Source organism: Sceloporus occidentalis, unplaced genomic scaffold (assembly GCF_023333645.1).
Source record: "Sceloporus occidentalis isolate IW3139 unplaced genomic scaffold, rSceOcc1.0.p SCAF_222, whole genome shotgun sequence".
In the NCBI taxonomy this organism is placed as follows: Eukaryota; Metazoa; Chordata; class Lepidosauria; order Squamata; family Phrynosomatidae; genus Sceloporus; species Sceloporus occidentalis.
In genome coordinates, this window is record NW_028317202.1 from 180,972 (window position 1) to 253,060 (window position 72,089).

At 39.7% G+C, this 72,089-nt stretch overlaps 2 protein-coding genes and 1 non-coding gene across 3 annotated transcripts; all 3 read left to right on the plus strand.

The window, feature by feature from the left end:
* Window positions 1-22,273: 22,273 nt before the first annotated feature.
* Window positions 22,274-42,600, plus strand: LOC149276971 (presenilin-associated rhomboid-like protein, mitochondrial). Its single transcript, XM_089503192.1, has 13 exons — window positions 22,274-22,297; window positions 23,046-23,247; window positions 23,372-23,486; window positions 31,974-32,021; window positions 34,020-34,206; window positions 34,616-34,756; window positions 35,845-35,893; window positions 35,989-36,084; window positions 40,396-40,545; window positions 40,927-40,997; window positions 41,251-41,352; window positions 41,506-41,603; window positions 42,495-42,600. Exons 1-13 carry the CDS (start codon window positions 22,274-22,276, stop codon window positions 42,598-42,600), a joined length of 1,389 nt encoding a protein of 462 aa, XP_089359318.1.
* Window positions 42,601-45,292: 2,692 nt separating this feature from the next.
* On the plus strand, window positions 45,293-46,400 carry LOC149276972 (protein kish-B). Its single transcript, XM_089503200.1, has 3 exons — window positions 45,293-45,314; window positions 45,577-45,708; window positions 46,318-46,400. Exons 1-3 carry the CDS (start codon window positions 45,305-45,307, stop codon window positions 46,398-46,400), a joined length of 225 nt encoding a protein of 74 aa, XP_089359326.1. The 5' UTR covers window positions 45,293-45,304.
* Window positions 46,401-50,779: 4,379 nt separating this feature from the next.
* On the plus strand, window positions 50,780-51,168 carry LOC149276973 (small Cajal body-specific RNA 2). The gene has a single exon (XR_016279318.1).
* Window positions 51,169-72,089: the final 20,921 nt, after the last annotated feature.

Sequence of the window (72,089 nt, forward strand, 5' to 3'; positions counted from 1 at the left end):
TTATATGTATTTTTGTATAACAGCACTGTGACCTATTTCATACTCAGATTAAATATTTTGAATATATTACGTCTTTGTTCTCTAATCGAATTCAGCCTAGAGATAGCCTTTTTATATATCACATTACTAAGGGGTCAACTATATAGATATCTTAGTCAGTAAGAAGATTGTGTGTATATAACACAGTCCTATTGCTTTTGGGTAACCTAAAAAGCCCAGTTTTAAAGTTCTTGGCAGTGGGAGTGTGTTTTACAATGGGAGTTTCGGGGGTGACTGGTTGGGGTTGGTGGTGGTTGCTTGGTGCTGTGCGGGGAAAGTAAAAAACGCACCTCAAGTCTGGTGGGAGCGTTTAACACTTTTTACACCCATTTATACTCCCACGGCTCTGCCGATATCCCTTTCTGTGACAGAGAGATAGAGAGAGAGTGAAAGAGAGAGAGAAAATGTCTATAAGGCATATGGTATCAACAGTTTATGAGATGTGACGAAAGGGGTAATCATGCTTTTGTAGCAAATGGCTGAAGGGACACTCCAGCCATCATATATGCACTGTAGCTGAAAAGTCCCATGGGGAAATTGTGTAGAATTTGACTTATTTATTTTATCCTAGCCATAAGCAGCCACGGCATTTGCATTCTGTAGGCCAGAACCTACATAAAACACAGTTTTCATTAAAAAAACTTGAGCTTTTAAAGTTAGAAAAAACTGAAAAAATAGTTTGAAAACCATCAAAGAAAATAGGGAAGATTTTTTTATCTGATAAAAAAAAACATAGGACAAACAGAGAATTTGACTACATTTCTGACCAAACACAATGATACAGCTTTCGACATAAAGAAAGCAATTCATTTTTTTTAAAAACCATCATCTTCCTGATATGCCGAACATTGTTTATAAAAAGAAAGATTTAAAGGAAAACTACCACCAACTCTTGATTACTACAATCAGATTAAAATGGTTTTCGAAAATATTCTGCAATTTTATTTTCTTTTTTTTTTTTTATGTTCCAACAATTTTTTTGAGCACTGTATAATTTTGTTAAACAAAAATATATAGCAGCGGTCCCCAACCAATTCAAGAGCAGCAGAACCCCAATCCTCTTGGCATAATGTGATTTTGTTAATTATTACTTCAAATGCATATAAAATCTGCAGTGAATACTTCACTCTTCTGACCTTAAACCAAGAACCGGTCCATTTTGTCCCGTCCTTCCGCACAGATAATAATGCAACACTCCCGTTTGCCAACACATTTACACCCTATAAAAATTGATCAATATACCATAAAGGTATATTGAAATGTTGGCATTGTCAGCTAATGTCAGCATTATTTTGTAGGGGACCCATACTTTAAAGTATCTCTCTGTATTAAGCTCCTTATCGTTGGTGTATACCAACCAGTCCATGCGGAAAACATCTGGGTTTTTAAGAGAGCTAGGTGGTTCAGGAGAATTGATTTCCTGATGGCTGTCAAGGCAATCTGTAGCAGCTTGCCCACCACTGTAGTGGGGGAGAAAAAGACAAGTGTGGTTTTCCATGGTATATTGCTCAACCTGCCTTGCTGAGGAAATCTATAGACCTTTTCCAAAATCCTTGTGCCATAGGACATACCCACAGTCTATTTAACAGGTCTGTGTATGGCTCATTACAGCGAGGGCAGATATCAGTAGGACGCAAACCCCGCGTTGGCCTGCCACTGTAGTATCCAATACAGCTTGTGAGCTATTTTTCAGACAGCTGCACATCAGTCATTCTTATATATTCTATCTCAGCACAATCTACTAGACAAACTAGACTCTTTATCATGATACCTAGAGGTAAACAAAAGAATATCTTCTGTGGTGAACAGTTTATCTACACAGACACTTCGTCTACATGATGGATTTTTATTTACACAATGTATCCTGCTTGCAGATCAGGACATAATATTAGGACCTTCAAAAATTAAAGCCGTTTATTGCCATGTTCCCATGAAGCACCAGAATGCTGAAAAAGTTTACTTCATGGCACGCTTTGAAAGTTTTACAAGGTATAAACACAACACGGCCTGTCAGGTGTTGTACAGACAATAAGCCACACAAGCGTATAAGAAAAAAAATAAATGTTTTTAATCGCCTTATAAATGCTCTTTTGTTGTCTCTTCTCTTTTTGAGCAAGGTGCTCTCAGATAGTGAAGGTGGTACCATTAGGCACATAGGACTACATCTTTATACTTAGTTCTTAGTGATAACAATGAGTTGATCTTGCATATAGAGTCTCACGCCTCCAAATATTGGTGGAACTATTACATTTAACATGTGGAAGTACATTTGTAAAAATTAGATGTTTTTTGCTATTCCTCTTCCATAACAGTGTACTAAAAATACCCATTGCTCACAGGGGGATAAAATAAAAAGCACATAGGCAGCCATTTCCGTAGACAAATATGGGCAGAATGGATCCTACTAAGGACTTTAACTGTGGCACTGCCATAGGATACCATCTATGACATAAGTTAGTTAGTGAAATTTCAGCCCTGGTCCTCTGTAATTATTGTGAACTGGAATCATTTAGAAGTAGCAGCAACTTGGCCACAAAGCAGTAGACCATGCATGCTCTCAGAGCAGTGTAATTGATTGACTCTGTTTTACCAGATACACCCAGGCAGATTAATACCAACCTTGTTGAATCTAAATTCTAAACATTACTGAAATAGAATCTGTTTTGCAAGGGACGTTGGCTAAAAAGTAGAACAACGATGCTGTAAAGAAATTCAAGGACACGTGCGACTCGCCATAATTGATGGAATAATACATTCAGCTCGCTACCAGAAAACCCTGAAGGCAAAAGACCACCTCTAAATGAAACAAAATTAAGGTTTTGAAGTGGTCTAGTCAAAAGATTGACTTGAATCTGATCGAGATGCTGTGGCATGACCTTAAAAAGGCATCTCATGCTTGAAAACCATCCAATGTCGCGCTTTGAGAACTAATGGAATGATCATTTAAAAACTGCATTTTGTGTTTCAACCCTTCGTGACAATGGGCGTTTTAACATTCCTGCAGTTCTCCTGTTTAGCTGTAATTTTCTTCTCTTCAGTTACTATACACACCCATTATATATATTTTTTTTTCAATACACGAATGGCTTTATTTAGATACCAATATTTTGATCATATCTACTTTATTATAAAATATAGAAATTATAGTGAACATTTGAAAAAAAAAGCGCATACTTAGTGTTATTTGAAAAATCTTTTACTCATCATTAAAAGCTAATGGAAAAAAACCTGTTTTTATGTTTTTGGCAAGTTATAGGGCAAAAAGCACAAGTAGCATATTGCTATTTCAAAAAGCATTTTTTTTCAAAACTGGTCATTCTGCCCCATGTGCTATATAGCAGCGGTCCCCAACCTTTTTGGCACCAGGGACTGGTTTTGTGGAAGACCATTTTTCCACGGACCGGGGGCTGGGTGTTTTGGGTTTGATTCAAGTGCATTACATTTATTGTGCATTATTATTATTAATATATTTATTATTTATAATACTCCACTTTCATTCTCTCACTCATTCTGACTATTTATTTCAATATACTTACTACCCCCTTCTCACTATCTCCCCCCCCTTTTCTCACTACCTACTCCCTTCCCCCACTTCTCACTACCCTCATCTACCCTCTCCCAATTTGAAGTCCAGGAGTCCTACGATGGGAGCGAGAGGCCTCTGTCTCCCTGCTCTTCCACGGCGCACGCTGCTTCACTGCTGAGCGCCGGAATAGGACGTCATATTCCGGCGCTCAGCACGAAATGCCGGCATTGCGACCGAGCTAGATGCCTCGCAGAGAAGACTGAGGGACGCCAAGCGGTTCCTGAAGACTTCATGAGCGAAAACCACTCGGCGTCCCTCTCTCTCCTCCGCGTCAAAAGGACTGATTCCGGAACATGTGGTCACCCTATTGTGTGGCCCAGTTGCTTATAGGCCATGGACCGGTACGCGGCCCGGTGGTTGGGGACCCCTGATATATAGGACATCTTTGAAGCCATCAGGGTATTTAAACTATTTCAAAGCACTAATTCTCCTGCAAGACTTTGTCAAACTTTGTGGTAGTCATTTTTGTTTGCATTTTTTTTCTTCTTCCACACACACAATTTACAGCTCCTGGTATATGTTACAGCTAAAGAACACCCCAATATATGATCAGCAACACCTCCTGAGTATAGTGATACCACCTATGCATTGGTTTGTTTGGGCGCTAAAAAGTCACATTTGTGAGGGGCGCATTTTTTTATTTTTACATCGAGTTTAAAACAGGCCAACTCAATTTACCCCATAAAACCGTATGTTTTCGAAACTAGAAACCCCAGGGTGTTTCAAATGCTGGTATCTTCCAGTATTTTGTGGAAGATACAGTGCCAATTTTAGGACTTCAACTATTTATTTTTTTTAAATGTTTTGTATATATTTTCTTTTATCTATATGGTGACAGCACTGGGGTCTTTTATTTTTACATTGTGATTTTTTTTTATTTTTACATTTTCAATTGGTGAGCTGTGCTCCATTGACCTGCATGGTTGGCTGTAGTACCTGTAGTCAACCTACAAGGGGAACGCTTATTTTGAATGGGCGCCGACATCTTGTTAAAGGCAACATGTTTCTAACAGGTGGCATTTTAAAAATGCCCCTAGAAGCGATCAAATGGGGCCCTTGATATATTTTGTTTTTTTGTTTTGCTGAATGCCTCTATATGACATCTGATGCTGATCGCATCCCAAGTAGCGCTGCTATATTGAAAGGCATATAGACTTTTAATAAGATTAATACAATCATTCCTAGGAGTAGTCGTATGGGGCCCCTACATTTTTTTGGTGTTGACTGCCTGGATGTCGAATTGTTCCTACACTTGCTTAACACCATAACGAGCCAGACACGTCCATTGTCGTTAATGGGATGTATTTCCGTGCTGTGTCTGGCACCTCAATTGTCGTCATGGGGTTAATGTCTGTTTTATATTAAAATTATTTAGATGATCTGAAACCTTTAAATGTGATAAGACCAAAAAAAAGAAACAAAAATAGGAAGGAGGCAAATACTTTTTTCACAGGATTGTAGAATGTAAAATTATCCTTTCTTCTGTAGCATCACTCACTACAAGGTTCCAAACTTGCTCTGAAAGCAACATCAGCACAAGCACTGCGTGTCAGGAAATTTATGAAATGGGTTTCCGTGGCCTGTTTGGCTGCACACAAAGCAAAGATCACTATGCGCAATACCAATTGTCGACCAGAGTGGTGTAAAACCCTCTCCTCAAGGCACACCTAACAGTCCAGGATTTAGTTATTACTCAGGTGTGTCTAAGGTATGTTTGTTTGTTTTTAATTTTGCAACACCTTACACACACCTGAGTAATACCTAAATCCTGCATTGTTTGGTGTGCCTTGAGGAGAGGGTTAAGGAGCACTGGTGTAAAGTATACTTCACTATGTAAAAATCTGGGTTTGGCCGATGCCAGGAAAAGGCTACCTACCGCAATGCATAATGCCTACTAAAACGTTTGGTAGAGAGGGATAATGCTCTGGGCGGTTTTCCAGGGTTTGAGCCAGGCCCCTTAGTTTCAGTAAAGGGTAAAGATAATGCTACAAACAAAGACACTTTAGACAATTGTATGCTTCCAATTTTGTGACACCAGTTTCCAGCATAATTGTGCCCTGTGCAAAAAGCAAGGTCCGTAATGACATGGTTTGATGCGTTTAGTTCGGACAGACTTGAATGGCCTGCAAAGTGGCCCTGACCTTAACCCCACTGACCATCTTTGGGATGAATTTAAACCCCCACTGCAAGTCAGGCCTTCTCGTTCAACATGAGTATGCAGTCTCACAAATGCTCTTTTGGCTGAATGAGCACAAATTCTCACAGACACTCCAAAACATTGTGGAAAGCCTTCTCAAAAGAATGGAGCCACAAAGGCGGGAGGGGGTCACAACGTTGTATTAATGCCCACAGTCCTGGGATGGGATTTCCGACAAGCTCATACAGATGCAATGGTCAGGTGGCCGCATACCTTTGGACATATAGTATCTGAACATTGACAAACTGGTTCTTTACAACCTTTTTAGAAGAAATGGACACTTTGATTTTCTACATTGTCTTACACCACTTCACCCCCCCCTTGTGAATCTCTGGTGACCCCCCCCTTCTTCTCTGCCTGATTGCACATACTGCGCAATATGTGATCAGAGAGAATATATATATATTATATAATTATAAAGACTACAGTCAAATCACGACACCAGGAGTGCCAGCAAATGAGGTCTATAAAGACCCCAAAATACACTTAAAAGCCATAAAAAAATCCCATCCCTCTGTGGCCTATTGTCACTCTGTAGGAATAGCAATTTCAAAATGGTACACATTATATACAATGGCAATAAACCAAAGTGTTGTTAATAATGTCCACCTTTAAGGACCCTATATGCTTTATGATCTAAAGCTGCCTTAAGCAGAAAGGGAGGATTTACCATGGCATGTATTTCAAGTTTGTTTTTTTACTTCAAGTATTACAAGTAAAGCAATCCTGTCAAACAGTGATTGATCTATCATGTGATAAATATACAACTCATGTATCACATATTATTCACCACATACGGCAATTCAGTGTGACTATACAAGATGGGGTCATGAACGGGTCAAGTGTAAAAACTGTAGTAGTAGCCGGATAGGTGCTTCCAAGATTGATCCAGTGACAGGAATAAACAACAAACTCCTAAATGTACTTACAGTTTCTGTCTGACCGGATATACACCCAAAGCTTTGACGGTAAATTTCCTGTTTGGCCATCTACTGAAGAGAGAGAGAGAGAGAGAATGGGGGCGGGGGAGAAACACGCTGCGTTAACCGACCACCGTAATTATAAATGGACATGCGTAATTTAGGACCTCAATAAACACTACACAGGCCGCCCTAACCCACGTCTACATATTACTCTCAACGTTCCGGTGTTTCGTGTAAAACCTAAAATAACACTACGAACAATGCACAGAAACAGACTCTGGCAGACTCGTCCGGAGAGCCCATAGACGCCGCAGCTCCTTAACGTACACGAAACCCGGCGCAGAGGCATGTAAAGTGAAAGTAAATTCAATGCCACGCCTTCCCGTTCCCAAGTAATTACATGCATTACATTGCCTCACCTTCCATTTTAAGTTTTATGTGGATTTATTTGGCGTTAGATTGAATGAAAACTAAGACATCGTAATGTGGTGTATAGACTGTGTAATACGCGGTTTCACACTGTATTTATATTGCACTATTATTTCGCTTCATGTCCTGTAAAAAGTTCACCTGTCATGAAAGGGTCACGTGATGCTACAAGGTCACCTGTCATAAAAGCATCACGTGATGGCATGTGTCTTGGTACATGATGTTTTAATTGTACTAGTCAATTTTCTAATGTATGAATCGATTTTATGTCCCTTTTGGGAGGTTTGGGTGAAACTCTGAATTGCTGCTCCCCAGCATGATAAGAAAACTGAAATAAAATGATGTTCAAATTTTAAAAAAAAATGTTTCCTAGCCCGTACCTCCCAAATTTTATAATGTTCACAAAAAACATTTTATAATGTTCACAAAAAAAATTACGTTGGTAAGAATATTTATTTCACAAATTTGTCAACTGTGTCAACTGGAAAAAACTAGAAATTTTAAAAAATAAATTAATTTAAAAATAAACAAAATAAGTTGAAATAAAGAACATTTACTGAACAGATATGGTACAGCGTAACTCATCACTATATACTGAGCCAGACATTGCTGGTAGTGAGCATAACCCCTATCACTATACACTAAGCCAGATAGTGACGTGGTAGGCCTCTGCCCATAAAAAAACCTCTGCCCTTTTAGCAGCCTACCTGTGCCAACTGTGCCCCTGAAGCACCCTGCCTGTGCCACCTCTACCCTTGTAGCAGCGTGCCTGTGCCAACTCTGCCCCTTTATCAACCTGCCTGTGTCACCTCTGCCCCCTTAACAACCTGCCTGTGCTACCTCTGTCTCCCTAAGCAGCCTGTCTGACCCATTTCTGCCCCTAAACACTCATTCATTCACCCAGTCACTCTCCTGCACCCCCTTACTTCTCTTGCAGAATTCATTGGTCCGGGTACTGGCCGAGCATCACTATTACGAGCCCGCAGCTTACCACTGTGGCGCCTGCACACTGTGTAAAGAAACTCACTACTGTGGTGCCCCACATAAGGTGGCCAGCAGATATCTGCTCGTCAGGCCAACGGGTCAGCCCCTGACGAGTGGCAACCGGGGGCGGACCGCTGGCCCATATGCCCCCACCTGGGTACACTACTGGCAGTGGCATAAGTACAGGCGTTGAAGTGGTCACAACTGCGACAGGGCCCATCTCTTTAAGGGGTCCACTTATTCCTGTCTTCACGTACTAGTTCAAAATTGTTCTGAAAGGGCCGTTCTGACCTGGACCGGTCCTGTCCACTGCACAAACCGGTCTAGGTCGAAAGAGCCCTTTCTAAACTATTTTGAACCGGGCAAAGAGAGACAGTAATGTCTCTGGGGTCACATTATGTCACATGACCCTGCGTTGAAACCTGAAGTTGCAAGAGAGGTGAGAGGTGAGAGGTAAGCGGGGGCGGGCGAGGGTTTGTATGTATGTGAGCATGAATGTGCATGCATAAGTGTGTGTAAGTAAATAGTGTGAGAGGGAATGTGTGTGTTAGTATGAGTAAGAATGTGTCATTTGTGTGTGTTTACATATGTATGCCAAGGAGTTTATGTAGAAAGTGGTCGGGCAACGGGCAAGGAAGGCACAGACCAGCTGTTTGGGGGCACTGACAAGCGGGGGCAAAGGTGGCACTGACAGGCTGTTTGGGGTTTAGGATGGCACTGATAAGCTGCTTGGCCCCAAAGGCAATCACAAGATGTTTGGGGCAAATGTGGCACTGTGAGACATGTTGCTTGATGAAGTTGGGGCACTTTGGATTCTAGTTACGCCCCTGATTTTGTGCTACCTCCGTTTGCAAAGATAACAGCTATTCTCATAAAATGCCTGATGAGGTTGGAGAAAACATGGCAAGGGATCTGAGACCATTCATCTGGGACACTGCTCTTCAGTTCACCCAATAGGTTTTCTATGTGGCATTAATTCACAAGGGGGTGCTGCCTGGGGCATCATATAAATCAATACTAAAAGGGGGGCTGGGTGGTGGGATATATATATATATACAATGTGGGGCTAATTTTTTAATTTATAATTTTGTATAGCTCGCGAATTATGTTATAAATTATGTTATAAATATCCAAATGGGCCTTGGCAGAAAAAAGGTTCCCCACCCCTGCCCTAGGTGAATGAATGTGTCAGGGCGCTGTCCACCTACACACACACTAGTGGATTTGGGAAATGTATTACTAAACAACATTACAAGATTCAGCACCTATTAAGCCAGTACTCCCAAGCTTGCTTTCATGTTCATATCTTTGCAACCTACGGTCCATATGCCACTTCTGAGTATCCCAAATTACTAAAGTTTTTAAAAAAAATGTCAACTAGTTACATAGGCTGAAAAAAGACATGCGTCCATCAAGTTCAGCCTTTCCTATATTTGTTAATTTGTTGCTGTTGATCCAAAAGAAGGCAAAAAAACCCCGGTTCCGCTCTTTCCAATTTTGCACTAACCAGGGAAAAAAAATCCTTCTTGACCCCAAAATGGCAGTCAGATTTCTCCTTGGATCAATAAGCTGTTTCCCCATAATTAAAGATTATATCCCTGAATATTATGTTTTTCCAGGTATCCATCCAGTTGCAGTTTAAACGTCTGTACAGACTCCGATAAAACTACCTCTGCAGGCAGAGAATTCCACATCCTTATTGTCCTTACTGTAAAAAAACCCTTTCCTCTGCTTTAGTCTAAATCTCCTTTCTTCCAATCTGAACGCATGACCACGTGTCCTATGCATAGTCCTGTTTATGAACAGATTTCCACACAATGGTTTGTATTGGCCCCGAATTTATTTATATAGTGTTATCATATCCCCTCTGAGGCGACGTTTTTCTAAACTAAACAGATTTAAATAACTTCATAACTATAGTGCTCCATTCCTTTTATTAATTTTGTAGCCCGCCTCTGCACCCTTTCTAGTGCTATGATATCCTTCTTTAGAATAGGTGCCCAAAATTGCACAGCATATTCAAGGTGCGGCCTTACCATTGATTTATACAGAGGCAAAATTATATCTTTATCCCGCGACTTGATGCCCCTTTTTATACACGACAATACCTTACTGGCAACCGCAGACTGACATTGCACATTGTTGCCTATAGGGCTGAAACAACGAATCGATAAAATCGATAATAATCAATAACGGAAATCGTTGTCGACAATTTCCGTTATCGATTAATCGAGCGATCGATTAGTTGTTGGAGAACTCGGCTCGTTTTACCTCCTCCGCGAGCGTTTCCCGGCTTCTGCTACGCGCGCTGCAGTCTCCGCCTTCTTTGAGCTACGTGACGCGCTTCAATGTTGGTCTGCCGTTCAAATAAAGTTTTCAACTTCTTGAAGCTTGGAAGTGGAACGAGTCCATAGCTGAGGTAAGTGATTCTCTATGTGTGAATGTCTATGTGTCAGAGTGGGAGACTGGGTGTGGGTGGGGATGCAGGGCAGAGTGGTGGTGCAGGGCAGAGTGGGGGTGCAGGGCAGAGTGGGGGTGCAGGGCAGAGTGTGGGTTCAGGGCAGAGTGGGAGACTGGGTGCAGGGGTGCAGAGCAGAGTGGGAGACTGGGTGCAGGGCAGGGTGTGAGTGTGGGTGCAGGGCAGGGTGTGGGTGCAGGGTGTGAGTGTGGGTGCAGGGCAGGGTGTGAGTGTGGGTGCAGGGTGGGGGTGGAGGGCAGAGTGTGAGTGTGGGTGCAGGGCAGAGTGGGAGACTGGGTGCAGGGTGCAAAGTGTTGGGTGCTGGGTGCAAAGTGTTGGGTGCAGGGTGCAAAGTGTTGGGTGCACGGTGCAAAGTGCTGGGTGCAGGGTGCAAAGTGAGTGGTTTAGGTATTAAAACTAGTTTGATAAATATTGTGTTTGGGTTCTCTTAACAAAATAAGAATGTTAATGTAAATTTTAAGTTGTTTTTTAACATCCAGTTCATTACATTTTAAATAAACGAAAAGTTTGCATATTGTTTTTTTTTTATCCGATTAATCGATTAATCGAAAAAATAATCAGCCAACTAAACGATTAAAATAATCGTTAGTTGCAGCCCTAGTTGCCTAGTTTGTTGTCTATAACAATTCCCAAATCCTTCTCATTTGTCGTTACCCCTAATTCACTACCGTTTAGGGTGTAGGTTGCTTGTGCATTCGCTACCCCGAAGTGCATAACTTTACATTTGTCTACATTGAATTTCATCTGCCATTTGTATGCCCAGTCCCCCAGTCTATCTAGATCCCTCTGCAGTACTGTAATATCCTGCTCACACTGTATTACTTTACCTAGTTTAGTGTCATCTGCAAACACAGAAACATGACTTTCAGCGCCTACTGCCAGGTCATTTATAAATACGTTGAATAAAATTGGTCCCAGAACAGAACCCTGAGGGACACCACTTACCACTTTTGACCAGCTTGAAAATTTACCATTTATAACAACTCTCTGTTCTCTGTGTTATTGAAGTTTTTAAAAAGTATGGCTACTGATTATTTAGAAGTATAGAATGGTCAAGCATAAAAATAAACCTCAAGGCCTGCTAGTTGGAAATGTAATATTCAGCCATCTTATGACCCAGTATTGATTATTTCACATTACCAAGGCCAGCAAGGGAGAAATAATTTTAATATGTGATGATGACATTGAATTATTTTAACACTGCCCTGAAAATCAAGTACTGCCAGCTCTGCATAAGGTTTTGTGAAGGAATGATTGCTGGTGAAAAGATTGTATCCTCTGCTGGTATACTTTGGAAGTCTACCACCTTTGTGGCCCTCGCTGGAGTACATCATTATTATCCATGGGGGTCAAATTCATATAGAAATATATGACTAATGCAGCAGTTTTGGGAAAATCAAACATTACACATTTATAACAAAAGAAAAAGTCAATAAAGTAATTGCCAGGAATCCACTGGAGGGTGTGAACATAAAATGCTTTTTGAAAATATCCTACACCTTAAGGTTCACCGGTGGAAGTGAGGGAGATGAAAGACGGAGGTTGGGTGCATTTTGACTGTGTTTACCTTTGTACATAGTCCAGATGTGTACACAAAGGTTTATTTGCTTACAGGAGGAAGTGATTGAACTATGGTCCATATGAAGTATGAGGTAGTCAGCTTTGGTACAACTTTGTGCAAAATTTGTAGTAAAAGAACAAGTGATAAACGTCTGCATATTTTGATTGAATGAAACAATATCAACAAGTTTGTTCCTTAAACAATTAGGAATTTTTACAGCATTTAAATAAATGCTTAAAAGGCCTCAAAGGTTTTTTTGGCGCCCATAAACATTCATCATTTGTTTGAACTTATGTTATTTTATCTGTTCATGATTGCTTTATTGTAAAACTAATCATCTATAAAGAACTTTGTTTGAAGCTACAAAAGGTTGCGGCGAACATCATTACTTAGAAATTAAGTGATACTGGGGAGCAGCATTAGAACAAATTAGTCCGATAAGAGTGTTCAAAAAAAAAAAAACTGCTTAGGAAAACAGTGAATGAAAATTAGTTTGATCAAGCAACATTTGTACTTTTGTGTCTAACCTCAATAGATTACATAATATATTAGATATAAAGCAACACATTTTCTTATCCATTAAAAGTGTCATTCATTTTAATGAGCTTGTTGATAATTAGAGGTTATCAAGCATCAATTCCACTTATTGCGCATGAATCTGCAGTACTACTGCAATGTAAAGCAGATATCAAAAAGGTGTCCTTGAGGAAGAAACATAATAAAAAAATCTCTGTCCAGCAGAGAAACAGATAATATAGTCCTGGCAAAAATAGACATATAAAGACAGCCGTGGAGTTCAGTGCAGAGTTGTCATAGGCATTTTTTACAGGATCCTGGACTCTCTAGACCTGGCTAATAATTTGGGCCTCCTCTGGGTCATACCACTGCAAGGGAGCACCCTCTGCTGTTCTCCTCAGCACATGCCTGTGGGATACCTGCCGAACGAAAGATAGCAGAGCTTAATTAATATAGGAGAACGGATACACAGCTCAGCATAATATATTAGAGCCTATGTCTAATTTAATTTTACCCCCCCCCATTTTCAGTTATTGATTGATTTATACAGCAGCACTGTACAATGGGTAAGCAGGACATAAGTCCAAAGTGAGTGGAGCCTAAAGTGGGCAGAGTTATGTGGAGCTGCATGACCGCCGACTTTAGGCTCCATCTCTTCTTTCCTGGGGTGTCTAGAGCTCATTACCAGCGTTTAGGCTGTATGTGTCTCATAGAAAGACCAATTTTCCAGGAGAGGATTAAAAAAAACCAGGACTTTCCTGGCAAATTCGGGACCGTTGGCATGGTAGTTGATAACATAACAATCTGAAATCACAGAAACAAAGAAAAGCAGGGTCCTGGCCTGCCCAAATGATTTTATAATCTAGAAAGGGTTGGGGTATATCACACAAGAAGTAAAAGTGCCAATCTTTGCAATGGACCAGCCATATGAATGTATCTAGTTTTTAACACTATTGCTAGCCATAAGTACAACAGGGGAGAGGCTAGGATGGTGAGCTACAGGTAGGTGCGAGGAAGGGAGTTAAGCTGTCATCTTTGAAGATGTGGGTCTCGAGAGATGTTTTAAAAGCCTGACGGCAAGGGGAGAGTCTGATAAGCCAGGGAAGGGCATTCCAGAGGATGGGGGCATGGCAGGATTTATTCATCTGTGCAACTGCACAATTACTATAAATGTTCCACCTGAATTATCACCAGTCATGCAAGGGTTCAAACTTTGGGAGTTCTTCCAGTGGGAAAACAAGATTAAAATACCTATTGGTTTGTATTAGTCTGTCTAATTTTGTCATACTCCTTGAATATATGTATTGTATGAAGTTCTGCGTAAATTGTTGACGCAATATAAATAAAAGATAAAAATGAAAGGGGCACTTGAGTTCACCAGGCAACTCTTTACAAAACAAATAATTAACATTAAAATACTTTTAAGTACTTTAATATGGCTTATTTAAACCTCAAAGAAATGTCAGGGGAAAAAATAATTAACATTCCGTAGAAGCTGCAGCAGAACTCTACTGTAGTCTGCCGATTCGCTTGAAGCAGCTAATCAATGGCAGGAAAGCACTCCCATTAAAATCAATGGCAGCACTTTCCATACACTCAGGGGCGACACTAAAGCAGACTGGCGGAAAGTATACCATGTGTCAGGGAATGTGTTTGGCCAAACAAATCTCCTGCTTGGCAAACAGAAGGGACAGGGAAAGGGGCAAATGCATAAACGGGGATAATGCAGAATTCCCTCATGCATTTTCAAGGGGACACCAAGTAAATTGAAAGGGTCCATTCAGCTATCATATGCATTAAAGTGCTGTATAAGTGTAAGATCTGTTTGGCTGGTAATGTTTAATTCAAGAAATAAGAAGAATTATAAAATCATAATAATAATAATAATAATACACCCATCAAGGTGTGGCAGAAAGGGAAGGACAAGTAAAACAAGATACAATTTTACAGAAACTGTCCAACATGTCTGTACAGGAAGAGTCAATATCACACATTTTGTGAAATACAACCTTCGTAAACCAGGTGTTTATATGTCAATGTACTGTTTTCATTTATCTCTTTGCTCAAAGCAAAAATTCCAATTTAGGAGTACATGGTTTCCTTCAATCTTCCCTCTGCGTTCTATGTGAGAACACAGATTTGGAAAATATCTATCTACAGCAGATTTTTGGAGGTGTGTGAACCAAATGGTTCCTTTAACGGTAAAATTAGCATAAAAATAATAATAATCATATTTCCTTAAATAATAGGCATGGAGATTAGCTATCTGCCTGTCTGTATGTAAACCTGTCCATGGACATGATAACCACAAAGATAAGTCTTAAAGAAAATAAAGTGCCTTACTTGGGTTTTCTGGCTCCAGGATGTCCCACTGCGCAGCTTTATGGCTCCTTGTCGGTCCAGTGACCTTGGCCGCAAACCATTGGATCCCCTCATACTGGCTCTGATGTGCCAATAATGCAGCTCCTGCGTAATGTCAGGCTTTGAGGGTTCGGCAAGCACAACATGCTCCCTTATACTTGGTACATGGACAATTTTAAGCACTTCTCTTTGTGGAGCAACAGGGCAGAAAGCTAATTTATACGATGGCGGCAAACATGGTGACTCAAACAGTGTGTCAGAAGAGGAGGAGTATAAAGGGTTAGAGGAATTATATAAGGGGTTTGAAAGAGAAGAGGAGTATACGGAATTAGATGAAGTGTTGAAGCTGGTCGCCCGGCGGCATAAGTTGCGTCCTCTAGGTTCACCGAGTTCGTGGTTGCTCTGAATTCTATAGAATATAAAAGTGACATTGTTTAGAAAGAAAAAAAAAAGCCAACATAGCTAAATGGAACAAAAACAATAGAGGTATTTTGGCAATATTTGGCTGATCCAAATATGAGAAACCCTCTCACCTTACAGATTTTGAGACCCTGCTTCTATTGCTGCTTTCTGGGCTGCCTTGTATGGTTAGTGTAATTATATCAATGTTCTGGGTGTTGTGATTTCTGTTTCCAGTAGGCAGTTCTTGGGGACTGGGTAACGGTGTGACAGCAGGACTGCTATAAGGACAAAAAAGCACATTAGATACACATTCTTCAACCTCACACTTCTAACCAATATTTTTTTCTGTCAGCCTAACTGCCTGCCTTTCCTTTGGTGTATTGTGTTGCTTGCTTACTATGTCAATGTGGCATGTTATAGATATTTTCCATGCCTTACTGATCCTTTGGTTAAAAGCACTTATAGGTCCAAGGCAAACTACAATTGCTTCTTCTTCTGCTCTTGTATCTGCTTTTCTATGCATCCTATCATCACTATACCAATGTTTAATCCTACTCAACTTTACACAATAGAAAGGTTTATGTCAAGATTCAACTCAAACTTTACTCATTTATCAGCATTAACTATATCAAACATACTGCCATACAACTCCAACAAGGAACTAAATTATCTTATCATATAAGACTATATGGTACTCAACTCATGCACTATAAGATATTTGCCAGGAGTGGCCCATGTTATATCCCTAATGTTAAAATGCACTCTAAGTAAGTTACCTGCTCTGGCTTCGGGAGTTATTCAAACCCTTGGGTGGTTTTTCATAGGGCAGGTCAAGGCTAGATTCTCTCCAGGGGCTGTTCTGCAGTGGATTTCTTTCATTTTCACCCTCACTCCATACAGGACGCAATCCCTCAAGTGTCTGAGGTGGAAGAGGTCGGGTAACAGATGGCAAAACGGAGAAAGGCACCCTCTGGTTGTCATCTACAGAAAACAATTTTAGAGAATCATTATTCTGGAGCCAATAGAATACCTCTAGATAATTTAATGTTAATTGCCAATCATTCGTCTTACCATCTTCCAAGGTTGTGATGTCAGACATGGAGCTTGATTCGGACACACTGCTGTCTAAATGTAAAGATTAGGAAGGCATTAGAACATAGCTGTCTTGCTGCCCAGTGGTGTTCCATAGTTAGCAATAACCATTAATCCTACAACCCCCCCGTTTAATTAATATTTTAAATGGCTTTATAATTATCACGTTTCCTTTTTACCCACTTCCTCTGTAAAACAGCAAAGGGTTCTATTCATTACATCGTGACTTATGGTATGCATACCCAGCCAAGGCTAGTTTCTATAGAAGAGATGAGTTGACCCTTGATAATGTGTAAGGACCGCGGTACGATTAGAGACTGGATGTGACATTTTTCATCTCAATTTAACTCGGTGTCTCCACATTTCTCAACTGAATATAACAATCTATGTCACCAACCAATTCATATACCATTGTTTCACTGTTCTCAAAACTCTGATCCTCACTGTGTCTGGTCTCTTACCTTCTAATCGCATACCTCCTCCCTGGCTGCGTTCCTGGATTAGCCTGTCCTCTAGAGTTAGAAGCTTCTGCTCCGCAGCTCTCAGTGCTACCTTTCGCCGATGTCGGACTTGTTTGGACAGGGAATCCTCCAGATACAGGCGACGGGCTGCCTCTGTGATCTGCCGCTGCAGTAAAATATCTGCCTCCAGGGAGCTGAGTGGGTCCTGGGGATGGTGACAGTAAGAAACAGGTCTGTAAAGCTGGAATTTAGCCAAGAGTGAGGGACAGGTCATATAAGTGATGCATGGCTACCTACACATCAATAGGAAAGTAAACATATAGATTATATTCCTTTTGCAAACAATAAACAGAGAAATCATGGATCATTTTTTAATATTACTGAGCGGTCAATGAAATTACTTTTAGAATGACACAGACAAAAAATTGTTATTGATGTATAGCGACACCAGGTCCTATAAAACATACACAGACCCATTGGTACTGGAAGTATTTTAATAATATCAGTAAATACAAAACACAGTTTTGCAAAATGAGGACAAAGTCAGTATTTGTAGCAGCTTAACCCATAAACAAGAATCCTGCAATTTAGTCATGACTGTAGAGTTTCATATGTAGGTAGGAATACAGTTTACAGAAAAGCAAACATAAAATGAATGGCGTGTAGAATGTTTGCACTAAAAATAAAAAATCGTATGGTAATTCCTGTGAAGAGTGATATTGTTCATTAAGCTACTGGTCAAAACTAAAAATGTACATTTCTGATATGAATCTTAAAGGAACAATATCACCTAGTGATTAAGCACTAAATCTTTGGTCTCGTGTTAAATTCATGTTTAAATTCCCTCACTAGATTAGCCTGTACCACTTCTGCTGGGAGGCTATTACATTTATCTTCAACGTCTTAGTAAAGTAAAATTTCCTTACATCGAGTTTTAGATCATGATCTCTTGTACTAACATTTCTTCTCATTTCAAATAAAGTTCCTAAATCACTTTATGTATTTAAATGTTACAATTACATACGTTAAAACATTCCCTGTACACCAAGTGATTGCGAGAATGCTTGCGCAAATGCTCAATAAACGTATAGTTGGATGCAGACTGGGACAGAACCATGCTGAAACCAGACTAAGGTTAGCTATAAAGTGAATCACCAAATGACATCATTGCAACAATGCAGACAATTATTATAATATTTGTATTCATAATGGACAACACAATCTACAGATTCGTGGACAGATGGTGGCTCTCTTTTTCTGCACAAGGCATAGCAGGAAAATGTGTGTATAGATGAATTGTGATTTTTTTTTTTTTCTATAATATTGTGTGTAAACTACCCGTTTTGTGTAAGAATATATAATTTGAGTAACTGAGTTTACGCGTGCCTATTCACACCGAGCACTGCCATTACAGATACTTGTATTAACGTTAATGTGGTGGCTCACAAAGTCAACTAACCATAGACTTGTTAACGAATTTTTAATTTAGTTTGCAAAGAAAGAAAAGAAAGGACTGAAGAAATCTCATGAGTTAAGGTACTTTAAGATTTCCTGCTGGCTAACGTTTATAACTTTTACTAATGTGGTGTGACAAACAAGTCAACGATAAGAGAAAAACAGTTGGAGAGGGCAAGGCTTGCGGTAAACCCTTATCACTATATACAGTCTAAACAAAACAAAAAGTCTATTCCTAAAACTTATTTAACCCCTTAATAACAAAGCCCGTACATGTACGGACTCAAAATGCATTGTTTTCAATGAGTTTAGGGACCACCCATTGTCCTTAAGGGGTTAACTAATCTATCTAACATTTTTTTGAAGCGGTTATTGAATCCATACGTTAAAGAAGGCCCTCCAAGTCTTTGCAAATGTAACAATTCATAATCAGCAAGACTTATAAGTGGGCTAAGCTTAAAACTGCATTTTTCCAGATCCCATACAGATAACACTACCACCGGCTGTGACACTTTATCAGTGCTAGCTCCTGCGGCAGGCACTGAAAATTTCCTGCTGAGCTTGTCAAACTATTACTGAGTGCATTCGAGGCGCCCACAGAGCTTATTTTGTGAGGTTTTCAGTGGAATTCCAGCAACTAACCTTTTCTATCCTCCGCATTCCCACCCATTGTTGAACCCTTTTGTTTAAAAACACCCCCTATTTGAAGCCAAATACTGTAACTTCAATCATAGAATTTTATACCACTGTCTATCATTTATTTAAATAATCCACTTTTATGGATGAGAGCTAATCTATGTATTGTCTTAAATGATAAATCCAATACAGTGTTAGATAAGCATGGACAAAACATGGTTTATCTCATTTTGTTAAAAAAAAAACCAAAAAAAAAAACTTCATTCATCTGCAGAGCTGGATGCTGCCATTGTTAGTCATGTGATATTTTTACTTTTTCTGCTTAAACTTCACTCCTAAAGGGATTGTCTGATGTCCTTGACACCCCACAACAGAATAATGCATATTAAACTACTCTGAGTATTCTTCCAAAATGAAAATAAGGTTCCTGAAATGGAAGTTGCAGACCATCCTCCGTGATCCGACTGTTCTTGTCACTGAATGGCTGCTTAAAGCTGTCAATCAGAGTCAGAAAAGTGCTTCCATTGAACTCGAAGGCAGAATTTAACAAACATGCACACTGGGGTCGAACACCACAGCTTTCCCAGATCCAGTGCTGGAACTTACCGGATGTATATTTATAAAGTTCAACATAACACATCTCCTGCAGGGCATTTAGATTGGTGTGTGTGTGTGTGGAAAGGGGCAAATGCATTGGGGGATTCTGCCATGCATTTGTAAAACAAACCACATGAAAAAAGGATCCACACAGCTATTGTATGCTTTAGAGTGCCTATAATGGCTGGAGTGCCCCTTTAAGGCAATTCATCAAAGACATATTTAGGTCTCCATAGACTCTTTATTAGTCTATGAGAGCATTCTACTGGGTGATTAATACTGAGCCATTGTATTATTTACAACAGGCAGTAGGCTGTTTACAACACATGGCTAACAGGCAGCCACCTGAAAATAATGTGTCATGCAAAAACTAGAACCGTTTTAATATAAAAGAAAACCACACAATATATTTGAAAAATAAAATCCGGCAATAAAATAAAAAAATAATGGGTGTTACCCTTTAAAATCCAGTATCTGGTACTGAACCCTTACTCACCTCTCTCTTATACTGAATCGCTCGCTCGTCCAGTTTAAACAAAGCTCCAACCCTCCGCCGCACCTTGGGGGGTGTTTCACCAGTTTTAAGTGGATATTCTTTTGGCAATACACCCGTGAGTTCCTGGACAGTCAAAAGAAAATCGCGGGTTAGTGGGATGAGAACCTGTACAGCATTAAGAGGTTTATTGTGTAACCAGAGATATATCTGGGTGATCCTTATTCCAATTTCGAGAGACAGGAAAGAAACCGAGCTATAGGCACCTTTACAGCAACTTTCAAACTATCACTGGTAAAGTTATTATAAAAGTTAAATACATTTAACTGAAAAATATAAACAAAATGTCCCCTGCTGAGTCCCCTGCTTGCAATCGATCAGATAAGTAAACACTGTCTGGGTGTCTATTATTGTTTCATGATATGAAATAAACCTCCTTTTGTTTTTGTACTTTGTGTATAAAAAATTCACAGGTAGAACTTACTGCCTCCCGCAAGCAGAGCCTGCGCAACTCATCCAGACAGCTCTGCATTTTCTGCTCCAGAGACCTTTGCTGTATACGTACTGCCTGCGTCAGCTCCCTGCAGCCAGGAGAAAGTGCTTCATGACCTAGGGTAACAAAAAGTGTATGTTAGACAATTGCTCGAGAAAATGGGCACACAGCTGTGGGAATAGCTAGAAAAATAACCAGGAACTTCATCATGAAAAGGCTGCCATGCATTGTTAGAATACACAATTATTTAATTGGATGCCTATGGTCTCTAATTACATATGTGCTTTCATAAGCTCCACTTGAGCAGACAAACTGGAGCAAGCAACAATGACAGAACTTTTATTTCCTAAATGCGTGGCAAGCATTCCAATTTATTTCTATGACAATATTTTCAAGGCAACAAATGTCTGACCACATTAGAGAAAGACAGCTGCTGTAGGGCTGCAACTTCTATGTCAGGTAAGTGCTATTTTGAAAGAAGGCACATTAGAGTACTCAAAGAGTAATAAGAGTATATCTGTCCTTCTTTAGAGGGGTTTACAGCTAAAGTCGGTGTATGGGGCAACAGAAAGAACCAGGGCAGAAAATTGCTAATTTTGCCATCTTTGGCCAAAGATCTCCCAAAGCCCGTGCTCTGCTCTGTTACATGACATTCAAACAAACATGACATTAGGAACACACACACACACATATATATATATATATATACACATATATATATAAAATACTTTGCGTCCTTACTTACATTTCTCCACTTCCTTTAAGTGCACTCCAAATTGCACATTTTGGAATCACTGAAGGACTAATTTTCAAAATACCCATACTGACACTATTTTTTTTTTTTATTTTGTATTTCAGGGAAATCAGATATACACATGTGTTTGGTCGCTGAGATTTTGAGTTATAATTTAGTAGAGGGGGCAGATAGGGGGAAGGAATAATTCCCCTTTAACAGCTGTTGCAGGCTTGGAGCAAGTGTGTTTGTATATGCCACCACCGTGTGACAGCTGGGGATCAAATAATGACCCCCACACAGCATGCTTTGGACGATATTGGTCTCTCAAGCCAACTGCTGCTCTGTTTTAAAAAGGTTAGTAATACATGGTCTCTGACGTTGTTGAGCCTGTGTGAGTGAGATATTTGGTTTGTTTTGACAAATTAAAAGGTGAACCTTATGGCCCATTTGTGACCATGTGACAGTCCATGCGTTCACCTGGTTGAACGATATAATGTGTCTCTCCTTCATTTAATGCTTCTTGTTTTCCCATAGTTCTTGAATTCAAGGATCTGCTGTCGGACCTAATGAGAAATACATAATAAAATAATTAATAATTATTGGATACGAAGGCAACAACAATACTACCTAAGGAGAAAATTGTGGTGTACTAAGCTAAATCTTAAAAACGATTAAGATGATGGTAAAATATAGTTTTTGAGTAATAACCTTTGCCCTCCTCTCCCTGTCTGGCTCCGCCGCTTTATGTGCTAGTGATTCATTCCAGACCGTCTCAATCAGATCCTGTATTGATCCCTTTCCCAGACATGCAACAAGTGTATACACACGTAAACATGACCGGGAGTGAAAAAGCCAGAGTAAGCAGTTCTGTCCAAATCGTATACCATTAGCATGTAGAGCAAAGAAACACAGAAACGTGCATTTGTAAATATTACAAGTGCGAACCCTCAACCATCATACTTTATAAGCTTTTCACTGTGAATCTACCAACGACTACAGTGACCATGGAAACAGAATTCAGCAGCAGTTAAAAATCATTTGTCCCATCTCGTTTGCCCATTAGATTCCGGATAGCTTTATGCCTATGCATGTTTTAAAGTCCCTCACAATAATAACCTTTACCACTTCTGATGGCAGGCCGTTCCCTTTATCTACTAACCGCTCAGTAAAGTAAAAAATTATCCTTTGACCGGAAGACACGTGAAAATACTGCGCTGATTTAATTCAAATCAACAATACATTTTCCAAATGTGTCCTGGGTTTCAGGGGAAGTCTACTCGCCCTAGTGTGAACAGAGACAGCAGTCCCGTATATCTCACTACTGCACTACACCCATCCAGCATGGGATTCTGTACATTGTACTAGGCATGAAGGCAATCAATTATTGCTAACATTAATTCTAATTCTCACTGCAAGCTACCAGAATTTGCATTAAGACTTCAAAAAGAATCACTCCATTTCTGATCTACTTGTGATTAAGTTATGGCTCAAGTCCCTGCTTTAAGGTGATTTTACTTAAAATACCTTTGATCGTTAACATGTGAGGGCACCTATATACACATATCTCAAAACATGTAATAGGCTCATATTTTACCAACGTTTTAGAGCCAACTCTGGCAGAGGATTCACAGAACTCTTCACAAAATCATTGCCAGTGGCCGTGGTGAAGAAAATGTAAAGATTATTTATGACAGTAAATGTAACCAGCTGCAGATTTTGAACAAAGTGCTCAGAAGAGCTCACAGCGTGGAGAGCCTGAAGGAGACACACAGACCACTCAACAATCTTCAAGCCAGCGACATTCACAGTCAGCGCAGGCACTGCCGGCTCCAACAATAAATTACTATACAACAACCATCACAACAATATTATGCTGCTTATCAAAAGCCCACAAAATACCAAATCGTTAACTACAATGTTTCTGTTTGTAGCCTACCTGGAACGGGAGGACTTTGCTGGTGAAGCAAGGCGCAGGAGCCGTGCGGCTGTATATGCAAGGAATGAAAGGAAGCCAGTTACCTGTCTGTACCTGAGGGGTGGGGTGGGGTGAGGGAATGTGGGACAGGAAGCGGGTGGTACTACGCATACAACTCAATTCACATTTTAATAAACAAACACATGCACAAAAAGAGACATTCGCAATCAGAGCACAGCCTTAATCATACATTGTGCACCCGAGAGTAGGCTCTTTAGCTGCCTTTGGACTTTCTGCACGCATGAAGTATCACCGATTACCTGCTGGGCAGCATTTTGGAAAACGGCAGCCTGCTATAAGATTAATAAATACATCAAATTCTAAGATTATTTCACAATTAGAGGCCGATGGAAAAACACGCGTTCCTTAATACCGGTACTTTTCTATATAGACATTTAGATAGACAATCCATGTATATAACTTTATGGCTAACATACAGAATGTATCGATAGGCTGTGTGTGAGCAAGTCCCTCAATGCCTTATGTATCACTTTGTCTATGACTGACAACTCGGGTTCCTCACATCCTATATATTTATAGAAGTATGATACAAACGTAAAATGCCTTTTTATCAACATTACACCACCTTGAACCCCTTCAAATAAAAGCTTTACTATAAAGTATGGATGTGAAATGAAGGGAAGTCATTTCAATGCACTGTAATGCTTAAACGTTGAATTGTGTATGAATCAACATTAACAATGAACTGCCGCGTTCATGCATTTTCATCAGTTATCAGTTCAGGCCAAGTCAGGGTTTAATGAACAGTCATTAGTCATTGTTGCTAATGCTTAACGTGAGTATCTTATTTTCGTTTACGCACTTCAGAGTATATCTATAAAGATGTCAAAATGCCTGCTTTTCTCCATAAAAAAAAAAAGTTCCATGAATTTATTTGCTTTTTTCAACCGCTCAGTGATATGGTATTATTTGTATTACTATTAATAATCATGTACACCATTATGTTAAAAAAAGTATTGATCTTATCTGCACTCAGAGTAATACTTAAGGAATATTTATGTATTATTAAGTATTATCTAACCTCTATATATGTTTTGTCATTGATGTGTTCAGGACTGGATGGTGTCAAACAGGATCACGCAGATAAGTCAAGTGTTTAAATTTCCAAAATAATTTAAAAAATAATTTCAGAGGACCCCCAAAATGTACTACGAATTGAACAATAAGGTTGCGTCATATTCAATATTTTACTAATAATGAATAGTTTCTGCTTTTCTTTTGTTTTGGGATTTTTTGGTTTCAATGTCAGGTGTTATTTTTGTCGCAAGGAAGATGGTTCCTGAGACAAAAGACAGTCCACTGTATAGTTTGTTCTTGTGAGTGGAGTGACAGGTAGCCTCATCAGCATGCAAGGAAAGTGGACTCCAGCACATACCTGGGAACTTTATACATGAGCAGACCCTAAAACACTTTAAAAATTAACCATTGTTTAGACCACATGTCGTAGTGACTTGCCAAATTATTCTAATACTGGTCATCATGGAAACCTTGAGCAACCTGCATTCAGGCACAGATATTAACCATAACATACTGGACGCAAAACCAGTCTGTAGCCTTATTTACAATCAGTTCAAAACTTAGTGAAACTGCCCCTCATTGTGCAAAAAACACAGAGACCCAAGGTCAAACCCTGAGAGCTCCCACGTATGCCCATCAGACAGACTTGCAGCGTGGTCTAGCATTTTGTTAGGCCTTTAAAGCACATACGAATCTCCAGAGCATAACTGGTGAGCAATTCCCTGACAAAGTAGTGATGATATAAATGGCGAAACGCATCAGCTTTTTAGCTCCTTGTTCTATACTCTTTGTAAATCATGCTGAGGTGTGGTGATAGTTAAGTGCTTGTCTATTTACAGTTAGTTGAGTATTACTTAGAATAGTTCTCTCTTTTTTATTATTTTCCAGTTTGTTGTAATTTGTCAATTCTAGTTTTGTCATATATAATAAATATACGGATTGGAAGAACCGCTCGTAAATTGTTTATATAAATAAAAGGTAATAATATTTTGGACTGCCCCCTCAGCACTTTCACTCGGGTTATTTTGAGTATAGGCAACTCCACAACAAACATTCAAACAGCAAGCAAGTATCCAATAACTGTTCATAGAGTACCCTTCCAGACTTTTTTAGTCTCTTCTAGTAAAGGTTACGTTTTAATATCATCACGGTAGGCACTTTCCTAAATGTACTGCTCCGTCTATGGTTTAAATACCCTTAGTATCCTTCCCTGTGGACTTCTATTATTGTATTGAGCCTTTCCTGCTAGCTCCGCATCTGAAAACAATGATTTGCTTAAAAATGCAACACTTGCATGGTCTGTAATGTTCTTGCCAGTTTTCACATTTCATTTTCAGCAGATCTACAGATTTGAGTGCATTAACCCCCTGACAAATGTGTAAATTGCCCATTGTAGCCAGGCACTGTATGTTAATTTACCTACCATATTTCATATACATTTATCCCGCTATTACATTTGTTTTAATCAGCTTTGAACAAACATAGATTAGTAAACACTGAAAATGCATGATGTATTTATTAAGCTGACCAGATTTTCAGAATGTAATTAGGTTAAAAACGTTGTGGTGGATGGGGGTGTGAAAAAAAAGTGTTATAAGAATTAAATATGTTGTATGTTTTAAATAATTATGCATTTAAAAAAAAAAGTTGTTTTGCATCTGCGTTGATTGCACAATGGTCATTTTTTTAAATAATGTCAATAAAAACAACAGAGCAAGTTGCCTTTGGGATATTTCCATAATTTTCTTAAAGGATCTGAAAGGATTTCAAGGGGCAAAAATCCAGAGACCCTAGGGCATTTCCGAAGATCAACTCATTCAAATGCCCATCTAGGGTCTTCACATTGACCATGTTTTTCGGGACACATATACATTTCATGGCAGTAGCGGTAAGTGTGCAGTGCCACCAGCCCACCAGATATTTGCCTGTTTGCCAGATGGGCTGTCTGGGCCTCCAATACAGAACTTTATATATGCCAATCAGTAACGTGTGAAATGTGTATGTGCTTTAAATCATAGCTGACCTGGTCACCCTATACTACCTATTCTATCTACCAGAATTTCTAGAAGATCAAGTGCAAGTAGTGTGGCTGAATCTGCTTATTGTAGATCTGGTGCATCTTTATTTTAATTTATTGCAAAATGCATTTTAGTGTTGGCTGCTTGATGAAATGACATTTTTGGAGCTTTTAGTGCAAAACAGACATTATTCAGTTAGATACCACAATTCACATCAGGAACTGCATGCATGTCAACGGGTATGACAATAGGATGGGTGCTGTAACTGGAGGGGCTGTAATCCTGCTCTCATATATTTTGCATCCACATCTCATGTGAACGGGGTCCAAACTTCACCTTTAAATACATGTAGCAAATGTATACTGCATTGACTACAATTACAACCTCTCCTGCCCTGCAATACGCAATCATTTTTAGCAAGCAATCCCTTTTAATGGGAAAATCTGGTCATCTTTGCCATTACTTCTCTTGAATTATTCTCAAAATTCTCTAAATTGTTATTGGACTTTGTATGTTCAAGGCAGCATTAAAATAAGTATTGAATTATACAAATATTAGACAAAACATTGTTGAATCAGGTGGTAAGCAATCTGCCACATGCGCGAAATCACTACTTTGGTAAATTTTCAAGAAAGGGTAAGAGTATTAGGGTGGCCCTGTTTAAAGAATTAAAGTTTTTTTTTGTGGGAACGTTCTGGATCACTAATACTTGTCTTTAAAAGGCGTATCCCATATGTTTGTCAACCAGGGCTGTAAATACAAGTGAGGGAATTCTTTTGCTAGAACAAACCTCTACCCCTTATCAGCAGATGGCTGTTATTTATTTAGACAAGCAGTATCCTAGGTGACTGAAAGAGTACTTGTTCCTCCACCCCTTCCTAAACATTCCAAAGGGTTCATCTGCCAAATATTTCCCCTAAAGCATGTTCCAAATACAATCCGCTAATTAAGAGATACTCCTTACTGTTGTTGTAGACCATATCTTTTAGTGAGAACCGTTCTACTTGACCCCCCACATCCTGTGTCCAAAGCAACCGATACTCAACACAAGAGCGCTAAGTTTCATCCTAAAATTGATCAATAAAGTGCACCAAAAAAGAAACCCAGCTATCTCTGTGTCTATCTCGGTGTCTTTTTCCTACTAGAATAAATATCCTGATTCGGAGTTCTAGGTAATACACTATTCCAGCATGAACAGTTCTACAGTTAAGTAAAGGTGTTCTGCAAGAGGAGGTGCGCGGGTGAGGGTGGAACCAGCAGATTTCTGTTGATCTTTGGATTTGATGGGAGTATTCACACCCACGAAAGGGTGTCAGCACTGGACAAGCTTGTCTGTCAGGGGAAGGGTTGTGGGAACAGGGGTAAGTTTTGGGAGGGTAACCGACTCTCTGCATCTTATTATGCCACTGGTCAAATCCAAAGCATCAGGGATTCTAAAACTGAAATTCCAGGGTATAAAACCTGTTTTTTAACGTATGTATAAATAACCTTAAAATCTGCCTCTTTTTTTTTTACTAAACAGCTTCCTGTTCAATTATCAGCATCACTTACAATAAAACGTTTTGGGTTAGCTAGAAACAAAAAACCCCCACTTTAGATTAGGAAAATGACCGAATTTTCATTAGCTAATGCCACATCTGCTGATATATGACTAATATATACGATATGTGGTATATATAATGTGTATTATTAGCTATCATCTCCCATTGCATTTATCCTGCCTTTCCTTACAATTGAAACCACAAGTTACTTTCTAAATACAAATAATCCAGACCTCTGAGATGGCAGAAGTTCATGAATTTACAGAAACTGGGTCACTTAAACCAGCTTTGTTGTCATTTTCCAAAAATAAATGTAAACATTGTATAACACGTTAAAGAAAAGTGTTGATTGTTACATACCTTGACAAAAAGGTTATATCCCCTGGATGCCTTATCCAGTTAAAATGTGTGACTGTCCTCCAGCTTTAGGGACATCTGTCCTGGTAATACCCCCCTCTGTGCTGAGGGTGGGACAATTCAACAATAGGATTCCTTCACCCCACGGATTAACCCATGAGATCCTTTCCTTTGTTATTAGACCACTTGTACGACTGTAGTACTGGAAAATATTGTCTGACCCAAAGTGTAATGCTTTCCTAAAAGTAAAGGACGTATACATATGATTGGGTATACTAGGGGAACTGGATTCTCAGCCAATGTAGGCCCAACTCTAGAACAATTTACTGGAATACTATCACTTAAAAAATAAATAAAAAAAAGAGTAGTTGAATTTGACCAAGTCAGTAAAACAGTAAAATGTGCATTTCTTCAGTCTGCACAACCATGATACTAATAAAACAGTGAGATTTATTTCATTATATATATATATATATATATATATATATATATATATATACACCGATATAAGCGTACTTAAAGTACATAATGGGGGGTAAGGTGGAAATCACATGCCTAAGGCAACATGGGATGTCAATCAAACTCTGAATACAGTGCAACAAAGCCTGCACAGAATGTGGTTAGCAAATACAAAGGAATGCAAAAAACACAGTAATGCTGAAAGAACTGAGAACATCAACACCAAATGCATAGTGCATTGCTAGAAGATAGAAGGAAATGCAGTTTTAGATGAAAAGGAAAGAGTGGTGCTTTGAAGTATTCTGCTATTAACGTGAAATAGTGTTCCAGAATGGCTTGGACCCCGTGTATCCAAGGCCTGCTGGTCCTATCTAGTGTTACTTTTTTTTTTTTTTTACTAGGCTAAAAACTAGAAATCATTAATGACACAAAATTTAATATATAACAAACTACCAACTTTCAGCTCTAAAATAAACAGCAATTGGAAAGCAAGTTTCCCTACCAATGAAAATGGGTAATTCTCCTTTCATGCAGCTGGGAAGTTGCTGCATGGCTAGAGACCCTTCCCCCAGCCACGGACAGGGGGTTAGGGAGTTCTAGGAGTAGCTCTCAATCTCCCCCCAGGCTCTTAACACCCACCTGGAACTGAACACATTGTGAAGTGGCATAAAACACTATTTGGTTAGGGATACTACAGCGGACAAAAAAGTAAACTGCAACCAGCAAAGAAACATATGTATTGGGGAAAAACAAATCATTTTAACACAAACAGCAATAAAAATTTAAAATCCTGCCACGGTCTCCCAAGAAATATACATAAAATCCACATATAAATGAACAGTAAAATGTTTGTGATTCTAGTACCTCCCATATAGGATCATATGGGCAAAATGATCTACATGCCCCATTAGAGATTCAATAACCATAATGTAAAAATAAAAAATCCTTATGCATTTTCGCTGCTGTTCAGGCAGCCAACCTAAACCCATAATGAAAGGCAGGTATTATGAGTACCAGTGATGGTTATCCATTCATACAGCCAATCTGCCTGTAGCTGTAGATAAGAAGAGAGGCAAGGCATTTCTCACTCCTCTATCACATTGAGTTTGGATCTCAGATGTTTGAGCAGGTCCATAATGGCTACCATGAGCCCTGGTGACACGTGGATGTCTTATCGCATCACACATAGTAACTTATACTGTTCATGTAACAGTTATTAAATAGGCAATACACCCCAACTCACAAAAATCAGGTGGCCCTCAGTTACGTTTTACTAATATACAAACATGGCGTGCTCAAGGGGGTTCAGCGGGTGCACTGCACCCAGGCACCTCTGTAACAAAGGCAACCCGCATGGTTATATAACATACGTTGAGAAGGTGAAAGCAATTATATTCATTAAAAGGGCACATGATGGCTGTTGGGTCTCTTTAATTATGTAAAACGTTGCTTCATTGGTCATTTTTGCCAAGAATACTTGTCATGTGACACGACAGCGGGCATATCTAGGAACTTCCAAGGGTGGGCTACCAGGAACTCTCCTTCTTCTGGGGAGCTGCTTCATGAAGGAACAGGGGCTAACTGCATGTGGAGGCAGGGCTAGCCATGGACGGGACAGGGCTAGCCTCAGGCAGTCTGCAGGAGCCAGACAGTGTGGGCTGGCTAACATACTATTTCCCTGCCCAGAGAAAGAGGAAACTGACACAAAAAATCAGAGAGTTCCCAACTATGCTAATAGGTTGTTGCCATAGAACATGAAAAGTCTTCTTAAATATGTCGGTGTTGGTACTTAAAAGGAAATAAAGGTCCTCAATACCTTTCTGTCTTTAAAAAATCATTCAATATAACCATAGAATATGTTACAGAAAAATATATTAATAATGTAATGTAGTGTTTTTCAATTACCCACACAATCTATTCTCTTCTATGGGATATAACGTGCTTCTTTACAGTTGTATAATAATGTTTGACACGCAGTCCATCAGTATTAACACATGTATAGACATGCTAAACCTAGAACTGAACGTGTGTCCTGATAACAGTTGCACCTGGCATGTTCCAAGTCAGTTACATTGAAAGAGGTTCTATATGACCTCTCTCAATGTAAAGATGCTTGTAATGGTATAATGTAATAGTATTTTATATAATAAATGTATAGATTATATTAATTTTGCATGAATATAAACCAAATAATAAACCAATTTTACATTGTAGATTTTGGACACATAAGGACTTGACTTACAAAGTACCATGTCTTCCAGCTACGATGTCTTTAGCTATACATTATTGTATGAAGATACGAGAGTATGCAGGCACGTATCAGAGAGGGCTTCACCAATCAATAACCAGGTTACTGTTTAACTTTATAGATGCTAATTTAATCAGTTAAAGGTTATATTTAAAATTAAAATGTGTAATAATTGACACAAGTGTACACAAAAACACTGATATCAGTGTTCAAACAAAAACAAGCTTTTTGTGGCTTTGAGAAGATGAGCAGTCTACAGCATGTAATCAGCAGCTAAATCTGAACAGTGATCTAATATGTTAGAAAACAGGGGACACTCACGCCTTCATTTGCAGTTAACCCTGGGTCAGGACTAGGGTTTTTTATTTGTGATTGTACCACATGTTTGTTAAATGATGACTCCTGCTTTTCCATATTTGATGTACCCACAAAAATTATACATTTTTCTGTTCAGGTATGGCCTTCTTATAAATTACTAGAAATACCTAAAACATAATTATTAGTGACAATAAGGTAAAAATAAATATACTAAAATAGAATTATATATATATATATATATATATATATATATATATATGCAATATGTCTAGAAATTCACAGCTGAACAATGACCCAATGTATGTTTGGCAGCATCCAGTGATAACAGTAATACCCCACATATATATATTTATATGTTCAAGAGCGTCACATCCATACATTACATGGTGCCCTATATTATACATGTATTAATACTACTAAGTTAAGGATGTAGTGATTTTGTTGCAGTATTTGAGCATCTCTCCTATACATTTTGGATGCCAGTGTCGTTATGTTGACATCACTAAGCTCCAAATAAATTTCATTTTTTTTTATATTTGATTTTTTCCCCCATCATTTTTATTCTTCATTGTTTGGAAGGGGGGGAAACTTTGTTGAGATTGTCCTAATAGGCGCAAACAGGTCAGTGCATGTGATTTTAATGGTCCCTTTAAATTTCCAAAACCCACATGCATCTGCCTCTTCTCCCGACCTCCAAGCTCCTTAGCGTGTAGATAGACGTGTTTGGTGGCTCACGCAAGAGTTCTAGGGGATCTAGATGTACAGTCTGGTACATATGTGGAAGATGTCCTCCCATTGAGCGCTTCCTTGCCACTGACTGGCTTCATGCAGCCAACAGTGGTCCTAATGTTGGCCTATGTACCTTAGTACTATGTACTTTAACCCCTTCAGTAGACTATAGTTTTTCGGCTATTGACAGCCTGGACTGGACAAGCACCGGTGCACTAAGTAAGTCATTATAAGTAATGCGAGCACCCACCAGAAGGTCATTGCAGGACACTTTCTAAACCCTGCTGGGATCTCCAATTGCTCCCCCTGCTTGCTGATCAAACACATTGCAAAACATTATTTAGCAGTGCCCTTACGAAAAAATTACTGCAGTTTTTCTGAAGTAATACTGCAGTTTTTGGACATGAAAAAACTGCAATACTGCACTTTTACTGCAGTATTACTGCACATTTACTGCATTTGTACTTCACTGTACTGCAGTTTTACTGCAGTTATTTTTGTAAGGAAGTACAAATGCAATAAAGCTGCAGTACATTGAAGTACAACCGTAGGTTTGCAATATAAAAAAAAAAGTGCAGTAAATGTGCAGTAAAACTGAGGCCATTTTGTACAGGCACGCACGCTTCCACTTTATTAAGTTCTACACAGTAGTTATTTTTTTCTGCACATTTCTTCATGACGCCATGTAACATCACTAAGGTTTTAATGGGTAAACAGCATTTTTTTAAATGATTTAGGACCCTAAAATTGTCATTGGGGAACAGTGGGGTATAAATTAGGTAAGGTGCACAATAGTCTTGATTTGAAAATTGCAGGATAGCAATTTAAAGCAGACCTGCTGTATACATTTGGTTACTATATTATATATATATATATATGCGCACACACAAAATGTGATTAATATTTTCAGTGATCCAACCGAGCTATACTGGGAGTTGATTAGCAACTTGCTCTTAAAAAGTGAAAAATTTACATATTGTTCTTCAACTACAGCACTTTACATGTCAGTTTCCAATCCATGCATATGCGATCTCCCTTTAAACAGAGATGGCTGTGGGAAAATAATCGCCCAATACATCCACGTTCTCATAAATACCTCGGATCTCGACTAAAACTATCTACAACTGAAACCGAATCTCTGTATTCACAACTACTATTAAATCAGGGCATCATAGCCACATTCGTACTGGGCGCTGCAGTGGTCATACTTAAACGGTTCGCCCTCGCTGCTTCTTTACGCTGCTTACGTATAGCGGAAAGGGAGGAGTCTGCGAAGACGCGTCTGGTGAATTGGGTTCCGTGCTGTGAACTGTCAGAGTTAACAAGGCCTGATCTTTAAGCCGTCACCTAAGAGACCTTTAGTGTTGAGTTGTAACCCCCTCTCATATCAGTGAGTGGTTGTCTTTTTTATTATAAATAATTGTTTAACGTTTATGACACTTGGTGAATGTATATCACAATTGCATCACTTTTTTTTTTCCATGTTTTCACTTTGTTTTTATTTATTGTTATACTGTACTTTGTTTATCCTTTGCTGTTTCAGGAGATAAAGAATATGAATCACGAAAAGAAATTCTGAAAGTATATTATCGTTCTCAGATTACCAAAATGACATCTGCATGCTGGACACTAAGAGCTTGTACAGGGAGAAGCTGGTGTCAAGGACGAAGGTATATATTTAAATATGCATGGAGAGTAATTATGTAGCTGTTTGATATTCTTATTGTGACTGATGGGAATTACAGTGCGAATTTTAACCCATATAGTCTGTGATAGGATGTCTTTAGCTTTATATGGATATGTGTGAGGTGCTTGGTGCTGTTCTGTTTTTATTTGGTATTATGCAAAGCATTTTATATGCTGGCTAATGCTCTTTATTTTTTATTTTTTGTGTAGACTTTTTATAGAACAAAGGAATGGGTTCAGGAAAGCCCCAAAGAAACCTGAGAGGGGAGAAGCTGAGGTTCGGGGGAGTCCTGAGACAATGAGGAGTAGCTTTACACCGCCATTGGCAGAACCAATATCTCCGGCACGTTCTCACATTCTGAAGCAACTTTACAAACCTTTTATCTTCACTGTCGGGGTATGCTTTCTTGATCCCTGTATGCATCATCAGTTGACAGATTATATTATTATTGACACACACACTTTTTATATATCCGTCTAACTTTTGGAAGCCTGACAAGTCACTGAGCTGGTAGAAGAGAGGTACCAGTGTGATAAGAATGATCAATTTGCTTGACCTTCACTTCAGTCAGCATAATAAACAGTGCTGGTTGGATCGTAGAGAAAGTTTAAGGCAACACTAATTTTTTATTTTATTTTATAACATCACATGTGCTCAGTACCAAAAATGCCATATTCATGTTAGACATCCTAATATAATATGTAGATACACAAAAACAAAACGCCATAAAAAGTGCATGGGTACATTGACTTCTTCCACATATGTAGAATAAACAAATGAGACCCGCTTAATAGTCTATATTCAGTTCTCAGGCTGCTCTTTTGGTGTTGCTGCTATATGGCAGTATGAATCTTTAAAATCGCGAATGAGGAATTACCTGGATGATATTCGAGCAGATTGGCTGGAGAAGTTACGGCCGCAGAAGCAAGGAGAATTTAGGAAGCAGGTATGGACGACTGCAGACCTTCAATGTCATTTGCTAGAACTTCACTTAATTGACCCTTTCATCTGTCAAATGTTATTATAAAAGGCTGTCACATCCCAGATTACCCTGGGATATTTTTTTTTTTTTCGGTCTTTCTTTCTTTATGCGTGTCTATAATTTATCAAAGGTGTTTTGATGTGTTCTGTTCAATTTAGTATTTATATAAAAACCGTTGTTCTGTATGTTGCTGTGCTATAGGAGATAGTTGTCATCTTGGTGCGTTGCTGCCTCGGATTCATACATCATACAGTTGTAAACAATCTCTAGACCGTACGATGATGTGTAGTCTGCGAAAATAGACTGACAGTTGGCTTCAAATAAAATCTTCACTGAGGCTTAATGAAATACCCTGGCCATGCCTTTGGCAGATGTCAGAGCAGGATGATTTATTGGTATAACTTTAAACTTTCACTGTTGGATTCAATTATGGGTTTATCTCAGATTTGACAGCTCCTCTTATTTTATATAGCGCCATCAAATTCCGTAGCGCTGTACAATGGGTAGACAGGAAACAACAAGTAGTATGTAACATAACAAATTGACAGAGACAACAGGTGAGGAGGGCCCTGCTCAAACGAGTTTACAATCTAGAGGGATTCTAGATCTGTGTTCCACATTGTGTGAGACAACATGTCTAACGTTCCACCCACTTTAGTAAAATATGCATGTGTTAACGAGATAACATTAAAGAGGCAGTAGTGTGTGTCGTTTGTGCATCGTTTAATGACTCAACGTTGTTGTAGGACAGCATCGTTTATCTAGTGTCTGTGCTACAGTTATTCAGGATTTCCTTATATAATCATGGCTAGATCACAGCATACCTGTCATGCTACAAAGCCTTGCAATCTTGCACTTGGCACTCTGCAAACAATGTTAAGAAACTGTTCTAAACGATACGTCACTATTTCATACTACCTAAAGGTGTGCCCTTAAGAATTGGCTTTAATGAGTCTTTTTGCTGGCCATTGAAAAAAGAAAAATGTCTGCCATTGTGTTGCAGGCGTCTTCTGTCAGAGACATTAACATCGGGTGTGCATGTGTCCCTGTAGGTGAATGAGTGGTGGAACAGTCTCAGTGATGGACAGAAGACCGTATCGGGTAAGGATCATGTGTTACTGCTTGAAACAACATGCTAAGAACAGTTATGTTGTCGGTTAGATTAGTACACTGTAATTTTTAATCTCTCATTACAGGTATTGTTGCTGCCAATATACTGGTATTCTGCCTCTGGAGAGTGCCTTCCCTGCAACGCACAATGATCCGATACTTTACATCTAATCCTGCTTCTCGTAAGTATAGTTTAATTTTAGTGGATTGTTATGAACATGTATGCGGGTATGTTATAAAACTACCAAACTATCATGTGAATTGGGGTAATACAGCAAGACCAATGCAAGACAATTGGGAAGCCATTGTGTGTAAAAATGTTACACCTAACAGTTTAACTTGAGTATCCATTATATTTTTCTACATCCTACATCCATTATATTTTTTCTACATCCTAAATTCAACTAAAAATGTCAAACTATTTTCTAGACATTTGTTTAACAGCAAGTTAAATACCATATTTGCTCAATTATAACACGAGGTTTTTTTCAGAGCAAATGCTTTGAAAAATACCCCTCGTTTTATAAACCTCAAATAGGTCTGACTATGAGACGACTAAGATCCAGATCCCCCGCAGCTGCAGGGGACCTGGATCCTCCTGTCTCACCACCCCACTTACCGGTACTTCTGAGTCCCCGGTGTGTGGCTGGGGCAGCGTGTAGATGTCTACGCGATTCGTGTAGACAACTTCCGCTGCAGCAGGAAGGAGGTGTGGCTAGCAGCGGGGGTTGTCTGCGTCCATCGCGCAGACCTTCCCTGACTGTCAGAGATCACCGGTGCGGGGAACTCTGATCTCAGAGTCGGGGAAGGTCTGCGCGATGGACGCAGACAACCCCCGCTGCTAGCCACGCCTCCTTCCGGCTGCAGCGTAAGTGCGTGGGATCTACACGCTGCCCCGGCTACATGACAGGGAAGTCAGAAGCGCCGGTAAGTCTGGGGGGGGGAGTGTTAAATGGGGGGCACAAGGCATTTCTGGAGGCAGAGTGCTCTGTGAAATGCCTTTTAACCCCCTTAATGCCACTCTGCCTCCAGAAATGCCTTTTTAACCCTCTATACGCCACTCTGCCTCCTGAATGCCTTAAACCTCCCTATATGCCACTCTTCCCCATAATATGCCTTTTAACCCTCTAAATGCCAGAGTGGCATATAGGGGTATAAGGCATTTCTGGAGGCAGAGTGGCACATAGGGGGTCAAAAGGCATATCATGGGGCACAGTGGCATATAGGGTTAAAAGGCATATCATGGGGCACAGTGGCATTTAGAGGGTTAAAAGGCATATCATGGGGCACAGTGGCATATAGGGGGTATAAGGCATTTCTGGGGCAGATGTGCATAACTGGGGGGCAGGTTGGAAAATAGAAGGAAAGAAAACTAAAATATTTTTCTCAATCATAGCTTTTATTAAAAAAAAAATAGTTTAGATGAATTAACATTTACTTGTAAAACTTTTTTCCTATAGGGTCTTCTTATATTAAGGCTTTTTCTTTTTTTCTTAAATTAATATTCAGATTTGGGGGGTCGTCTTATAATCGAGCAAATACGGTACTCATAAATATTTTATAAACTCCCTAAACAGAGGGGAAAAAAGCTTTGTCTATTGCGTATTCCTGACCTTAGGAGGTACTATTACAACCTTCCAAAGTGGCCTCAATGCCGGCTCTGTTGATGTACGGGAGTTCAGACTGTCCTCTGTCAGCAGCCACCAGCAATGGCTCTAAATGACAGATTAGGCGTAACAGCACTTGGTGTGAGTGCTCTCAAGAGATATAAACAGAACTTACCACCATAGGCCAAAGGTTTTTAAAAGAAGATAGTGTTTTCTGTTGGGGAGCGTTGAGAAACATAAAAACTATGCGTGTGTCATAGCAGTGGTCGAAGAAATCGGTAAAAAAGCGATATTTATAAAAGGCAGCATATAAGCAAAATGCATTCCTGTATCTTTTCAAGTTTCAGAAACTACTTGAAAGAACAGTTCACCCTTTTTCAAAGTGTGTGTTATGTTGGAAATTAAAGTTAAAGCCCTCCTGGCCAATCCAGACTTACCTTGTTCTCCAAATTTTGAGGAGGCTGGGTCAAGTTGCGTTGCATGACCTCACGGTAGTTGGGTGTGAAAGCTGCATTTAAAACATTTAGCATAAGTGAGTTGTGTGTGGGTATGTTTAGGTTTCTGCTTGTGTGTGTCTGGGTATGTTGGTGCGTTTGTGTGTGTCTGGGTATGATAATGGTTGTGTGTCTGGGTATGTTAGTGTGAGTGTCTGGCTTTGTGTGTGCTAGTGTTGAGTGCTTGGTTGCGTTAGTATGGGTGTATTAGTGTGAGTCTGGGAGAATGTGTGTGAGTATCCAAGTGCAAGTTGTGTGGCTATGGTAGTATGTGTGTTAGTGTGAACATGGGTATGTTAGTGTCTGTGTGCACGTGAGTTAATGTGTTGGTGTGAGTGCCCCTCCCAAAGTCAGGCTCTGGATCCACCACTGGCACACTCCTAGGGTATGGGCGAATATTTACATGATATATCCTTTGTTTCCATCTATTAACCCCTTAATGACCTTTGCCGGTTCAGGACCGTCATGACATAACGGTCACTAAATGACCTTTGACGGTCCTGAACCGTCAAAAAATTAAATAAGCTTAGAAAGTGATCAACGATCACTTTCTTCGCTTAAACGGCGTTACTGTAATGCCTCGATGACGAGGCATTCAGCAAGGCCGAGATCGGCATCGGGGGCCATGTCTGGCCCCTCCCCGGGGCGTCAACAGCCGCCATACATTGTATTTAAAAGCGTTTAGGAGGCGATCAACGATCACCTCCTAAACTTAAATGGTGTCGCTGGAATGCCTCGATCAGGAGGCATCCAGCGACACCAAACACTTACCTCTGGGTGGGCTGTGACCACTCCGGAGAGCGGTCACAGCCGCAGCTGCCGGTGTTCTTCGCCATCAGCAAGATGGCGGCCGCCCTGTAAAAAAAAAACAATCAAGTTTTAAAAGTTCGCTAGATGGTCTCCAGACCCTCTAGAGAACTCTGGCTCCACTTGCAGGTTGAATACAGGTACTGCATTCAACCATGCAAGTCAATGGAGCCCAGCTTTCTAATCACAATGTGATTAGTAAAATATTCAAAAAATAAAAATGGAAAAAATAAAAAAATGTGATAACATTTAAAAATAATTATGCAGTGATGTCACTAGATGAACCATCCAGTACCAGCAAAATGTGTAAAAAAAAAAATATAAAAAAAAAAGTATTAAAAAAATAAAATAAAAAAAATAGTTTATTATTTTGAGCAAGTGCTAAAATTTCTCAAAAATCTCAACAAAGAGTTAAAATAAAAGCACTTCAAATACCCAATATATACCCAATGTCTAATATAAAAAAAAAATGGCTGATGGGGTAAATTGGAGTGGCCGAGCTCAAAGATAGGGCATAGGTACAAACTTTCCAAAATGGAGAAAAAAAGCGCACTTCCCAAATGTGGCATTTTAAATCTCAAACAACACGACAAACCCATGCATGTCGGGTATCACTGCACTCAGGAGATGTTCCTGAACACACATTGGGGTGTTGTTTGACAGTGACATATACCAGGACCTGTATATCTATAACTAAAGTACAATTTGTGTGGAAAAAAAATAAATAAATAAAAATACTATTACAAAGTTTGACAAAGTGTAGTTGTATAATTGGTGCATGGAAAGGGTTAAAATAACAGCATTTGGAATACCCTGGGGTGTCTAGTTTTCAAAAATATATGGTTTGAATGGGTTAAATTGAGTTAACCGGCTTCAAAGATGTTCCACAGAGGAGATGGAGGCAGACTGACCAGATTTGTTAAAAAAGATTTGGAAATCATAAAACGCTGCTTGTACTTATTGCCCTATAACTTACAAAAAACAGCAAAAAAACATAAAAACATTGGGTATTTCTAAACTCAGGACAAGTAGTAGAATCTATTTAGCTAGTTTTTTTACTTGCTTTTTTAGGTGAGTAAAAGATTTTTCAAATAAAAGTCATAAAATGTGTTTTTTTTTCAATTTTTCACCATGTTTTTTTAATTTTTTTTTATAGTAAATAAGATGATACCTTCTTGTCCTGAAAAAAACAATATATAACTTATGTGGGTACACTAAATGGGTGAGGAGAAAATTACAGCTGAACACAAGCACCACAAAAGTGTCAAAACAGCCTCGGTCCCACAGGGTACAAAACGAAAAATGAGCCCGGTCCTTAAGGGGTTAAAAGGGTTACATATTGTACATAGATACATATTTTGTTTTGCTAATGGCTATATTTTGTGTCAGTGTCATTTTATAGCTAATCTGATGGATCTATATAAAATAAAAAAAGAAATGTCCATTTATCCTGTCTTGCTGTTTAGCCCATCTGTGGCTTTGTTTTATATTTTGCCTTGCCCTGTCTTCCTCCCCTTCCACCAAGTTAAATAAGTTTCAATGTTTTATGTTGAATTTTATATATAGTATTTCTGTTTTTCCCCAGGTTCCCTCTGCCTTCCCATGGTTCTCTCAACTTTCAGTCACTTCTCACTGTTCCATATGGCAGCAAATATGTATGTGCTGTGGAGCTTCTCATCAAGCATTGTTTCCATGCTGGGTCCAGAACAGTTTCTGGCTGTGTACATGTCTGCAGGTGAGGCTTAGATCACCATCAGTATTATTATAAAAAAAAATAACCCAGTATTTGTATTTATTTTAGTGTTTATGATTAGCAGGGAACTTTGTTTCTCCCAAAACCTGTAGATGTTTTTCTGATGACATATTAAACAGTTTGCACAACATTCCTCTCGGACACATTATTTCTAAAATTAGTTTTTGTAAAAATGTGTTTTTGATGTAATTATCAAGTTAATGCATATATTTCAGATAGGTGTGTGGGGTTTTTTTTTTTTGTGTACGGGTTGAAATACACAGGCGGTTTGGAGCCTGAATATTTGCGCCCATCCTGTAAAAATGAATTGCAAGATTAAGGTTGTAAAATGATATTCATATATTTTCCTTTTTTATCTTATAGGAGTAGTGTCAACATTCGCAAGCTACGTCTGTAAAACAGTCACAGGACGTTTTGGCCCATCATTGGGAGCAGTATGTATTTGAAAATCCAGCGCTTTATTTTTTTTTTGCTTACATGTCACTTTGCTGTGCAAATTTAATATAGGATACATTCTGTGTCTTGAGAGTGAAGATACTTACTGTTTTTTGTATTTTGACATCTACTTGAAAGATAGCTAACGCAGCGTTTGTAACTTGTGTACTGAAACATCAGTGGTCAATGTGATAGTTGATATTAACAGTTTTTATTGTTGTGTTTTTCTTTTCTTTTAACCCTCTCTTTCAGTCTGGCGCAATAATGACTGTTCTTGCTGCGGTTTGCACCAAGATGCCTGAAGCCAAGCTAGCCATTATCTTTCTGCCTATGTTCACTTTCACTGCCGGCAGTGTATGTATATTTCCATTCATTGTTGTTGAGCAAACACAATATAACAAACCTGCTGGCGATTAAAATTGTGTGTGTGTATATATATATATATATATATATATATATATATATATATATGTGTGTGTGTGTTTTTAATCCCCAATCTAAATGCAGGCCCTCAAGGCAATCCTTGCCCTGGATTCGGCTGGTTTGATCCTAGGATGGAAGTTTTTTGACCATGCAGCACACCTTGGAGGTGCTTTATTTGGGATGTAAGTAAACACTAATTCTTATACAGAGTAAGTGTGTGTTTATGATAAGATCGGGCTGTGTGTCGGCCAGTCAGCTTCCTCCACTCCAAACTTATCCAGCCATGTTTTACTGGGGTACAGTCATGCTAGAATAAAAAAAGAGCCATCCCTAAACCATTCCCACAAAGTTGGAAACATAGCATTGTCCACAATGTGTTGGTATGTTGAAGGGGACATGCCAAGAAATCGATTCCACTTTTTGTCCTGATATTAGAAATTCCAATTTAATTTTTTTATTTTTTTTTATTTTGTGTGTGTGTGTGCAAGTTATAGGTGACACCTCTGGAGACTTTTGGAATGTTATTACATTTTTTTTATTAATATTTTTAGATTTTTATATTGCTTTATAGCAGGGGTGTCCAACCTGCTGCCCTCCAGCTGCTGCAGGACTACATCTCCCATACTTCTCAGCCGGTCCGTTAGCTGAGTATTATGGGAGATGTAGTCCTACAGCAGCTGGAGGGCCGGAGATTGGACGCCCCTGCTTTATAGGGTTCAATGACCTGTAGTACCTGTGATCAACCTGCAAGGGGAGCTCAGAGGTCTCAGGAGGGTCTGGACCCTCATGCAACCTTTTTCATCTTTTGCATATTTTTTGTGTTGATGCATTGCCTCAATATTGAGATATTCATGAACATTGGCTGAGCAAAGCATTCTTTGACCGCTTTCTAAGCTGATTTACCCCATGGTGTTCCTTCCAATTATAAGATCTGTTACTTTGCTTTGTTGAGATATTTAGTGGATATATATGTGTTTGGACATGTATAATATACATTTTATAATGCCCCCCCCTATTTTTGTGTTAAGATTGTTCCTATTTTAAAAGCCTTATATTTTATTTTTTTTTCTCAGCTGGTATGCTCTATATGGCCATGAATTTATTTGGAAGAAGAGGGAACCTCTAGTGAAAATGTGGCATGAATTTCGCAGTGGTCCTCCTAGGGGTGGTGAATCATGACAACAGTGTAAATCTGAGTTATTTTAAAGGGGACACTTTGCATTGTTGCGTGCATGAATTAACAGATTTTCCATATTAAAATAATTTTGTTGCTCTGTGATACATTAGTGTGTATTAAATTAATACATTTTAAAAGATAGGTGCTGTATACATGCAATATTAATGTTTAGGGTCGGGATGTTAAACAATATGTATTCTCCTCTAAAATATATACCGTATTTGCTCGATTATAAGACGACCCCCAAAATCAAAATATTAATTTAGGAAAAAAACAAAAAGCCTGAATATAAGACTACCCTATAGGAAAAATGTTTTACTAGTAAATATTAATTCATCTAAACTAATTTTCATATTTAATAAAAGCTATGATTGAGAAAAATATATATATTTTTTTTATTTCCTTTTATTTGCCAACCTGCCCCCCCCAGTTATGCACATCTGCCCCCAGAAATGCCTTATACCCCCCTATTTGCCACTCTGCCCCATGATGTGCCTTTTAACCCTCTATATGCCACTCTGCCTCCAGAAATGTCTTATACCCTCCTATATCCCACTGTGCCCCATGATATGCCTGGGGGGAGGCAGAGTTATGTGAGGACTGTGCTAGCTTCCTGTTCTCCTGCTGCTAATAGCTGAGACGCTGCTCGCGACCAAAGCCCGGTAAGCAGCACGGCCCCAGCAGAATGAGGTCTGATTAGAAGACGACCTCGATTATAAGACGAGGGGTATTTTTCAGAGCATTTGCTCTGGAAAAAACCTCGTCTTATAATCGAGCAAATACGGTATATATATATAATTACGCACAGTTTCTGATGGGAAAGGAAATTATGTAGTGAGGTATTTGAAAATGAGATAAAACCTTGCACAAGAGGTTACCCGCTATTAAAATAGCAGCATTTGGGCACAAAGTGTGTGACCCTCATTGTTTGTGGGGGTTTTTTTTGGGGGGGAATAGCTGGTCTAGCTTTAAACCAGTTGGTTTAAAAGAAAAATGAAATATTTTCTTAATTGAAAAATGTTGACTTTTTAGAGGACAACTGTAGTGAGAAAAAATGTCCATTTAAATTCCTTCAAGACTAATAACAAATTGCAGTAAAAGGTTAATAAAAGGATATAAGAAATCTTTTTTCAGCTCCCACACTCCCCATATTGTATAAAATATTGGTGGGATCCAACCAAAGATGCGTCTTCTGTCTGTATGTGACACTATGCGTATGATCTCTACAGTTGTCAGTTTAGCATCATCTGGCACCAAGCAGTACTAGATTAAGACATTCTTAAACACACTTCAAATTCGGTTTCTCTGTCGCTGACTTGTTTTCTCCTGCCTGCTGCTAGGGCAATGTCCCATAGTAGGATCGAAACTTTGCCACTGTTGGTGAAATAAATACTACTTTCATCCTTTTTTTTGTGTTTTACTGCCTACTGCTCTGCCTTCTTCAGCTGCGTTGTTACAATATGAGCGATAGGTGGCTTTCTTTCAGTAGGATGCAATGGCGTACAGTAGGCGGGTGTTAGTAGTAGTAGATTATGCTGTAAACCACCGTGCGCACACATAAACACGCTCTCTCTCCCACACCTTCCTAGTGTGTGTTATGGATAATCCAGCGTTTCGCAACAATAAAAGTGTCATTTCAAATTAAACCACAGTCCGGTTACTTGAAAGAAAGACTTGAGACCTTTTATCAATTACGCGTGAGAGAAACTCCCATTCCATTCTATAATGCCCTTTTTACTTCATCATACACTTGCCTGTTATTGTGTCATCAGTAGAATTCACATAACATCATATCTACTCCACTCTCATTATGCTTTAGTTCATTAGTGGTGCATTTCTTCAGTAGTTAATGTCTGCTGGTAAATTGTATCGTTCTACGATTTGTACAGCTCAGCTTTTTTTTTTTTTTTTTTTTTATCTTCCACTTACTATGATTAAACATCTCCATATAAGAGCTATATTTACAGCCAGTCAATCTCCGGTGAATCCTTTTTTCCCATTTTTTGATCACAAAGGAGGAAGGATCTAAAAACTTTAATAGAAAACCCCTTTTATTTGAGTTGAGCGTTTGTATGTCACTTTGGGCTCGACATGCCCATCCACACACTACACGAGTATAAAAATGTAGCATACAGGCGCGCATCTCTAGATGTAGGTGATGCTTACATCAGCGGACGGCTGCTGGCCTTAAAGGGCCGGGGCTTCGAATTAACTCTTAAGTGGGAACCTGGTCTTTGAATACTTTTGGGCAACAAAATAAAAAAAGGGTTTTAAAATGTGCAGTTAACCATACAGCCACAAGGAGGTGTCCAAACTAACAGACCATGCAGAACCATAAGAGTATGCAATCCATGTCGGTGAAAGCGCGTCAGAGAAACATGGATGGTAGTGATCATGTATGCAGACAGAACGGCGTTATTAAGCCATTAACACTCGCCTTCCGCATTGTCAGTCCAAATCAAAGACGGTCATGCGGCAAAATATAGGTATAATATAGTGAATAAACACCGTATTAAAATACCGCTGCGGAAGTGAGGTAGAGTTTACACGCAAGCGCACTTAAGTTGCCCTGACGCTTGCCATCACCAAATATGGCCGCCTAGGGCTTACGAAATTGGTGTCCCGGATCTGGCTGTTGCTTGGTGAGGTGGACCAGGAAGTGAAGAACGGAGGCACCACCAGAGGGAAATCGAAATTATAGTCGACATGACTAACGGTAAGGGGTCGTTAACATACTACGAGTGCCCACGCGAGACAATTGTTTTGTCTTTTTCAACGCGCACAGAGAGGTTTTGTGTCTGTGTGTTTTCTTGAAAGTCTCGCTGAAATTCGTACTTTATTACATCTCATCACTGTACACGTTTCACATTTGAAGTCTGTTCTTATGTTTTGTCTCCGTAGTATATTTATATGTATATATGTAATTTCATGTTGTGTGTGTGTGTAAATATATAGAGATTTGTTTTGTCTCTCCTTAGCCTACTCCCTGGACGGGCTCCTGGTCTTTGCTCTCCTCTTTATCTGCACCTGCGCATACTTCAGGAAGGTACCCCGTTTGCGCACTTGGCTCCTGTCTGAGAAGAAGGGTGTATGGGGAGTGTTCTATAAAGGTAATAGTATACAGCCTCATAAGTGGGGGGGTCTGGCAAAGCAAATATTGTCGTTACTCATGTCTGGCACCCTTGCTTCAAGTACGTCCTGATGGACCCAACTCTAGGATGTTGCTAACTAGCGTGTGAATAATTCTCCCATGTTGTGTGTAGGATGCACGTGTTGACAGATGGGAATCGGTTTCATAATTCACATACTGCATGTTAGAGTTTTACACGTGCCGGTCATCAGTAGGTGAAATTTACATTTGTCTGGCCACAGAAGATGTGCCAGGCCACCTAGTTGTATCGGGCCAGACTGCATTGATCTTCTTTGACGTATGCTCTTGCTTATTACATCATGTTAATAGCCGTACAATGTTTGAGTGACACTGCACAAATTCAACATAAATACAGAGAGTGTGGCATTACGTAGCTCATTAATCCATCAACAAACAATGCGGCCATTGGAGCCCTTTTGGCATGTAATTCAGAGCATTCCAGCTTTGTGATCAGAATTATTTCCCCCGTGTATATTCCCGGTTTACAATACGTTCACATTCTGAAAGTATGTATATATTTGTGATCTGTTTGCTATGTGCTGAATCTCATATAAAGTTTCTTGTACAGCTGCAGTTATCGGCTCCCGTTTGCATTTGGCTGTTGCTGTTTCCTGCTTTACCATGGCCTTCTATGTCCTGTTTATAAAGTGACTTCCATTCAACCCGTACCAAATTTTGGAACCAGAAGCGAACATACTAGAATGCCAAGGGAGCTGGAGAATTCCATGGACTGACTGGAAAAGCAGAGTTTGGACTGATTTGGCAACGCTCCCTCCTGCAGTGACATGGGCTGTACATCGTTGCCCCATCAGGAAGCCATTTTTGCCTCTATAATACAAACCCATTTTGTAACAGTTGATGTGGAAGACATAGTTAACATCTCCATTTTATTAAGGAACGCTAGCTTTACAATGCTGCTCCAGTGTCAAGCAGGGTCAACTGTTTCCACAAATACAAATCCTATGATTATGGTATCATTTTAAACCCCCTTCCTATGAAAACATATTTATTCCTTTCCTTTCTGTGATGGTATCTCTTGTGCGCTGTGAATATACAAGCTGAAAAATTTTTAAACAATGCAAAATCGGTTTAATATACAAGCAGTGCTAATTATTGGTTCAGCAGACATATTAAATATCAAGGTGATTATATATAATGGAAATAGTGTCTTGGCTTGTTAATTACATGTTGAGGAGAATAAAAACACAACGTGATGACGTTTAGTGGGAATAATTCTGTCATGTCCTAATACTTTAATTAGCTGTGTTTTTATGTGGCCCCCTCCCCTTTCCATATATATGCCTTCACAGGATTTGCATGATTATCCATTATATGATGTCAGGGTGAATTTTACATTTAAATAAAAAATGATTTAGAACCAGTTTTAAATCCAACGGTGACATTATTATACCTTAACGTAACTTCAGTTTAACCTATTGTGTGAGGGCAGATATATACTGGTATAAACCTAGTTCCGTGAGTTATCGCATAAGTGTTTAATTAAATTATAGTGTTTTACCTAAGCTGTGTTCAGTGGCTTGTATAGCAAAGTTCCTTCTCTGCTGTAAGTTTGCATCCTTTCACCTCGCCTCTCCTAGAAGCTGTCTAACGCGTATCATGACCAGTAGCTACAATTGCTGCACTAGTAATGCAAACAAGAAATTAAATCTGCGTACTAATGAGATTTTAACCCCTTAAAGACCAGGGTCATTGTGGGGTTTTTTTTTTGTTTTTCTTCAATTTTCATGTTTTGACATGTCTTTATTCTGTGATTTCCCCACAAATGTATAGTTTTGTTTTTTTCTTTGAAAACCTAGACTTTTCTTTTTAAATTATTTATTTAGTATAAGAATTACATTTTTTTTCCTCATAGTTTCACCTATGAAAACTATGCATAGCCAGTGCAAATAAAAAATATACATATATTTGATGTAGTTATCTACCTAGTATTTCCATTTATTTTGGTAGTTACGAAGGTAAACATGAAAGACGTGCATCACTGTTTTCAGTAGCAGCTAGAAAAAGCAAAACTGCTGTGTAAAAGTATATATTTTTCCAACCAAAACTATTTCGCTAGGATCATCTTAAGACTTTTTAACCATTTTAGCTCCAACCTACGCCAAACTTTGACATAAAAATTATCTCTTTCCCTGAGTACATACAATTATTGAAACAACTTATTTGTATTCAAAACCACCAACCGAGTACAGCAATACCCAACATGTAGGCATATTTCACAGAATACTGGAACATGCGCGTTTTCTGACTTAGAATTTTGTATAGCTCACTTTACTGGGCCAACGTATTATGAGACACAGTAGAGGTCCCGAACATGAATTAAACTCCATAAAATATATTCTCTAAAAAAGCACTGCTTGAAGATTTCAGACATCTTACCTAGGTGGTCCACTGCAACCATAAGTATAATGGGAGCACAGAATTTATTCCACATTTCTCCTGAGTACAAAGATACTGCGTTTGTGTGGTATGTCAGCGTTACATGGCTGCAAGAGACCCCAAATCATGAGTTTCAATTTTGAATAAGGAAGGCATAAAAGGCCATTCTCGTTACATATAGCAGGGTGTACAACTAAGTCCCCCCCCCCCCCAAAAAAAAAGATTGGGTGGGTGAACCTGGGGGTTGATGTAGAGTGCTTGGTGGTAGGTAGGGGAAAATTAATAGCATAATCACTATGTAGAGCGTATGTGTGTGCATATAATATATATAAGCAAACCTAGCAAACTTTAAGTGGCTCCTCTACGCTTCATTGAGCCATGTTCTCAACATTTCCCCGACACTGTGATGAGGTAATTTTTATAGAGTAGATCTTATGGTGAAATTCTCTAATTTCCCTGATTCTCAGACACCAGCAGTAACTTCCTAACATCCAAGATTTGTTGAATACAGGTGTTTTTTTCTGGTTTAGAGTGAATATTAATGGATAGACTGAAGCCAATGGGGAAAAAACTGTTTAGGAAATTGGTTTTCTAGACAAGTTGGACTATATATACACAGATTTAATATATACACTAATCTACATGTCTTGCTTCCTTGATTATACTTTGTGATACGATCAAAGAGGGACTTGATGTTTATTAACAACCCATTTTAGAAATGTTAAACTACTGCAGAACGTGGTTCAAGTTTAAAGTTTAATTTAGCATGTCCCTTTGACTTCACAATGAACTTGGCTCAAGATTAAAGTCAAAGGGAATGTTACTAACTTGCTGGAAAACTAAAAAAAATTCTGTATTTGGATGTAATCTTCAATGAGTTTTGTATTGAATTTGCTATGGCCCATGGTGAGTTTAGCCTCTAAGTTGGATTTGCGTTTTGATTTCTTCTTTTTTTCAATGCAGTCTTTTCTAAATAGGCTTTTTATACTTGGTGATTTCTTCCAGGTACGAATCCTGTTGCAAATGCATTACTGTTTTGACAAATACACCTTCATACATAATATCTTTTATGTCTAAAACACACAGAATTATATATACGCCTATGTTACGTGGCATTGGTTTACTCAATCCTGGTAATCAGGGCCAGAATGAAGATGATTAGGTGGCCCTGGCACCAGCTGCTACTGGCTGGATACACAGGTTATGTTTCTTTATACTCCTGCAGCTGTTGTGGCCACACACTGCAGCACAGTAATGAGTAACGTGTGCTGTCAGCCAGTGGCCCCCAGGATCTCGGGCAACTTTGCTACAGAAAAATGGCAGAACTGATGTCTCTGATGGAGAGAGACGTGGGTTGTTAGCATCCACATAACCTTATGAAGCAGTAATCATGCTAGACCTCATGAAGCCGTGGAGATGATAATGCAAAGGGTAGATGTTTGGAGATATTTTTAGGACCCATCTTAAATCTTGCCCAGTGTGAAAGATGACCAAGATGAATTATTAACGAGGTGGCAATCCTGTATCATAACTCCCAGCATTTCAAATAGAAAAGAAAATTAGTTCTCGTATGCAAACTGGTTGTGTTGCGACACATCCGCCCCTTACCTAACCGGGCCGTGTGCAAAATAAACGTACAATACACCATTATTTATATTTCTTTCAAAGTCTCATTAGGTTCTGAAAGACGTATTCATATGATAGACTCCACAAACGTTACATATATATATACAGTGTAAGAAAATGTCTTTCGTATGCCAAATAAGAATGTTTCCTGCTGTGATTTGTAGTGTAGTCATACCTTTGGCAAACAACACTTGCACAATGGAATTATGTGACTACCAGTGTGTGTATTGCCTCTGTGATGCCCAGGGCTAGCTTTATGTTAAGGTGCATGTACTCTGACGTATGATTATATGCAAAGTTGTAAACATCTGTCCTTTGCTTTTTATATGGCACATGGGGTACTGATTAGGGACATGTAACTTTTTTGATTATATGATTGACATAAGCTTTCTTTCCATTTACGGAAACCGGCAGTGTTTTTAATATGTATTTAATAGAGAGGGGCAATTAAACATGGGTTGTTAAGCATCAGCATGAACTTCAGTTAGACCTTAAGAGGCAGTGGAGATGATAAAGCAAATATCCAAAGCTAGACATTTGGAGATGCGATCTATACAAATTCGTATGAATTTAGGACTGAAGAGCAATGTTATATGCCCATACCCTTCAATATGAAAAATGGCAAGAGAGAACGGGGCATGTGGGTTCCAATTCCCAGAGATAGCGTCCCTACTAAACAAGGGAGGTTTTTCCCGCACCTATGATCACAAACATGATATTCTGAAAAATTACAAACGTATACACAGTACACGCTTTGTGAAATGTGAATACAAATCATTGTGTATTAATGTTAAAGGAAATCTAATTAGCCAATTAGAAAATACAATCTAATTAGCCAAAGTACACTATCGTCTGCTTTAATCTTTGACTGGGGTTCATTTCTGGATAATGGAGAATAACGAAACTCCTCCCGCCACGTTGCGGCAGTATATTTCTTTTGGTTGTAGTAACAGGAAGAGGCAGTAGGGTGCCCATCATGCATTGCAGGTGGAACCAATATAAAGCGGATGCATGGGCGGAAGTATTCCAGGAGTAGCAGCAGGGCGGAAGGTGTGTGTGTGGCTCGGCGAGTGGGCGAGTGGGCGAGTGGGCGAGTGGGCGAGTGGGCGAGTGGGCGAGTGGGCGAGTGGGCGAGTGTGTGTTTGTGTGTTTGTGCTGCCGCTCCTAATTTTCTATTACACACTGATCTTATTTGATCTCCCTGTGTATTGCAGTCTGTGCCAGGGGAGAGATGATAAAAAACACGTCACGCTAAGCCTCTGGCTGTGTGCGCTGAGCTCAGGTCTTCAGGCTGCAACTCTTGATATGATGAATTGATCAGATATACTAAACCAGCGGTGTAGGGTTTTTGCCCTTCTACGCCTGGTCTGTGAGTATATAAGCGATTCTGATCTGGAGTAAGCAGCTGGCCTTGGCCCGCGGACTCACACAGTGCCTGGCGGTGAAGCAGTGTATGTGCGTTTGTGTTTTTCAAGCGGCACCCCAAACAGTAGGATCAGTTTCCCCGATTCGCCTGATGTATTGAGTTCCGTGCATAGCCTTACAGTCCCCGTGGGTAACAGGAGTCACACGTTCGTTTTATTATGCATTTTATTTATTTTCTCGTGTGGAACGTGAATTGCAATGAACAGCGGTGGTAACTCTGTCAGATGCTGTAGTAGCCCCCATCTTGTTTACGGGAGTATCCTCGGTTGGTTGCCGCTGTGTGCTGGCTTACTGAAAGCGGGGAAAAAAGGAAAATCAGCATTAATCTGCAAACTGGCCCATGTTAATACGTCCTCTTTTACCTAACCACCCTACGTGTGCAAATGAACATGTACACGCCAGCATTGTTTGTTTACGTTTCAATACAAAGTATTTGGTACTCATTAGCATCTGAAAGACTTATGCATATGATCACACACTCTCACTCTGTTGTTAAGGTGCGTGTACTTTGATGGAGAATTACATACAAAGACATTAAATGAGGTTATAAACATCGGTCATCTTTTTATATTGCGCTTGAGGTATAAATTGGGGAGGTGGGATTCTGGGTAGCTTTACTGGTCAATATGAATGACGTAGGGGAAACTGTCCTCTCCCTTTACACATTTGCTCTGCCAATCAAGCTTTCATGAAAAATAATTGTACTTTAATCATCACTTTCGCTAACATTAGTTTATTAGCTCAGAACTAAGCAAATGCCGAACTACGCAAATACCGAAAGGTAGATGTTTGGAGGTATTTTTAGTACATTTGTGGTAATCACCATGGCAACCAATGGAGTAGTTTTGTATTGCATGTAAAACTATTACCATTCCTTTTTTAATAGAGTTTAAATTCATGAACAGAGTGGGATCGCTGTGTGATAACCTGTTAATATCATGCTGCAGTGCATGCGTAGTTTATAGAAAATCCTGCGGGTGCAGGGGTCAGGAAAGCTTTTCCTAGTCTTTTCATTGTATATACACTTTACATTTATATGTATGTGGACACTTAACAATCACACCTGTATTAGCTTGCTGGAAACCCTGCTCCGAAAGGTATTAATATGGACATGCTACAACACCCTTCGCTCTAATGGGAAAGCCTTCCACAAGGCTTGGAAGTGTGTCTGAGGGAATTTGTGACTGTTCAGCCAAAAGAGTATTTGTAAGGTCAGTAGGGTTCTGCAAAGGCCACATGAGCTCCTCCAGATTGAACTTATCAAGGCATGTCTTTATGGACCTTGCACACCACTGAAACAAGAAAGGACATGGTGTTGGAAGCGTGCAGTTGTGTGCTGAAAAAGCCTTTCCTTTCTCTGGAAATAAGGGGACTAGCCCAGATTGTAAGATCGCAAGAGCAGGGCCCTCTTCTCCTCTGCACCAGTTTGTTATTGTATGTGATTCTAAATTGTTGTTCTGACTAACTGCGCTGCGGAATCTGCTGGTGCTTTACAAATAAATGTAATGTAACCCAGAAAAACAGGCCGGACTGTTACGGCTCCTCTAACCAACTATACAGTAGGCGCCATGCATCCAGTAGGTAGTGTTATTCTGGCATCCACCGAACACAGATTTGTCCATCTGACTTCCAGTGAATTGTGATCCATCGCTCCAAAGAACAAATTTCCATTGCTCCATATTCCTGTGGCAGTGCGCTTTACACCATTCCAGTCGACACTTGGCATCGTGCCTAGTGACTTTAAGGTTGTGTACGGCTGCTCAGCCATGGAAACCCATTTCATTCCTTGTGTGCATGTGCTGATGTTGAGTCCGGAGGCAGTTTGGAACTGTAGCAAGTGATGCTACAGAAGACAGGCGAATATTTTTTTTACGTGCACCACCAGTGAGTGTGGTTTACCGCTTCATGATTGAGCTGTTGATACTTCGCTTTGCAATAATAGCACACAGATCTAGCAGGGTGGAATTTTCACAAACTGACTTGTGGCAAATGTGACATCCTATGAGAGTGTCATTGTTAATCTCACTGAGCTCTCCATTATGACCCATTAACAGCCAATGTTTGTCTATGGAGAAGTCATGCTGATGTGATTTTATACACCTATTATCAATGTTTGGCTGAAGCACAAACATTTAATAATTAGGAGAGGTGTCCACATACTTTTGGTCATACAATATATATATACATATTACACTACTGTTCAAAGGTTTGGGGTTGCACTTCCTGTTTACATGAAATTTATAACAGTGCTAGCACAATTGCAAAAGGGTGTTCTATTAATCCATCTTTTAAACTTGGATTAGCTAACACGTGGTATTCCAGATGCTTGCATTTAAATAAATGGGAACACTCAGTGCATGCATGCTGTTTTATAAGCTACATAATGTAAACGTTTTATATATATTTTTTAAACCAATGCTACAGATGTCCAATAGCCACTAACTATGAAAAGGAGATTTCACCTAACCCCCGATAATTGTTTTATTATATCTTAATTGGCAAATACTTAAACCCTATTTTTGTTTCAGATTTGTATTATTTGTTCTTCTAGGGTATGATTGCACATCTCTTCTTCTTTAATATGAGCTGTTGGAGTTCTTTGTCCTTTCAAGGTCTGATTTTAGATTCTTAATGGTTGAAGACCAAATTAATTCTTAAAGTTGACAGAATCATAAAAAAAAGATTGGTTGAAATTGAAAAATATCACTCACCAATGGCTCCATCAATGCTATATACACTGATTCTTTGTGGATTAACCCACTGTCGGATATTTGACTTTTCCTCCTGAGGAGGTGGTGTCTCTTTCACTCTGTTTTTTAGGATCCTCCTGAAGGCGAAACTGCGTTAGTGACTTGGGACTGAGAGCATATAGTGAAAATGTGCCTATTTTTTGTCATTGGGACTATTCTTATTTGTTCTTTATTGGCAATAACTTTTTATAATGTGCTGTGTGCCACTAGCATTACTGGAATTTCTAATATCATGGGAGAGCTGGCAAGGGGTGTGAATTCTGCTTTCATTTAAATCAAAATTGATCCTGGGCAAGGGGTGTGAATTCTGCTTTCATTTAAATCAAAATTGATCCTGATTTAAACGTTTTGGGCCCTTGTCTAGAGTAACAAGGGATTTGGGTAGCATTTATGCCATGTCTATATCCGTTCTGTGCTTTTTTTATACAGTCTAATTTGGCAAACATGCATCAAAGGGCATTGTGTGCATTGAACATTGTTGGCCGAGTTTACGCTTGTCTCCTAACTGCTGCCAGAGCCCCTGCCCTATATGGAATTTTTTATGTATTTTAATCCTTTCTCTTTGTCCAATTCTGGCATCCTATACCACTTTTACTAAATAGCGGGTGATTATGTTATTTGATAATAGGACCAAACAACCTGGAGCATTAACAGTGAAAATATATAGTTAATAAACACAAATATGTGTAATACTATCACTTCAATTATTGTTCAGAGTGATGTTTTCTTCATATGATATGTCTTGAGAAAAATAAAAATACAGTAGTGTATATTCAAGAGGTATGAAAAATCCAAGTGCTTGCTTACATAATAGGGAGCAACTTGTTGCTCACCAATTGTGTATAGGCAGGCACCCCACAGGTTGCGTTCAGAAACTACAATCAGAGGATGAACTCAAATTATACAGAAATGAAAAAACAAATCATAGTGAGATCCATAAAAACAAATGTATTAACGGATATAATATAAGGCTTATGTCTGAAGAAACCACAAGGAGTCTCACACAAAGCACTTGGTATGTGTGAATAAATGCAAGTCTGATACTTTGTTTATCCAACTTCCAGCCCCAAATGAATGTTTAAATAGATGGTGTAGATGAGACTCCTCCTTGGTATCCTATGCCCAGAGGCTTTTTGAAGGTATGCAAGTTGCTCCCTTTAGTGTAAGGATTCTACCTCTCAAATATGCAGAGAGCGCTATTGTATGTTTTTCTCTATCCATATACAGCACTTAAAGAAGAAAACATCCCTCTGGAAAGTCATTGAAGAGATAGTATTAAGTATATTTTTGTGTTTATCACATATGCATTTTTTTCACTGGTGGTGCTCCGGGTTGTTTGGTTCTATTATCTTTCACTTTTAAGTGTAGAAAAGGAGCTGCTACTCTTGCTTGTTGAGTGGCCTGATTTTATATTTTTAGGATATATGTTACTGTATTTATATTAAGTAGCGCTGTCACTCCCTTTTCCTTTTTCTGGATTTTATTTGCTTACAAATTTGCTCACCCATGGCTGTCTGTTAAAGTTTCCATCTGAAACAGTGTTTCATTACGGTCCTTCAGGAGAGAATTATGATGATCATACAAGGATTTCAGATGGAAATCTAAACTGTCAGATGGAGCCTGCAAAAAATAAAATCATTGTATAATTGGAGATATATACTAACGGAGGGAAATCACATAAGCTCGTGTGATATATTATCATTTGATAGGCTGGGCACGAACGCTGGAAAACTGTTACATTTTTCAATGCCCGATAGCGCGATCGGGCATTCACTTCCGGGTCGCGTGGGGACTTGCATAGAGATCACAGTGTGATCGGTGCAGGGGGAATCGCAGGGAGGAGAGTGAGAAACCATGTTTCTAACTCTTCTCCCATGCTGAAAAACAAAACTAAGATAAAAAAAAAATCACTAAAATAATACAATAAATAATAACTTTAAATCTCTCCTTGAAAAAACGATATAGTTTACATGGGTACCGTAATCGCTGAACCTACATACTGCAAAAAAAATTGCTCCGGGCTTTGAGGTACCAAAGACCCTTGGGACTGAAGGGGATAAAATTGGTATTGATTTAGGCTATATTATAAAGCAAATGCAAGGATTCAATAAATATAGCACGTTATATGGATGCCTACTAATAATTATAAAATATATCACAGCATACATCATTAGTACTGGGTTCAAAGGAAGCACTCCGGCTACTAGAAGCCTTGCAGGGACGTTCACTGTGCACCTCTGCACAGCAAAATGAAGCGTTCTGGCTCACCTCTGGATCAGTATAATAAACTGTCCTCCTAGCGCTTGATAGGGTTGGTGTGGCATTTAGACGGTTCCACGGGTCCTCCTGTTCTAAGTGAGGAGGGTTTCTATAAGTCGCTCTCTGTGGGCCACATAAATACATTTTAATGTAAACATATGAACTTAACTGAAAATTAGCATATGCTTATGCTATTATTAAAATAATAAAAAAAAAACATGAAAACTTGAAGTAAATAAGCTAGTGACACCAAAGGCAAATATTACACTTGAATTCACTTGAATTTCAAAATTTTAAATTTTAAATAGTAATTTCTGTGTTAGTACATGAGAATCTGTTTTCTTTTTTGAAGCCAGACTTCAAGTTCCGTGTCAAACTGTAAGAGGGTCTCAGTGGACAAATAGCCCCTCTGTTTTTTTTCATGTTCTGGAGTTCACCTCTTCAAAACCAGGTATGACCCCTTTTGCAAACTCTCAAACCAAAAGATCGGCTGGAGGACCAGATTGCCAAACAGAGGAACCACTGGTGCCATATCTTCAGAAACCCAGCCCAATTGTGGCATTTTCAATTACAAACATGTAAACCCTTGGCTGGTATTATAAAAATGGATCTTCTACTTGCCAGACCTGGGTTGGTGTGGGAACAAAATAAGTGTGTCCAAGTTGTAGACAGAGTGCTTACCAATGCTTCCACAATACCTAGGGTATTGCTTACCAAAACACCAACATGTTATTATACATGGGCCCCCCTTTAGTTTAGTAGATTAACCATTTTAGTCCTGGAGGATTTCATAACCAAAGCACAGAAATATTTTTACCATATGCTTTTTAAAGCATGATTCCCCTTTTTATATATTTAATGAAACGACATAAGTTATACATATTTTTTGTTTAGGAGACGTAAGGCCTTCTTTTAAAATAATAGAAGTTTTTTTTTATTTACTTATAGTGGAAGTAATCTGCAAGCAAGCATTGCAGATTACAATAATTGCAATCAGCCAGGAGAAGGAGCATTGGAAAAGCCCAGCAGGGTCTAGAAACACCCTGCCTAGGCTCTCCTGTCCTCAAGTGAAAGTCCAGGGTGTCAGCAATGACACCTACAGTAATGAAATGCTGATCGTGTGATCAGGCATTCCTTGAATAATAGTGCACTTGCGCACGGCGGGCATGGGATAGGCATAAATCTATCTTAAATCTAAGACAATTCCAAAGATTGATTAAGATATGAGTCTTTATTTCAGGAAAAATGGGCACACTAGATGGGCCGAATAGTTCTCATCTGCCATCAAATTCGATGTTTCTATGTAGGACCTGAAGTTTCATGCATCCTATGCCTTAAAGCCAGTGGACCAAATGTTTTCCTTGCAAACAGGTACAATAGCCATTGGATTGCTAATGCAGCTGAATGTCATGTTAGTGTTATGAAGTATCCCAGAATAATATATGGTTACATCTCACTGTGGAATTTCAAGGATTTGACATAGCGTAATGTCTGTTTTTCTACATTTATAGCCAAGAGGAGACTGTTATTGCTATACTACACTGTTGATTGCAAATGTGTTTATTTCTGTGATTTGATTTCATAGTATGAATGGTCCTTTCGGCGGAAACATACTACTGTTTGTCATGGCAGAAAAAAAAACTTTTCAAACTTTGCATGCAAATTGAATTGGATTAAAGTTAATACCCATTATCATTAATCTTGTTTTTCCAAATAACCAGTTTTACCTCTTCTGGCCAGTTTTAGCATTTAACACAACAGAACCTGGTCAAGTTTTTGTCACTGTCGTTTGCTCATCAATCTGGTGCCAGAAAGGGGTTGAGTTTAGAAACTCTAAATATTGTCCTCCAGGAAACCATTTGCATGGGTTTAGGAAATGTGGTTTGGTTAATTTCTAATGAGAAATAATACATTAGTAAAATAGGTTTCATTTTGTACACACTATAAAGCACAAAATAATAGGCACTTTGGTAAATTAGGTTATAGAGTTATGGTTTCAGACTCTGTAAACTCACTGTGCATTATAAAAGACCATCCCTAGCAAACTTCTTTGCACCATGCATAGTTCAATCGGGGAGGTGGCTTAAAGAGTCTTAGTGATTTAAATATACCATTTGCTTGATTATAAGTCGACCCCCCAAAATCTGAATATTAATTTAAGAAAAAAAAGAAAAAGCCTGAATATAAGACGACCCTATAGGAAAAAAGTTTTACCAGTAAATGTTAATTTTTTTTTAAATAAAAGCTATGATTGAGAAAAATATTTTGTTTTTATTTTCCAACCTGCCCCCCCAGTTATGCACATTTGCCCCCAGGCTTGCCACTCTGCCTTATACCCCCCTCTATATGCCACTGTGCCCCATGATATGCCCTTTAACCCTCTATATGCCACTGTGCCCCATGATATGCCTTTTGACCCCCTATGTGCCACTCTGCCTCCAGAAATGCCTTATACCCCTATATGCAACTCTGGCATTTAGGGGGTTAAAGGCATATTATGGGGCAAAGTGGCATATAGGGAGGTATAAGGCATTTCTGGAGGCAGAGTGGCATTAAGGGGGTTAAAAGGCATTTCACAGAGCACTCTGCCTACAGAAATTACCGGGGCTTCTGACTCCCAGTGTATACTAATCCGGGCAGCGGGTAGATGTCTACGTGATTCGCGTAGGCAACTTCCGCTGCAGCCGGAAGGAGGTGCAGTTAGCAGCGGGGGTTGTCTGCGTCCATCGCGCAGACCTTCCCCGGCTGTCATTGAAAATTCCCCGCACCGGAACTCTCCTCACTGACAGCCGGGGAAGGTCTGCGCGATGGACGCAGACAACCCCCGCTGCTAACCGCACCTCCTTCCGGCTGCAGCGGAAGTTGACGTCTACACGCTGCCCCGGCTACACACCAGGGAGTCAGAAGCACTGGTAAGTTGGGGGGGCATAAGACAGGAGGATCCAGGTCCCCTAGAGCGCTGCAGGGGATCTGGATCTTAGTCTCATAGTCAGACTTTTGCTCTGAACAAAACCTCGTCTTATAATCGAGCAAATATGAGTACTTTATACACAGCTACCCAAGCTATTCTTAGAGCAGACATTAACTAGGCTCGGTGATGGATATGAAACTCTCCTGACTACAGCCTCTTAAGTGAATAGACCCTATGGTGTACATGTACAGAAATGTTAAATCAATGCATTCCTCAAAGCACTTTCTAACACGCAGACAGAACAAAGGCGACATTGTTGTTTAACAAATTATTTAATTTCCTATATAAATTGTCTACATTTGTATGTATAATCACTGCACACATTCACCCTTTTGGTCCCCTCCCTATAGGATCTATGCTTGTGATCACCGATTACTTCCAAAGTTACTGTACATCCATATAATGTTTGAGAACTATACCATTATGTATCCTTAGCACTTTGTAATAGCATTTCCCCCTTACCTGCATTTCCCTCCCTCTGAAGGGGTTATCATTCTCGTAAGGTGGATACGGGAATGGGTTTCTTGTGGGTGGCATGGATTAAAACTAGGATAAGAGATCCTAGGTGTCTTCGTGTGACAAGCCCGGTAGCTTTTGCTTTGGCCCTTTACGTTATGTAGCTGCAGCCTTTTGTTGATAGGTGTTGCTAGGTGATGATGACAAAGGCAGGGGGTGTACTAATCCACAAGTCTGTTCCTCCTAACTGTAATTACACAGAGATGTTAAGAAGGATAGTATATACTATAAATGTATAATGCACATGTGTGTTCTTTCTTTTATTTTACAGTAGCAGCTTCATAGCAATTAAAATCCTATATTAGACAACGTTTAGCAAATGCTTACAGGGGCTCTGTGAATTTCCCCTACATTTAAAGTTGCATCAAGGCATTTCCTGTTTTTAGTAAACTCATTTTCCCTCTCTATCTGCCCCTTGCAGTTTTTTCCTTCTGTTCTTTTTTTCTCCCCTCTTTGGTAATTTCTTTTGGCTTATTTATTTTTTCTTATTCTCACTAGCTGACACCTTTCCTTATCTTCTTTACCGTTTTTTCTTGTATCTTGCTTGTCTGCCATTTACATTTTTCAACATCTATTGTGCCCCCCCACACACACATACACTGCCCTAGTTCTTCCATTTGTTGAATGAAGTTCACACGACTCAACCATGCAGAAAGTGGTGGAGTCTTAGGTTGTTTCCAAAACCTGAGGATCACTGATTTCGCAGCGTTAAGGCGGTGGATGGAGAGAGAGCGTTTATATGTTCCCAGCGGGGAGTTAGTAATGTGTATAAGAACACTGGCGGGTTCAAAGGTAATGTCAGGATCATCCACATGTTTAATGATCCGTATAATGGTCTCCCAGTAGGGTCTTATCAGAGGGCACTCCCACCACAGATGGAGGTAAGTACCCCTAGGGGAACCGCACCTCCAGCAATCAGGCAGAACGTGCGGCAAAAATCGATGTAGCTCCGCAGGGACTCTATACCAACGCATCAGCAATTTGTAGGCGGCTTCCTGGATCCTGCTGGAGATAGAGCAGCAGTGGGTCAAAGAGATAGCCCTATCCCAGTCCTCCGTCTCCAAGGTCAAACCCAGATCCCCCTCCCAAAGGCTGAGATAGTATGGCTTAGAAGAGGTTTGGGCATCTACAAGATGCAAGAGGAAAAAATCTGCCCCCACTTAGCAACCTGGAGACTCGGAGAATCCCCTCCCCTGGTAGGAGAAATTAACAAGCGATGGCACCGGTCCCATCAGCTGAGAAGTCTGTGTTGAAAGATAACAGCAGAAGAGGTACAGGAAAGCTAGTGAGACGGTATCTATGCTGTGCTCGTTTCAGGACCATAAGGGTCCGACCTATGGTGGGAAGCGGTCGTATGAGAGGGGAACGATACTTTTCCGCCACCCAAGGTATAACAGAGACAGGAAAAGCAAAGAATGAAGCCTCTAACTGCACCCACAATGCCGAGGCACCACGCGTCCGTTCCACCACCCTTCGTAAATGTGAGGACACCCAATACCCCTCCATATCAGGAAGTCCCATACCCCCTGCGGCCTTAAACCGAGTCAAATACAAGAACGCCAATCTGGGCGAAGTAGTAGACCAAATATAGCTGGCGAAGGTCCTGCGACATGACTTAAAAAACGCATTAGGAACAAAAATGGGGAGTGATTGGATACAAAAGAGCTTTCAGCGGAGATGTTTCGCGAGATAGGAGTCTGAGAGGTCAGTCAAGGAAACATTTGACTGAAGACTGGAAGGCAAATTATAAAGACGCGGCAAGATATTCATCTTAAGGACCCCCAATGTAGTCGGCAGACCAACGGAATGGATGGCATTGGGCGAGAAGGGATCTATGGGCAGGGGGGATTTTCTGATTTTTGTAAATTAAAAGTGTCAAGTTCTGAGATGACATGTGCAATAGAATTGAGAAGGTCAGTAATAGAACACAACATGTCATCAGCATATATAGCCAATTTATGTTCAGTCCCCCCAACTGCAACCCCTTTGATAAGGGGATTATGTCTTATTGCATTAGCCAATGGTTCCAACGTAAGAATAAAGAGGAGCGGGGACATGGGGCACCCCAGCCGTGTACCATTGGAAAGTGTAATCTTTTCAGATAGAGTTCCGTTAACGCGGATACGTGCCGAAGAGTGTGTATAAAGGGCCCTAATCTGTTGAACAAAGCCTAGACCCAGTCCCATACTCTCAAGGAGTTTGAATAAAAACGGCCATGACACCCTATCAAACGCTTTTTCAGCGTCCATATAAATCAGCAATAAAGGGGTATCTTGATGTCTAGCTAGGGTAATTAAATTGAGCACCTTGATGAAATTGTCCCTAGCCTCCCGTCCTGGCACGAAGCCCACCTGATCCCTGTGTATTAATTTAGGGATAAAGGGTTGGAGCCGAAGAGCAAGGACCTTCACCAGTAACTTCAAATCTGTGTTAATGAGGGAAATTGGCCTATAACTGCCACATAGCTCAGGGTCTTTTCCCGGCTTAGGAAGGACCGTGACATGAGCAGTATTGGTCTGTGAATCCAGGAGAGTACCCTTAGCCAATGCACCAAATAGGGAGATCATATAGGGCCCTGAAATATGCAGGAATTTCTGATAATATAGTGGGGTAAACCCATCCGGAACAGGATATTTCCCCCTCGGCATGGATTTAAGTGCTCTCGTTAACTCGTCAATCATAATAGGAGCATCTGTCCCACTGTGCTTCCCTTGGGAGCTTACAGCGGAGATGTTTTGCAAGATAGGAGAGGTCAGTCAAGGAAACATTTGACTCAGGACTGGAAGGCAAATTATAAAGGTTACTATAAAACTCCTTGAAGCATTTAGTTATCTCGCCAGTTTCGTGACGAAGGGTGCCTTGCGAGTCCCTTATCTTAGGAAGAAAAGTGGCAGCTCGTTTGGCTCGCAGAGCGCGGGCCAGTAGCTTCCCGGGCTTATCACCCAATTCATAAAAGAGGCTCCTAGTAGCAAGGAATTTCCTTTTCACCTTTGAATCAAGAAGAGCCGAAAGGTGACTCCTAAGAGAGTTCAACTGGTCTAAAAGAACTGGGTCCAGGGACAATTTGTTCTGGATTTCAAGATCTGCGATTTTCCTCGCGATCGAGACAATAGATAGTTGGTCTTCCCATTTTAACTTAGCCCCTAGCTGAATAAAGTGACCCCTAATGACTGCCTTATGGGCCTCCCAAAGCATTGGGTCGGGGTACCCTCCAGATCATTTTCCGTAAAATAATGCTTAAGATGCTTAGAGAAGTCGTATGTGGGGTTGTCCATCAGGTTCTCATTGAGGCGCCAACACCACTGTTTCAAAGGGGCGCAGGGCAGGCGAAGGACAAGGTGGATGGACACTTGGTCACTAAAAGTCTGAGAGTCAATAGAAGTAGAGCGTAGATAAGAGAGGTGTTTGTGCGAAATAAAGAGGGCATCTATGCGCGTATATCTTTCATGCAAGGAAGAATAGAAAGTGTAGTCCAGGGTGGTCGGGTGTTGGGATCTCCAGGAGTCCGCCAGCTGATTTAAAAGTAACATACCCTTGACTCGTTTGATTTTTGTATATGGGATGTGAGACCTGCCCGTAGAGCAGTCCAGACGTGGATCCAACACCATGTTCAGGTCACCCCCAAGAATGGTGAGACCCTCTTGGTAGTCTGCTAGCTTAGAGAGCAGTTTCACTAAAAAGGGGACCTGGTCTTTATTGGGAGCATAAACATTGGCCAGAGTGACCCTATGTGCCCCAAGATATCCTTTTAGAAATAAACCTCTACCCTCCGGTTCCTGGTTTATGCAAGAGTATCACAACTCCCTTAGTCTTGGAGGAGGGTGAGCTAGCAACGTAAGAGGATTGGTAGTATTTATTGGTTAACGTATATTGTTTAGAGGAAAGAAAGTGGGTTTCCTGGAGGAATGCAATATGTGTATGAGAAGACTGCAAAATATAAAGCAGTTTCGACTGCTGTTGAGGTTTATTAAGACCCCTAACATTGAGGGACGCAACCTTAAGTGAGTCTAAAGGCATAATATATTGTTATACAAAGCAACACATAAAAGATAAATCAAACAAAATATCTTGTGCTTGGTTCTCCACCGGACAAGAAACAAAAAGCATAAAACAACTGAAAGAAACCCAAAAGACAAAACCAAACTTGGGCAGAAGAGAAGCCCGATGCCGAAGTATCTAGCTGGGAGCCGAAGGACCAAGAGAATGGCCAGTAACCCTGTCCGTGCCCATGGAGGGCGAGGAGGGTAGGCTCTGGTGGGGGTGAGTATCTATGTATTGGAAAGAAAAACAATAAGGTACATAATATGTATTGTATAGAGACCAGAGTGGCAACTGCAGCCTCTCCGTCAGGCACACGTAGGTGCGAATAAGGCAATAAGTCAGTGCGTGAATAATATACAGCATAAGGGGATAGAGATATGGGGAGGGAGGGGGGAAAAAGGCTAAACTTATATGTGTGCCAAGGTACCACCTCAGCAATCCAAACAGGGCATACCTCCACACACGAGTGCCAAAAAGTCGTCTAAAATAAAAGAGCACCTTTGGCGGTGATGTGGAGTGCAGGGGCCACAGAGAGGTAAATCAAAAGGTGTAGTGTATCTAGACATAAATCACAAGTCAAATGGTAGCTGGATGTACACATCAATAAATTAGGAGTGGAGCGACTCTCCAGCATACAACTTGGTATGTATGTGTATGTGTGCGTGCTATAGAAAGTGTACCATCAGTTAGACAAAGCATAACAGTAACAGATGTCTGTGAGAGCCGAAGTATGGATGGAGGAGGAATTATACACATATATCTATGTATACACGGATATACAGTGGGGCAAAAAAGTATTTAGTCAGCCACCAATTGTGCAAGTTCTCCCACTTACAAAGATGAGAGATGCCTGTTGCAAAAATAACTGTTTTCTATGCATCCTTTGAGATTTTAGTTAAGACAGCCTTATGGTTGAGTGGAGTAGGATTGGAGGTGATCTCTGTGGGGCCAATGCTACTACTCTGCCCTGAGAAGGAGCAAACTGACCTGGAGATCCATGGATGCATCACTTCATCTGGAGACTCTTGGTCAACCCCGAAGAATTCTCTTCTATGACCTTCTATTCTTCTTATAGTAAGACTTATCAGTGTGTTATTACATGAGAATAAGACCATGAATGCCAAAAGCCTCAGTTTTGCCCACGAATAGCTAAAGATGTTTTTTGTCCCACAAAAATAGCCAAAAATGTTTCAAAATGCATTTTTCTCAATGAATGTTTTTACTAAATATGAATAGTTTACATGTGAATTAATATTTACTAGTGTTTTTTTTCCTTTAGGGTAGTCTTATATTCAGGCTTTTTTTCTTTTTTTCCTAAATTAATATAAACATTTTGGGTGTCATCCTATAATCAGGGTGTGTTTATTTTAATGTAACAAACCTCTTTTTTCTGTAGAATGACCAACCGTAGCGTGATACATTAACCCCTTCGAGACCGAGACATACCTGATACGCCATGGTTAAATGGTAGCTGCAGACCGGGACGTACCAGGTACGTCATCTCAAAAAAATGCCCCCACGTTGCCACAATCATGCTGATCGCGGGGCGCTGCTGCTGCTGTCTGCCCGGGTGTCTGAGCAGACAGCACAGCTACCCAGAGCCCACCCCCAAGCCTTCAATCACTCCCATGGAGTGATATTGTCGGCTCAAAATCCGTTTTTCATAAAATGCTGAAATCGCGGCATTGAAGGGGTTAACGCTGCACTGACGCTCTAATGCAGCGAACAGGCAGCTTCAGGAGTGAGTTGTGATATGTGGTGGCTGGGTATAATGGGCATGTGCTGGCTGGGGGTCGTAGGAGTGGTGCGTGATTGGAATGAGGTATGATTAGAGTGATGTGTGAGAGTAGTAATGAGAGTGAGGTGTGATAGGTGAGCTGGAAGTGAGGTTCGGCAGATCAATGTACAAGAGAAAGATTTACTAGGGCTGCAACTAACGATTATTTTCATAATCGATTAGTTGGCCGATAATTTTTTCGATTAATCGGATAAAAAAAATGAAAAATGTCCGCAGGGCCAGAAATGTTCCGGTGGGCCGGCAGACCAACACTCAAAGCAGCCGCCGTGGGGCTGTAAGACATGCCTCCGCTGGCAGCCTAATGAAGTTAAAGCAGCCGGCGTGTACACATCGTCCCGCCCAGTGGCAGTGCCTCAGCTCTTCGATCCGCCCCTTTTAAGACGTGACACTCAAGGAGGCAGGCTCACAGAAGTGTCTCTCATGACAGGGAGAGGATCGTCAGGTCGGAGGAGAGCGGGAAAAAAGCCCCAAAAATCTAAGAATTTCCCCCAAAAAATTGTCAGGGGTAGAATTGTGCATTCGTATTCGGCGAACATGAAAACGAACACAAAGTTCCGCCGTCAGGAGTTAAAGGTCTGTACGAGCGACTCTGTTGGTTAAAGGCAAGGGAGCTCCTTCATTGGTTGATGCAAGAGGAGGTCCCTGCCGGAGACCAATAGAGGCGCTATAAAGATAAAATATATTTTTTATTATTATTATTATTATTATCATCATACATATACCCACACTAGGTAAAAATATGCAATATATAAATGTGTTTTTCTATTATATTTTAAGACAGTTTATATAGTAATAGGTTATATATTAGTAAAGTAATATACGGCCTGGCAGCCCCCCACAAACTGCACGCCCGGAGCTTTCAAAACGTCAGGGTCCTGGAAGCCCCAGGAAGAACCAGTAGCCGGATCTGGAGATACGGTAATAACCGGGATTAACGGGCCACTTGTCGGTGAACGGTAACCCCGATCAATAATCATGCAACTGGGTGGGCTTCATACCCCCATGCCCCCCAACTGTCCCAATTTAGGCGGGACAGTCACGATTTTGGGTCTCCGTCCCGCCTATCCCTTCCTCTGTCCCGCTTTGCAGGGGCAGAGGACGGGTGAGGCCAGGGCCGGGCTGGCCCACCAGAATACGGGCGGCAGGAAGAGGCTTTCAATCCCGTTGGCAGCTGCTCAGCGGCTATTTTGAATGTTGGCCGACAGACCAACATTCAAAACAGCCGCTGAGCGGCTGCGAACGGGAATGAAAGCTTCTTCCGGCCGCCGGCGCCTAATGAAATTAAAGGGGCTGGTGTGCAAGCACCGCGCCGCCCAATGGCCGTGCCTCAGCTCTTCGTCCCACCCATTTTAAGACGTACGTGCACACCTGCACCTTTAATTTCATGAACGGCCTCCACCCGCTGCCCCCCATCAGGAAGCGAGGGGGGGCGGGGGGTATAGTGGTATATGGGGGGAATAGGGCTTTTCTGGAGCCAGAGTGCCCCATGATATGCCCTTCAACCCCCTTTATGCCACTCTGCCTCTAGAAATGCTTTTTAACCCCCTATATGACACTCTGCCTCCAGAAACGCCTTATACCCCCCTATATGGCACTCTGTCCCATGATATGCCTTTTAACTCCCCTATATGCCAGACTGGCATATAGGGTATAAGGCATTTCTGGGGGCAGAGTGCCATATAGGAGATATAAAGCATTTCTGGAGGCAGAGTGGCATATAGGGGTTAAAAGGCATATCATGGGGCAGAGTGGCATATAGGAGGGTATAAGGCATATCAGAGAGGCAAAGTGTCATAAAGGGGGATATAAGCCATTTCTGGGGGCAGAGTGGCAAGCCTGGGGGCAGAAGACAGTTTATATAGTAATAGGTTATATATTAGTAAAGTAATATACGGCCTGGCAGCCCCCCACAAACTGCACGCCCGGAGCTTTCAAAACTCCGGGCGTGCAGTTTGCCACTCTGCCCCTCTGGGGGGGGCAGAGTGGCAAATAAAAGGAAATAAAAACAAAAATCTCAATCATAGCTTTTATTAATATGAAAAAATAGTTTACATGAATTAATAAAGAAATAATAGTTTCTTACAAGAATATCGTGAAGAATAATGTGATCACTATTTTGATCCACTGAATAAAATTAAAGTTTTTCATCAAAATTTTTTTGCAGTAGCAAATGTTTTGATTCCAAAATAAAAGGAGGGAGGTTAGCCTTCTTTAATTAAAAAAAATATCTGCTGCTGTGAACTACTCTTCCAATGATGCTCAACCAGCATTATGGTGGACACCTGGCTGGCTGAGAATCATAGGAATTTTAGTTCACAGCTAGCATCTGCAGCTTTACTGTTGCTGCACTTCCCATGGCGCTCAGCCAGCATCATGGAAGTAGTATGTCTGGCTGAGCCTTATGGGAATTCAATTCAATGTGTTGGTTATTTTTAATATTCATGACTGGTGACAAAAATAAAGTGTGTTTTAAGTGGCGATGCGAGCGCGACATTGTAAAGTGCAATTGTTTCTATTGGTGAGTTCCGCCAGATTATTATTTTTTTTAAAAAAGTGTCCCTCTTTAACATTTTGGAATGTTGGGAGGTATGTAACCCCCAAACAAGTGCTGTGTCAGTCCAAGTGTATGTAAACTGCGGTGGAGCACCATGCCGCCCTATGCTCCACCCCAGGGGCCCATATAGAAATGTATTAAAATCTGGTGCAACACATACTCCCAAAATACCGAAGATATACAGGCTCTTCCAAATAAAATATTCTTTATTTCTTCTATTTCTAAAATAAATGTAAAAGAGAAACAAAACCAATGGTGCAGAATCCTCCTGTTGTGGTATAGGTAATGTGGAATACACTTACAGGATAGTAGGTTTTGCCAGGCACTTCAATTAGTAAAAATCCGGAGATTATCCATAAAGCAACACTGCTTAAGTGGAATGATTTTCGGGTACTTCTCAACGCGTTTCGCCTTACGGCTTCCTCAGGAGAAAATCAGTAAATTCGGCTTCAGTGAAAAGTTTTGTGATATCCGTAGTCTAAAACCGTCTATTTATAAGTCCCATCTGTGTTCCGTCCGTTGTTTCCTTTTCCGGGTTTGTCGTCACTACGTCGTCGACGTCGTTGCCAGGCAACCGGGACGCTTGTATTATTCATTTCCCGTAAGTCTTTTGCGTCTCCAGGCACTGTAGTTCTTGATGCACTTCTGACTCCTCCCAGTAGGCGTATATAAATCTTCTCCCCACTGCTATTGAAGGTTTGGTGGTCGCACAGGGTTTCAGACTTGATCGTGAATAAAACTTTTCGTAGTGCTCGTTTCAAGAGTATTTTTTTTGGGGGGAGAGAAGGAATATATCAGGGGTCTTATGGCATCTTTACAATAAGATTTATCGAAGGAAACACAGATAGGTATGAGAGAGAAAGAAGAAGAAATGAAAAAAGAGAGAGCTATACTAATGTATATACTTTAAAGATATGTGATATGTATTGGTGGGTATATTTAAATATATATTTTAAAATATGTATTTTAAAAAGAGACATTTATAGATGCAGATCATATAATTTAATTTTGAAAATATTATTAATAGTGCTAAAATCACATTAAATTGATCATTCGATATGTAGATTAAGAGGTACTGCCATTAAAATTATTGATGTAATTTAAAATTAATTCAAAATAAAAAGATAAGTTAGACTAAAAAAACTTTGTTTTAAAAAGATGAATTTAATTTTTTTTTTTTTTTTTTTTTCTTTATTTAAAAATTATCTAAAATATAATAACATGTTAAAAATACTATAAATAATATAGATAATATAAATAATATGGAAAGGTAAATGTTATGTTAGATGTAATACATGTAACACTCAACGAAAGAAAATAACAACTTTTAAATGTAACAATACAGGGAAAGAATATCAAATAAAAGAATTTATTCATTGTAATAGTAAAAATGTGGTATATCTACTGGAGTGTAAATGCGGCCAACAATATATCGGCCGCACCTCAAGGGAGATGAAGGTCAGAATATTAGAACATCTAGGGGGAATACGTAATGGAAATATTAAACACAGTGTACCCAGACACTGTATTTCATGTAAAATGTTCTCATTGCCAGATTTTAAAATCTTGGGTATTGACTTAATAAAAACCCATTGGAGAGGAGGCGATATAAATTCAGCCTTGTCCAAAAAAGAGACACAATGGATTTTCAAATTCCAGACCTATAAAAAAGGAGGACTTAATACAGATCTAGATATACTTACCTTTATGGATTAATCATCAACATTTACCTTTCCATATTATTTATATTATCTATATTATTTATAGTATTTTTAACATGTTATTATATTTTAGATAATTTTTAAATAAAGAAAAAAAAATAAAAAAAAAAATTTAAATTCATCTTTTTAAAACAAAGTTTTTTTAGTCTAACTTATCTTTTTATTTTGAATTAATTTTAAATTACATCAATAATTTTAATGGCAGTACCTCTTAATCTACATATCGAATGATCAATTTAATGTGATTTTAGCACTATTAATAATATTTTCAAAATTAAATTATATGATCTGCATCTATAAATGTCTCTTTTTAAAATATATATTTTAAAATATATATTTAAATATACCCACCAATACATATCACATATCTTTAAAGTATATACATTAGTATAGCTCTCTCTTTTTTCATTTCTTCTTCTTTCACTCTCATACCTATCTGTGTTTCCTTCGATAAATCTTATTGTAAAGATGCCATAAGACCCCTGATATATTCCTTCTCTCCCCCCCCAAAAAATACTCTTGAAACGAGCACTACGAAAAGTTTTATTCACGATCAAGTCTGAAACCCTGTGCGACCACCAAACCTTCAATAGCAGTGGGGAGAAGATTTATATACGCCTACTGGGAGGAGTCAGAAGTGCATCAAGAACTACAGTGCCTGGAGACGCAAAAGACTTACGGGAAATGAATAATACAAGCGTCCCGGTTGCCTGGCAACGACGTCGACGACGTAGTGACGACAAACCCGGAAAAGGAAACAACGGACGGAACACAGATGGGACTTATAAATAGACGGTTTTAGACTACGGATATCACAAAACTTTTCACTGAAGCCGAATTTACTGATTTTCTCCTGAGGAAGCCGTAAGGCGAAACGCGTTGAGAAGTACCCGAAAATCATTCCACTTAAGCAGTGTTGCTTTATGGATAATCTCCGGATTTTTACTAATTGAAGTGCCTGGCAAAACCTACTATCCTGTAAGTGTATTCCACATTACCTATACCACAACAGGAGGATTCTGCACCATTGGTTTTGTTTCTCTTTTACATTTATTTTAGAAATAGAAGAAATAAAGAATATTTTATTTGGAAGAGCCTGTATATCTTCGGTATTTTGTGAGTGCATTCACTACACATTCACTCTTTATTACTATTTGTTTGAGATATTGCACTATTATTTTTTACTTTCTTCCCTACATGTACATGCGCCCCTATACCTGTGTCTTTTTCTGTTGAACACTGAGAGGAGTGTTGTCTGGGTTGCTGCAGTACCGCGGAAGTAAATCTATTTTATTTTATTTTTCACTCATTCACTACCTGGTGTTTATTACTTTGTTCATTTGTGGGTTTGCAACACATACTCCCCCTGGGGCTATATATCATACAAAACCATGCAAAATCGAGGGGGTATGTATACGCCATCTGCAACAACACCCAGGGCCGGACTGGGACTGAAAAGCAGCCCTGGAAACATTTGGAGAGCAGCCCCATATAGTTTATCTCACAGTCGCGCTCTTATACCCACACGCACCCCTTATACATACCCGAGTCACACTATTTACCATACAAATAACTATAAAACATTCTTTTTATCATATTATTTGTATTAAAATACCAGAAAGCAAAAGTGTTAAAAGGCCATAATAAATTAAATACATTACACATAATGGAATCAAAACATTTACTACTGCAAACATTTTTAGATGAAAAAGTTCCATTTTATTCAGTGGAACAAAACAGTGATCACATGACCTTAGTATCGTCAACTTCGGCCCCATTCCCCAAATAAGACACATAAACAATGTATGTAATTAAAATTGCTTTATTGTTCGATTTTGGATAAATTTGGCCACGGTCAAAATCCCGGTATTATCCCCAACCGTGACACTCATTATCATATTTCTTAAACGTTATAAACCACAAATTCTTGGCTACAAGCCAACCATATAACACCGTATATCTATAGGGCTGGTAAGGGCGTAACAAACCACGTCACCTGTAGAGGCTGCCGGCGTCCAAAGCCCAGCAACCACACGTCACCCAACGTATCACCTGAGTAAGGCGCCCAGGGAGTGTTCTGCACTTCCGCCCTGAGGCATGTGCACCACGAGTACAACCATACCTTAGATAGTTGTCTCAAGCACCGAACCAGCCAACCACATATTAACAATGACCAAAATGTAAACACCAACCGCCACACAAGACGATATAACAAAAGAAAAAGAGGGAAGGGAGGGTGGGAATTTCGCCTACTTAAAAAACCTACAAGCTCATCTGTGAGC

Coding starts and splice junctions, on each gene's coding strand:
- LOC149276971 (XM_089503192.1), top strand. CDS start 22,274: ATGACCGGGAGTGAAAAAGCCAGA. Junction 22,298..23,045: donor CCGGGAGTGAAAAAGCCAGA/GTAAGCAGTTCT, acceptor CCAACGTTTTAG/AGCCAACTCTGGCAGAGGAT. Junction 34,207..34,615: donor CTTTTATCTTCACTGTCGGG/GTATGCTTTCTT, acceptor GTCTATATTCAG/TTCTCAGGCTGCTCTTTTGG.
- LOC149276972 (XM_089503200.1), top strand. Junction 45,709..46,317: donor ATGGGGAGTGTTCTATAAAG/GTAATAGTATAC, acceptor TTTCTTGTACAG/CTGCAGTTATCGGCTCCCGT.